The sequence below is a fragment of the Centruroides vittatus genome, unplaced genomic scaffold, assembly GCF_030686945.1.
Source record: "Centruroides vittatus isolate TY-2023 unplaced genomic scaffold, ASM3068694v2 contig_476, whole genome shotgun sequence".
NCBI lineage: Eukaryota > Metazoa > Arthropoda > Arachnida > Scorpiones > Buthidae > Centruroides > Centruroides vittatus.
Window position 1 is genome coordinate 223,403 of NW_027122268.1, and position 72,089 is coordinate 295,491.

Consider the following 72,089-nt stretch of genomic DNA (forward strand, 5'->3'; position numbering starts at 1 on the left):
TGACGTCACGAGAAATGCATCGGTTATTACGTCGAAATTTCTGTCAAACCGTTTAAATTATTACTATAAACGTCCAATATTTGTGTATAATTTTTTATAATTCAGAAATGAATGAAAATTGGACGTGAAATACGAGGGATTAGGCCTATCTCTCAACAACATAGTATCTTATATTAAAAAGACTTAAGACACAACAAAGTTCTGGGAAAAGGTCATAACCTTTCCCCGGAACTTCATGTTTGAAAGAGATTCTTATGTTATAATTAATTCTATCAAGTTAGTTTAAATTTACATTTTCTATTTTAACCACAATTTCTATGCTATGTTTGCGTTATCAATGGTGATGATGTGCGATGAGTAAATGAACGGATGCGAGAAAAAATTAGATAGTCGTTCAATTATGAATGTTATCATGAGGCGTGTTTGTGAGGATATGTAATAAAACTGAACAGAATCTTCAATTGATTAATTTGATGCATTAAATATGTTTCCAGTGCTGAGATTCACCCTGATCAAGATGTCACCACTTCTAGAGCGAGACCTGGTCTTTGTACTCAAACTGGGGCAGATGGAGCCGTTTAATTTTTGATACATCTATTACTAAATATCTATCAATCTTGTACTAATCAATGTCGTTTCGTGTAACTGTATTAATAGGCGTTAGATTTGAGCCTCCGGGCCTCAAGTCGGATGAAGGCGTGCTCCCAGGCACTCGACTATCGTATGTAATTATAGCAATTCAAATTATCACAGCCTTACGAAATTCTAAAGGAATGCTGAAATTGTATCTTCCTTTATTATTTTTTTCTGAAATTCTATTACACATTTTTTACTACTATGAAAGTAATGCAGTGGAAATAAATTATACATCATTAACAAACTCAATGTATAAGAGTATCACTCAAAAGCTTCTTACAATTGATTAAACTTGGTATTATGTATCGAGTCTTATCTCTTTAAACAAAGAGCAACCTTATTATGTAATTGTGCACATAAACTTTTATGTATTGCAATCATCTTTTGCAATAAATTCAGCGTTACATACTTTGACTTGCAGGTCTGTAAATTGTTTATTTATTCACGATTTATTATAAAGAAGATCTATTGTCCGCTGCTCGAAAATGTTTTCGCACACGCCCATGGAGCATAAGTTAATTCGTTATTCATGGTGCTAATTATTTGTTCTTCACATTAGATTATAACGTCAGTGTTTCTGGGGTGTGATCGAAAGTTATAGAATCTCTTTTTAAACACAAAATACTTCCTATATGAGATTTATCTGAGATGAATACGGAGACAGATATTTGTTTTTCTCTAAGGTAATCAGTCACTATAGTACTGTGATGAAAAAAATGTCATTCACAATGAAAATGGAATAAATTATATTGCTGTTATTATGTGTACATTTCTTCGATAAAACTTCAAAAAAGCTCTGCATTGACTGCTCCTTTGGTACAATTAACACCTGTTTCATCAGCAATATCAACTGTCTATTAGGTATATGTGTGGTTTGTCGTGCATACACTCTGCGTACATTCAAAATACGTGCGTCAAACGATTGTCCAGACGTTTGTTTCAAACGTTTTACTTATTCACGATATACTGTATCAATGGCTACGCTCACGAAGCATCTGTTGAATTCCACGTAGCGTTAAACTATCACTTCCTTGTAAAGTTTCGTCTAATAATATATGCATGGTTTCCAAAATTTTCGCCTTTCATCCTCTTTTTTGATATAGTTCTCTTTTAGTATGTCATTTACTGGAACATCATGTTTTTTCATATATTCGAATATATCCGTACAATGCGGATTTATGTATTTTTATATTTGCTGTGTTTTCTGTTACCTTCACACCATTTTCATACAACTGTAATATTATTTTGATTTCATCAAAGATTGTCACTTTTATTTTTTTTCCTGTATCATAGTGAATGCACTATCAGAAAGAAATATATTGTCTTCGCTTTGTCACTCGGAACTTGTTGCGTTACTTTTCCAATTCACTTCATCATAACGAGAAAGAAAAACACGCACTTCCAAATTTCGACTAGTAACGGTATATACAAATATAGCCTATATATTTCCGAATGTCATTCTCAAGTACGTTTGTAATGCAGAAAACGATAAATCATTTCGTAATTTTCTGAAATTGGAATTACTTTATAAACTGCTTCCAGGCAATTACCTCAATATTCTATTTCAGTGCTAATAAGAATGTAAAAAAATCCAGCAACGAGTTGAGTGACTTTCCCGGCTGTTATAAGATTGTTGTTTTAAAAATAACTTTTATATTATTAATTACAATAAATAAAATTGTGTGTGATGTGATCTGTTATGAAAGCTTGTCACAAAAAACTTTTTATATTACTAATTATTATAAAATGGCAAAAGGCTTAATTTTGAGGGTAGAGATAAATTTTATAAAAAAAAAAGTTGTAAATGCTAACAAATAAAATATTTATTAAGTCTGACTCCATTGAAGATATGACACGTTATCCCCCCTGTATCTCCCCACCCCCTCGACTTGTAACCAACAAAATTTAACAGCAACAATTACCCTTATACACAAATTACCAGGCCAAATTTCGTTTCTTAATCATTACTCTAACCTGAGATATTAAACGAAATACATGCCAACGCATACACACACACACACACACACACACACACACACACACACACACACACACTTTTTTCTGTCCCTTATTTTTGCTTTTCGAATTTAGAAAGTCTCAAAACATGGAGATTTGCAAAAAACTCAGAAGATCAAATATGATTTCAATACTTCCCCTCTTTATGTATATGTATATGGACAAAGTGATTAATCGGGCATTATTCATAATGCCCGGTCATTATGAGTAATGACCAAAAAGGGCGGGCAGTGTAATAAATATTGATTAATTTATCAAATTGACCCGTCATTATGAATACTGCTATCATCTAGTCGGGCAAAGTGATAATAATAAGTTGAGGAATGATCATCCGACATATGCTAGCTAATCGGCACTCAGTTGCGTGTGCGTATCGTGTTTAGTACCAAATTTAAAATTTGATTTAAAAAACCTCCACTTATTTCATTTAGATTATTTTTTGTGAATTCTTTCAAAGTATTTAAAAAAAAACATGTAATCTTTTAAAACTAAGTACTATTAACTATATTAATTAAATGGAAAATTTTACCTATGTGCACCATCTTGGCGGTGGTCGCGACTGTTTGTGCTCTCGACGGATTTCCTTCGGAGGGGAGCCGCCGGCAGGCCGCCGATTGTTTAACGCCACGATATTCAACCTCCGGCCCACTGAGCTTTTGTGAGTGGCCCGGACGTGACCCGTAAATAATGCAGTCAAAATATAAATTTTGAAATTTTTGCTGCAAAAAATAGATTCGGTGACTTCGCCCACACTGCTAAGTCCCTTTTATCCTTTCTGTAAGAAATTGTGCTCAAATTTTACGTTGTTCGCATCAACGTATCTGCGTGAAACGTCACACTCAAAAATGAAATATGTAAAAAACATATATATAGAAATCGGCTTACTGATTCACATCTGAATGCCGTTTTACGAGTAGCATGCAGCAGTTACAAGCCTAATTTAAATGAAATTGTGAAAAAATGTTCGCAATATCAACAGTCACGCTAAATTTCTAGGGTGAGTGAAAAATTATATAAGTTTTTTATTATAATCGTTATGTTGCGGCCAGCGTGTAATAGCGGTCATGTGTATGTGGCCCGAGAAAAAAAGGTTGAGTAACACTCGTTTAACGTTACTAGATATTGATACATACTAGTTATTGATACGTGTGTTCAAGAACTACCGTGAATAAATAACTAGTGACGTTAAACAATCGGCGGCCTGCCCGTGGCTCCCCTCCGGGAGGAATCTGTCGAAGCACAAACAGTCGCGACTGCCGCCAAATTCGGTACTAAACGCAATACGCACGCGCAACTGAGTGTCAATTGGCTAGCGTATGTCGTATGATCACTCCTCAACTTATTATTATCACTTTGCCCGATTAGGTGATAGCAGTATTCATAATGACCGGTCAATTTGATAAATTATTGAAATTTATTACAATGCCAGATTTTGTTGGTCATTATTCATAATGCCCGTATTAATCACTTTGTCCCTAACATATATATAACATCCGAGAAAGTAACTAGGGAAAAAACATTGTATGTGTGTGTGCATTGGTCTCTATTTCGTTTAATACCGTATCTCAGAAATAATGACTAAGAAACGAAATTTGGCATTTTAACTTGCATATAATGGGTATTAATTCTATTAAATTTTGGAAGCCAAGGGGTGGGAAGATATAGGAAGCGTAATATGTTATTTTCCGAGAGGGTCGGATTTAATAAAGATTTTACTTGTTATTAGCATTTACAATTTTTTATAAAATTCAGCTCTACTGTCAAAATTAAACTTGCCATTTTTTAAATAATTAATAATATAAAAGTTATTTTTAAACAAAGTTTTATAATAGATGGCGCCACAGACAATTTTTTGTGCTAATATATTTAGTGTATTTCGCTGGAAAAGTTATGCAACTCTTTATTGGAATTTTTTTCTAATTGAAGAAGTTTTAGAGTTCCATAGGATAGACATAGACATCAAGGGATGTTGAATCACATATTGGGCAATCTTTTGATCCAATATGGAATTATTCGAGATAGAACTGTTCCAGTGACTTTACCTGTTTATCTCGAAACTACAGTGTAACTTTTTGGGTCTAATCGTTGTGAAACCAGTGTGAAACCTAAATAAACGTCGGTTTTTATACTTGAATTCTTTGTTTTTTGAAAAATATTACTGAATTCGACCAGATTCAAATTACAGTCTTTAAGAACGGAAAACTGATGCCTTTCTTCATTGATCGTCCAATTGTCAATAAGAGTAAAGTGCGAAATTTATTTGAGCCTTCGATCTGTTAGAATTTTATTATTTAGTATTATGTATTGTGATTTTTAATACAGTAGAGCTCCTCGTTATATCGCGGATTCGGATATATCGTATATTTAGATCCCCTAAATTTTAAAAGCACTCGAGTCAATAAATTTTAAATTATCAATTGCTATTGAATTTCTTTTTGCAACGAAATACGGTGTTTTATTCCTACCATTGTCCTCGAAACTACCACTGCAGTTAACACAATAAATTCGTCAAGATCTAAATAAGCAAAACAGGTGGACAGATCAATTATCATTTATGAATTCGAAATTTAACCACGAATAAAACTGAGTATTACAAAACTAAGCTTATTTTATATCAAAAACACTTGCTGATGAAAGAATAGAGGATAGAGATTCCATAGCATTTATAATCTGTTTAGTAAAAGCCCAGAATTTTTAGTAATCAGTTATATATTTCTGCCAGATATATCGCGCTTCTTCTTTGTCTCCGAGGGGCTACTGTATTAAAACATTTCCTCGTTACTCTATTATTGATAATATGCATAAATATAATGAAATACAAGGTGCATAAATACAAGCTGCAAGGTGCAGTTTAAACTTGCCATTTTTTAAATAATTAATAATATAAAAGTTATTTTTAAACATAGTAAATATTTTATGAAGTGAATATGTAACAAAGTGAATATTTATGAATATTTTAGTGTAAAAAAAGATAAAATATGACGGCTCTTTGATCAAATATGATACTCTCGATCTACCGTTTCTAGGTGAAATATATGAAGTTTTTTCGGTTCATAATTTCAATAGACTACGATATTGTCCATAAGCTTCTGAATAAAACATTGATTTTCATAATAAAAATACAATACCTTATTTTCTCTTGAATAAATCTATTTAATATTTACTTTATATTTTAGTTTGAAATTTATTTTGACACTTGATTAATTAGAATAATTGTTAATGCAATTATATGTATATTACCGGCGAACAATAAAATTTTATAAAATGCCTAAGCATTCCATAGAATGCCTGAATTTTATAACTTGCAGGTAGCATATGCAATAAACAAGCTATAGTACATATAAAGAACATTTATTTAAAATTTTCAATATGTATACACAATATTAAACATTAATAATTCAATAATAAACGCTTGTTTTTATGTTACGTAAAATTTTTGCTTTGTTATTTAAATGCTGTTAACCGTCAAAAATTTTTTTTTTAATTTTTTCGAATTGCAAATTATTTTGAAATTCACTAAGTTAAAAGAATTATCATTAAAAACCGTTGAAATTTTAAATTTATATTTTAAAATCCGACTTCTTCATAGTTAACATTGCTTGAAGGATTACAATTTGCTGAATAGCTTATCTCATTCTGATTTTTCTTCTTTTTCCATATCAAATTCTCTTTTAGTAATTAATCCACTTCTATCTTTGTAATCACAAAGATAGAAGTGAATATTCTATCTTTCATATAATTGTATTTCTATCTTTCTATAATAGTAAATACCAGAAGAGAAAAAATTGTCATTTTCTAAGAAATCTTCACATAAAAACTTTCTATCCTCTGAAGAATCTGTAAAATTGTCAAATGACTGACATATTTATATTTATATTTTCGTTCGATAAATCAGACGAAGATGGAGTTGGGAATATCCGATTCAAAATACTTGAACAGAGTGAGGACATATCTTCTATATTTTCATTTCCAATCTCTTTTTCAAGATTTTCTTCTTCTAAGCACAAATCATTACTATGATTTTCGAAGTCAAACATTGTATCAATTAACTCTCCAGTATTTTCTTTTTCTAGTTTTGATATTCTAATGTTTATTTCTGTATGAAAAGACTCATTAATATATATATTTTGACTTCGAATTAAAGGGTTTGATTGATTATTGACAGAAGCAAAATTTTCATCATTTTTATTCTCTTGTCGTAAATTATTGTTATTATTACGATTGTCGGTATTTCTCGTATTTTCAAACTGTTCATTAACACCACTGCAATGAAAATTCTCAGTGAAAACAGACATTAAATTATCCTCATTCCTTGATAGTTCATAATCTCTGTTCTCTTCAGCTGTATCAGTTGTGTTTTCTAAAACATCGGCTAAATCAACAGTTTCTTGAAAACTAATAAAACTTGAATGATTGGAAGACAATGTATCATAGGTGTCATCATATCTGTCATACGTAGCGTAGGTGTCATCCATATTAAATACGCTCTCTAGTTCAGCTGTTCCATTGTTTAACCAATTAGTCTCATTTCGAAATTGTTTTAACTCTGTTCTTACTTCATTTAATTTCCTTTTGTAATCTTCAACTTTATTTTTCATTTCTTCAATTATTTTCGTCTTATTTATAACTTCTTTTCTTAATTCTTCAATGTAATTATGCGATTCGATTAAACTGATTGAAAATGACATAGAGCATCCATTTTTACATTCCACGACTCGATATTTACATTCGTTGTTTTCGTGTTAAAGCACATACTACGGATGCAATTCTCTTGGCAATTTTCATTTCTACATTGAACTGTTTCATATTCGCAATTGGCCAAATGATTATCGTACGCTTCGAGAGAACACTTGTGATGACATCCTTTCTCCATATTTGGACATCGAAGAGTTAATTTCATGATCATATTGGTAATCAAAGGCATATTGTCTGCAAATTGGACACGTTTTCTGCCGAGTCAACCAATCATCAATGCATGTTCGACAATAAACATGGAGACGTGGACATGCAACTGGATCTTGAAACACACAGCGACAAATACTACAGATTAATTCCTCATTCGGAGCAGGATCAAAATTCTCTATTTGGTATTTATGAAATGGTAGAGAAATGATCGAATGTTACACTAATATCAAACGAATTCTTCCTTTAGTTCTTTCTTTTTAAATTAAAATACTTCGAATGTTCGAATAACGTTCATTAGGAATATCGTAGCCATAGCGCATGCGATGACGTGATATTTCAGTAAAAAATGTAAACATGTTTACATATAAAATAAAAATAAAATGTGACTATTTATACAAAGGTATGTATAAGTAATTGGCTATTTATGCATCACACTGCTTTTGGTCTAATGACATACAGTACGTAATAATTTTAATAACGTTCCTCAATGCCCAGCCTTGCCTATTACGGGTCTGATAAAACTAACGATAAGTGTGATTAAAAAGTCCTCAATGACCACAGGGTAGAAAGAGTTAAAAGTGTGGAGCAATTCTGCCAACACAGATTTTCTCTAATCATTAGCCTACATGAAAATTGCATGAAAGTCCGATAATTAGGATCACCCTTGGATAGAATGAATACGAAAATTCGAGTCAGGGAAGTTGAAAGTAATCTAAAACAGTGTCAGGGGACCACGAAAATGCGAGTTAAGGAAAATCAAGATGGAAACGTAAAATCCCTACGCTATTCTATTGATACCTACCGCGTGATTCATTTTCTTCCAGATAAAGAAATACTGTATTCGAGTTACAGAAGTTTTATCTTTCAACTCCAATGAACAGAATATACTTTTATTGCTTCGGACTAAATAGCGATTAAAGACACTGAAAATACTTCATTTTTGCAAAATTACATTATATTTCATACGAAATTGTGACTCCAAAAATGCGAATTCGTAAGCAAAAGTCTAGTATACTTAGGCTTAAAACTGCATTATGAAACATAGATATTTCACAAATGTTTAATTTAATTATATAACATTCGTTTAAAGAATAACAATAAAAAATAATTTAAAAAACACAATATTTAATTACGGCAATTACAGAAAACTAAGCTTTCAAATTGACATAAATTTTATTGAGAAAATTTATATAATTGATTTATTATTATCATTAAAATAAATTATAGATTTAATTCTCAATAATAAATGCTGATACATTTGCATTTAACGTATATTACACATAAATGAAACTATATACCATACTTAATTCAACTTAAATTTTAAAATGCTAATAATCTTACTATGACAATTATCCCGTTGTTTTAAAGAATAAATTTAAAAAAGGAAAAGAATTTGACTCCGGCTTTTTCGACGTTGTTACAAATAATTTCTTTTTAGTACTATAAAGAAAGAATTCTTATGGTTCCGACAGATTAACTCCAGAGACGTTCTCCATCAAAAGTTCAAATTTGATAATGTCATTTGGAAAGACAACGAAAACAACTCCCAGACGTGCAAAAAAGTCCTAAACAGAAGATTACATTTTGTACAAAAGACAGAAAAAAATATAATAAATTGTAATAAAAAATTTAAAAAGTTCTTAAAATAACTTTAAAATTTATTATTTTCTTTTAGTATTAATTTGAATATTTTCTAGGTTTTGTAATGGTTAAACAGATAAGTACAAGAATATATTTGTAATATAAATTTGGAATTAGTCCATACCTTTTCTATAAATATTCAGGAGAGATTTAAACTTGAATAGTTTATATAAACCTTATATAAATCTATGATTATTTGATTATTATGGCTTCAAAATCTTGAATTATGTTATAAATTAATTACAATAAAAATTTAATTATTTTTTAAGTATTTAGTACAATAATTATCGTATATTTATGTATTAGATTTAACAGAGTATTCATAAAGTTAATCAAAATAAGTATTTTAAGAATTGTTAAAATCAATTTGAAAATTTGCTTTTTAAAATATATTTTGATTTAAAATATATCAGCGTTTAAAAACTGTATTGAAAAAATTGTAGACCTATAAATTCCCACTGTTTGTCTGTCTGTCTGTCCTAATATCTCGAGAACGGAGTTAGGTAGATGAAAGCGTGGGCACGGGAGGCCCCGATTAACTGGTTGTACCAGAAGTCACGTTATTTCAATTAAAAAATTGTCCTCTGAAAGGAGATAGATGACAGGCACGACTCAATTGCTAAAGGAAAAGTATGATGTACAGGGGAAAGACATTACTAATTTGAGATGGAAAGCATATATTTTAAATTAAATAAATTAAAAATATATGATTAAAAATGCATCCGGCTTTGTGACGATGTCACAATAAATAATTGTTCATTCATAATAAATTCTTAAATTTTTGATTTAATTAGGGAGGAAAAAAATCTAATTTTGTTCGCACGTAATTAAAAACAATTTATAATTGTTCCTACAGACATTAATTAATTTCTTTAAAAGTTTTACCTCTTTTAAAACGTTCGTTTATCTTATAAAATCTTATTTTAAATACATTTTTCCACACTACTTGAAACTAATTCGCTAAGATAATTCCTATCTTTGATCTCAATCACCGCAAATAAATATCGATTTATAAATTATAGATTACAAATTATATTTAGTTTATTAAAAAATGAAAACGATATTTATTTTTTTTCCTATCAACTGTTTAAAACGACGAATATGAATAATATATAAAATGATTTTGAATAAGTTTGAAAACTGCGTGGTAATATTACTAATAATTTAATTAAGATAGAACAAAATATAGGCTGTTTGAGTTTAAATAGACCAAGGACGAATTATAATCAACGATTTAATCTTAGACATGTAATAGCTTCCTACTCCCCGAGGATTTCGTAATATATTAAAAGTTATTTGTTTGAAACTTGACTTCATTTCTGTTCCATTCCTCTAACCATTCTAAAATATAGCGATATTTTAAACATAAAACTAAAATTAACATTACAAGACGGCGATTCTTCAGGCAGAATTACCGAAGTAATATCGATATATTTCGTACGAATTTTTTAAAGTTAAATTAGATATTTCCTTTTTTTTAAAAAATACTTTTCTCAATTCCGAAACATTATCCCGATAAAATTTTATTTAAATTATACAGCTAAGTTTATAGTTATTAAAATTTAACATCAAGTGTCAAACGATTTCTTTTAATTAAACAGAAATATTTAATCTTAAAGAATTAACATATAAATTTATTTTAAAATTTAGAACTTTTTAAATTCTATGTTTAATTATAGAAAATGGAAATTGAAAAAATTAATTCATTTACTTTTTAAGACATATTCATTATAAGAAAAGCATTAAATTTGCAAATGAATGAATGGTTTAACATGTAATAAGGTTAATGAGATACTAAAATTAAGATTGATTTTTATGCTACACTCTTTACTTTTTAGACTGTTTGATTCAGTGATTGTTTCGCCCTATCAAACTGAATTCACGATTACACGAATTCAGTTTCACAAGTCGAAAAAAATAAACTTAATTAATCATAATAGCAATATACGTGTTCTTGATTTTACTAGTACGAACACGAAATAATTTATCAATGTTATACTTAAATTAAACTTGTTTTGATGGAACAATAATCTATTAAACTCCTCTTGGCTATACGAATAGTTTTATTTGTTACAGAACAATATTACCTTACTTTTCGAATTAACATTTTGCTTCCAGAGCAATGGAAGAATTATATAGTTTAAAAAAAAACATTGACTTATTGTTAGCTTAATTTATATAAATAAATTTAAAACGAAAGTATTTCTTCTTATTAATCAAGAGCAATACTTTATTTTGAAAAATATTAAATCGATCAACTTTACTTCAATAGAAAATTAATGGTTATAGCTGAATAAAAACCGGATATATCTGAGTAATCGCAAATGCAACTATTAGAAATCAGCAACGAGTAACCAATAGCAGTAAATAAGATTAATAGAAAAGTCTTTCCTATTTTTATTTTACAAAATAATGTATTTCCGGTTAACATTAGCAGCTTATCTTCATTAGCTCTTTTTCCTGATTCTTTATCCTTAAGTATTTTTTTAGTCTTGTTTTATCGCTTTACTTTATCACGTTACTTTATTTTTTGGTAGAAAAAATATATAAATCTACTAATGTTATGCATTTTTGTGATCTTTCTTTGCTGTTTTTTTTAATCACTGGTTTACGTTCGGTTTACCTTACATTTTTGTCACGTTGACAGTTATATAGTAACGTTGTAAATAACTTTATCAATTAACTTGCTACGTAATAAAGCGATAAATTATAAAAAATATTCATTTTAAAATACAAACATTTTATATTTTTTTATTTAAACTTTTTCACCACACATGTATGATTTTCGATATTAATATTACGACGCGTTAGAAGAACATCTCTTGCTTCATGGAATATGTTTTTTTTTTTTTTAATTTAAATAAAATTATAAGATTTTATATCTTTTTTCAAAACTCTTTTGTGTTTTCATAAAGAAAAACATGTGTAGAAAACGTTTATTTGCATATTAATCCTTAAAAAAATAAAATAATGTGGTAAAATTTAAGTTTTTAAGTAAAATTCTTTGTTTCTTGTAATTTTTATTCGATTTAATAGTTTTATTTACTCGAAAGTTTGTTTGTTTTTATTATATATATATTTTTTTCTGTGTGTTAGTTATATTGTTAAAGTCAACAAATGCTACTATTGAATACAAAAACATTTTCTGAATGTTGTTATTATTTTTACGCAGGAATTTTTTTTATCCATTATGGAATAATAAAAATTTTTATTTGAACTTAAAATAATTGCTTTCCTCGTCAAAACGAGCATCTATTACACTAATATTTTTATTATCATGAATATCTAAAACATTACAAAAAGCATTAAAGATTATCATTAATCCACTCAAAATAAAATTTAAAATATTATTAGAAGTGAATGGATTATAAAATAACTAGAATTAAATTAATCTGTTCGTTGGTTGATCGTTTCTGTTACTACTTTCTTTTAATTTACGATGCCTGAATTTTTTTTAATTAATAATAATAACTTCACTCCATTATAAGTACGATATTATTACTACAAATGTTTTCTTTCTTAAATCAGAAAAATGGGACTGCAGGGTTTTACGTAAAGTAGAGAGGATAAATAAGTAGATTTACTTCTTTCGCTATTATTCTTCGAAGCTTTAAATCAGTTAAATCTTAATCTTTTTGAATTGGAAGAACTCTCCAATTTTTAGTGGCACACAACGAGCCAGTGTTGCATCAAGAATGCTGTTATGCCATATTATAGTTTTAATAATTTTTTTAATTATTTTAATCAGAATTTTTTTAAAAAAAACTTGGAAACAGTCTAATAAAATTCTTTATATATTCGGATTTATTTTTAACAATAAGTTTAGTTTGTAAAAGGAGTTCATATTATAGCCTAATCTATCTGACTTCTTACTTATATTACTTCTTTTTCTGTTCACTTTAACTTAAAAGTGATATAATTTATATTCTCCTTTGTAGTTTTGTTAGTTCCTATTGTAAGTTTGAAATGTATTATATTGCGGTATGAAATAAATGGCTGAAAAATTAATTGATTACTCATTAAACAATAACTTCGAAAACAATCATTTGATTCAATATCCCCTCCTGCTTTTACTGTTATTGAATTATAGAAAACAGTAACGGTAATTACTGTTTTCCATTTATTTATCAGGAAATGTGGAAGTGAAGTTGCGGATCGATTATTTCTGTTCACTAGTAGAATATGATCCACTGACCAACTTGAAAGGCTAAGTCGAACACTTGACTTCAGACTTCTCCTTCACTCGCTCTGAAAGCACAGTTGTAGTTGATTGAGCACATTTTTTATTTTACTCTTACACTCGATAGAAAAACTTCCTTTTCTATATATATTTTCCTTGTTATCAATTTAGTATAAGCTTTCAGAATTATAAATATTTTGAAAGTACTTGACTATAGACTTATGTTTTGACGATAACTATAAACAGTTGTATTCTTGTAAAGTATACAATATGATCTTTTACTGTAATAATTTAAAAATAAAGCTAATATTTCAAAACTATTTGTAAGTGTTAAGCATGAATAAGAAAAAATATTAGTATAATTTTTCATTAATTTGAGTTAGCCACGTTTCTTGGCAAAAGAGTTTATTAGTTTAAACTGCGCTAAGGTCTCATTAATTTGAACTGAAAATTGTTTCTCGGGCATTTTTAAATGGCATAATGCCAATGTTTAATATAATAATTAAATTTATAATAAAAAAATATAGTAAAACGAAACTAATCAGTTGAAAAACTGATCTTTTTTTTCTATTATAGAAAATGAATTATTATTTTCATTTCCTGAAATCAAACCAACCACATTATGAAGAGTTCGTTTCTAAGATTTGTCTTTTTATTTCTCGAATTTGAAGGATTATCATCGAATTCGATTTTTTTAAAACTCTCTCTTTCATTTTTTTCATTCATTGTATTAAAACTTATTGAGTTTCAATTGAAAATGTCAGACGGTAGCAAGCGAAATATAGTTATTTTTCATGTCTTTTTTTTCCTTAATTGTTCAACTTTTCTCCATGTATGAAAGAAAAATTAGAAACTTTCAAAATAAAAATTTCATACATTTATATAAAGTAAGAACCTGAAAAAACTTTTCAAAGAATTTTTATGCTTAACACTCAATGATAACAGAATTTTTGTTAGTTTTTATTGTAAAAGTATAAGAAGTGTGTTACAAAAGAACTGAAATTGTTTTTAAATTTATTATTAATAAATAAATATATTATTTTGTTAAATAAGTAGACCGATCACAGTTCAAGGCTGTCGAAGCTTATAGGGGTGAGCATGGATAGATCGGGTCCTTTTTCTTTTTTTGGAATAAACGAAATACGTAGCAGTCTTAAAGATTTTATTTTCTGTAAGTAAAATAATATTAATTTTATAAGAATAGGATCACTACGATTCTCTAATTTTCTCTGAACCCAGGAAAAATCCCTAGCTCCTACCTTTCGACGACTCTGCTTAACATTACAGATGATGTTTATCAATAACAATTTTTATTAATCTTTAACTATTAAATTGATTATAAACTTAATGTATACAACATTCTGACTGTTATAAGATTTTCTTCAATAATTTTAATTTTATTTTTAAGAAAATTAATCAAGTCACCTCTGGTGTTTCCTTTTTGCTTTAATCTGTTTTCCCTCTTCTCCCTTCCCTACTCCTCTAACCTCTAGCTTTGAGTAGGCTTTTATCTCTCTTTAATATCAATATCAAATTAATATAATTGAAAAACTTTGAAAGAGTTTTATAGATTTTTATCTCAAATTTAAAAAAAAATTATATCTGAAGGAAAATAATATGGTTTATTATGATAAAAAATATATACACAGTAAAGGAAAATCAAATCCGTATTTACAATAAATATGGTTTCATTCGAAGATATATCACAAAATTATAACTTCAAATTTCGTTCTGTTGATATAGATTTCCACCATATTTTTACCTGTTAATTATAAAATCATTTATTAAAATATAAATATAAAATATTATATAATTGAGAATAAATCGTTATAAATATTATTGAAAATAATTACTGTGTAATTACTTAATTAATAAAAGAAATTAATTATTACATAATATACAGTATAGTCTATTATATCTTATATACTGTATAGGCAGTTAAAGATAATTTTAAGTTTTTAACTTTAAAAATATTTTATTATTTAAATATATAAATGCTTTCTTACTAAAAGTATATTTATTTATTAATATAGTATTTTAGCGGCAATTTAGAGAGAGGAGTTCTGTAGAACTTTTGAAAATGCTATAGCAAGTGAACATTATGAAGTAGTAATGGCAAATATTATTAGAATAAACAATGCAGCGATAGTGAGGTATATTCTAGTATTAGTGAAGATAATAGTGAAGAAATTGACTCTTTTCTAATTCTGAGTCAAGCAATGTACTTGAGTCAGATATGTCCTCTGCAGAGAATGAGATTTCAACACCAGACCATGAAAGTGAAAGAAGATTGTCAGATGTAGATGAACCAATGCATGTAGAGACAGAACCAGAAGAGAATTCTCAGGTACCCACAGAAGAAATTAATAAAGATCCTAGTGAAATAAATGATGCTTCATCTGTAATGACTCCAGTAACAAGCACAGAAAATATTTCAACTCAGAATAAAGAAGTTCTTACCACACCATCATTAGTTAAAAGATCGAACACTGTCGTTTCTCCTGGTGATGATGATGATGGTTTTGAATTATGGACAAATTCGGGTCGTCATAGATTAGTTTCTTTAAAATGTTGTCACTTATATTGTCACAGTTGCATAGATAAATGGTTGAAAGGTCAAGGATGAAAATGTCCACAGTGTAATGCTCCAGTTACACGTGTAGATTTCAGAACAATATTTGCAAAGAGCTTAAAGGCTTTAGATACCTCAGAAAGAGATTCAGCTCTTAAAATGCTAGAAAAGGAAAAAGAATTGAGAAGAAGAGCTGAACTGGAAGTTGCACAGATCAAAGTAAAATATCAAATGGTACTTCAAAAATGTGAAAGAGTTAAAGAAGAATTAATGGAACAAAAGCATTGGATTCAAGCAGCAAAAGCAACTAACAGGATAGATAAACGAGATGTACTGGCATCACAAAGTTCTTCAATAATATCACTTATTTTAGAGAAAACGTTAGATTTATGGGAAGACGGAGGCTGTAGAGTTCTCACATCTTGTGATATATTAAATATGCTAATCGTTTCACAGCCAAGTGTTAATAATCTATGTCCAGGTTTTGGAATTAAAAAAGTTTTTACTATGGACTTTAGAGTTTCAGAATTTCTTAGCATTCATCAAAAACCAATTAAAGATATTGCCTTTCACAGAAGTGATACTTTGGTGCTAACAGCTTCTATGGATCGATCGATAAAATTAACAAATGTTTTGAGTAATAGCATTGTTCAATCTTATACATTACCACTAGAAGACTGGAGTTGTGTTTGGAGCAATAATGATCCTAATTAATTTTTTGTAGGATTGAAAAATGTTGGAATGGAATCACCTGTTATAGGCCTTCAGTACATAGAGAAACAGTTAAATTCTGGTTCCAGTTTGAATGGGTTATTGAGTGGGCAGTTATCTACTTGCTGTCTATATGAAGTGAAAAGAGAATCAGATTATAAGCTTCATCCACTATCATTAGAAGGTAGTTTTACTTCACTGAGTTACGAACCAAGAACTGGTCATGTTTTAGTGTCTTGTCCGTCCGGAAAGCATGCATCAGTTACTCATATGCTCTGTGAATTAGTCATTGATGAAAGTAGCAGCGATTCAGATGTGGGAAACATCTGTTCTTGCAATATCGTACAAAGCTATTCAGGTGGATATAGCCAAGTACAAATCTCCAAATCAAGTCTCTTCCTACATACAAAGAATGAAAGTTGCATTTTGGTATGTGCTGGAGACGAGAGAGCGCAAGCGGCTTTAATTTGGGATACTCGCAATGGGGTGAGACTTCAACAATTAAAAGTTAACGATCCTTAAGTTTTGGACATCCAGTTTTTTGACTGGATCAGAATTATTTCCTTGGTACACTAACAGAAAAGACATTACGTCTGTATAAATGGACAAATGTCTAAAATTATTTTATCTAAGGAAATATTTGTAAATAAATAAATTCAAGCATATTTGAAACTATTATGTATAATAATCATGGTCTTCCGCAAAAAAATATAGTATTTATTATAACATAATAAATTGATAATTTTAAAGAACTGCTTATAAAATGACACGCTACATATAGCATCTCACAGAATTGATAACTAACTTACTACTTTACAGTAAAATAAACACGTTTATTCTTATAATTTAATAAATTTTAAGATACAGACCAATTGACTATATTATTATATAAAAAGATAAATAAAATATGAAAAGCCAAAAATGATCAAATATCACAAAAAAAGGGAAGTTAAGTTAGAAATTAAAGAGCTTTTCGCATGAATAAATGAAATCTTTTATTTGTTCCTTAAAGTTATTAACATTTTAATGTAAAATGTCCTCAAATTTTACACTCAAATTTCCACCTGTAATTAAAATAGAAGGCCGAAACTTGACAATGCATTTAATGATGTTTTAGAGAGTGGCCCACCCCTAACATTCTTCCTATCCGGAAATCCGTTAAACATAATCAAATATAGAATTTAATCAAGGTGTATATGTGTGTAAAATTCACTGTAGTGATGTATAGACCTATGGTGGATTAAGGACACTCCTACCTTACACTATGGAAAAAATACTTTTATTGTTACCATTGTTTTACACAATTGTTTTATTGTTTTTTGTTTCTAAATTTTAAAAAAATATATTAATATTATTGTAATTGTCATTATTCAAAATTTTTATATAAAGTTTAAATATATGATTTTATAACAAAAAACACATCAATTGGGAGGCGATTCATATAGATAAAGTTATAAAAATATATTTTACAAGAGATTATATATAAATGTAGAAAATTAGATGAATGAAACTCTCTAGAAACGAGATAAATGGAAGGATTTAAATAATAAATCTAGCAGGAAACTTATTATAACTTTTATTGCAGATAAATTTAAAAGCATAAAAATGTGGATAGTTCTTTGAAAATTGGATTAAATACAGTAAATAAATAGAAAAAACTTACAATACAGGAATATAATGTCCATTTAATAAGATCCAGTAATAAAATCTTTCTAAGTAAAGGCTTCAAGACAGGCGAAAAGAAAATGAGATAGTGAACACAAATGGCTACATTAAAGTTTATTCCCTTAATGGAATAGTTATAAAAATGATGAAATGATTAGATTATGGCATTTATATAGTATTAAAATCCCGTCTAGTACTAAATAAAATTCGAGTTAATAAGCAGATTATATACTGTAGAATAAACGTTCTCAATTCATTACAGATGACAACAACTGATTTTATGCTTTTATTTTTAAAATTATATCAGTGTCACTTCATTAAAATGAAGACAATTTCATTTTCGAATAGAACAAGATGAATTTTTCAGGAAAATTATCAAATTTTAATCCTGTAATAGAATTTTCTATTTTTAGACAGGTTTTTACTGTATATTCATATGATTATTAAATATTAACGCTAATTTATTTAAATTATATTGTAATTTACAAGGGTAGAAGATTTGTAAAAATACTAATTCATTAATTGAACATTTTTCTTGACGATTCATTGTGTTGAAAGAAGTCAAAACATAATTATATTTTTATAAATTCGATATTAAATATTTTATAGCTTTATTCTTTTTCTAGACATAAAAATAACTTGAAATTTTTTCAGCATAATAGTTCTAGAATTGAAAAACTGCGTTTACAGTAAGAACATTTCTTTTAGATAAAACAAGTGTCAGTTCTATTTCAGAACCCAAGAGCAAACAAAACCGTAAACTCAATTTTTACTAGAAATGACATGTCGAAGTTGAAAGAAAGTTCTGTAATTTTTTATAGTCGTTTCTGAAATATCGTCCCCTTACATTCATATTTATTGATCTTGGCTTTTCAATTTAAAAGAAAATTAAAGAAAAACAAAAATAAATTTCATTTCTTAAAAAATATATCATTTATAATTTACTATATTTAAGGGAATATCAGCTAGTTATATAATTAAAAAAACAATTAAAAAAATACCAGTAATCCTTCCTTAATGCCAAGATTAATACGCAAAACATTTAAGAAAAACATTATTTTTTAAATAATATAACATTGTTTAATTATAATTACTTGTTAGATATTAATAATAACAATGTTATGTATAAATTATGATAGATTTTTTGAATCTATGTCTAATATCAACTCCCTTATCAACCATATCAGATTGTAACCTTTCTATACTTTTTAAAGATTAATTTTAAAAATAAAATTTTATAAATAAATTACTTTAAAAAATAAATTAATATTTTAATAACACAAATAAATAGATTTACTGTTATTACCGAATGTCTATAATACTGTGTTCATCTTCTTCCATCTTTAATTTTCTGATAAATTTATCAATTTGATATCTGAAATTTAATTATTATTATTATTATTATAATTTTTGAATAAAATTCTAAATTAATATTTAATTATAAATTATAAAATACCTTTATATTTTTCTAATTCTTTTTTTAAATATTCGTTCTGTTCATATTTAAAAGTCTAATGTGAATAAAATGGAATATTTCTATTTTACAATTTTCCTTTTTTTTTATGATTATGAAGATTAGCGCGATTTTTTTTAAATATTAAATATATAAAAAGTATATTATTATTATCGAGGGTAAGAATATATATAATTTTTCTTATATTCCAATTAAAAAATTCATATTAAAAATTTCTCATAAATATTTGTTTTTCTATTGTAAACTTTGCTCTAAAATCGAGCACGATAAGATAAATTATTAAATTTATATATCGGAGACGTCATCTTGGGAATAATGATAATAGCTGATCCCTTCGTTTTTTAAAGGTTCCAGCACAACTTCGCTCTTCTCCTGTCAGGAAAATGTATCCTTAGATGTAGACACCGTGTATCTGGTGAGAGGCATGAAACGAAGACTGTTGTCAATACGTTGATCCTCGTCATCTCTCGGAGCTGGTTTAGAAGTTTGGCACGAAACAACGAATTTAAATTCTCGACAAAATTCTACACATAACGGTTCCTGAAAAGTGGAAAAAAATGCATGAATTCTAAATTTGTCGTTTTTATTTTAAATATTTTTATAAATTAAAGTAGGTACGATTATTGTTATTATTATTATTATTGATTCTTTACGCCTGTAGATACTAAGAAGACCTTTTTAATCATAACTATAACCATCGTGGGTTTGGCTAGGCCTATCAATAGTGAGTGAAGGTTCCCACGTAAGGCTGCCAGATATCCCGATTTTCTAGGATTGTCCCGGATATTTTCCAACTAGAAGTAGCTTTTTTTTCACATTTTAAATGTATTTCTGTCACCGGTAGAGTAAAAATACACATCTATTACGTGTCCTGGAACTGAAGAGTCCGCTATCTTTCAGAAAGAACTCATTTTGTCGCGGATTTTATCTCCAAATACCTCGCAACCTTATCCCTACGCATTCAGGACTTACTGCTCACGATTGCTCACGGTACAATTATCTTATAAAGAATGAATACAAAACCTATCGTTTTTAGTGGATTAAATGAAATACCACTTTTGCATCTTAATTACTCTAATTTTAAAGAATTGATTTATTCAGTAATGATAACGTGCTAACTGAGATTTAGTATACTTTTTTTTAAAATATGCATTCATTTATAGTAATTTTACAGTATAGAGCAGTGATATTCAAACTGTTCCGGAGAACTGTGGAGTTTTGTAAGCAACCTTCAAGAATTCCGCAAAGATATTAAGACCATAAACGTATGAGAGAGTAAAAACAACAGAAATCTCCAATAAAAAACGACATACTTGGTGTAAAAATAACATTATAACGAATGTTAAATACATAAACTGTTTAAATCATTTAAAAATTTTAATTTATAAATAAAAAAAAACATCCGATAAATTTCCTTTAACCTTTACAATTTTATATTCTAAAAGAAGAATAAAATTCTTCTCTTAGTAAACATTTTAACTATGAAAAAAAGTAAGTTTGATTTATGTAAACAAACTCTTCATCATGAAAATGATAAATTAGAAAATATCAAGCGATCGATTTTTTTAATTTTAATCAAACAAAATATCCACAATCTTTAAACAAAATCAATATAAATTCAAATTTATTTAATATTTAACCAAAACTTTTTAAAATTTTTAGAAAGTGGAGGAAAATTTACTTATTTTTTTTTTTCTGTATAAATATTAAATTATATATAATTCAACAATGTTAAATTTAACATTAACGCGTGTGCTGTTTAAGATACAGTAATGATTTCTTCTCTTATTTAATTAAAGAATTTAATTAAATGTATGGTTATAATTTAATGGAATTTACGAATATTTATGGTGTAATTAATCAGCAATAAAAAGTAAATTTGTCAAAGAGTAGATAGAGGCAACAATTTCTAGCAATAATAAAATTATTAAACGATCACATTTGTTCATTTGTTGCTAATGTTATAGTGTAGTTTCCGGAATGTGGAGGAATCGAGTCATTTGGGATTCTCATCTTGACTTCCTGAGATCTCAACTATACTGTACTCACAATACAGTATGCCTTTTAACGCCTCTTCCATTAATGGGAAACTGATGGACCTTTTCGTGAACTTATCTTGTGCGTGAGTTTAATTGCTTGCTTAACGATGTTTACAGAATATTTGAATTCTGTTCCTTCAATTAATTTTGAATTTTCTTTTTTCTTGTAGCTCTGCGTCATATTTCTGTTTCTGAGAGGGTATGTGTGTTATAAGAATACTTTCTTTCTTTTATTAAAAAAATACATGCCAATAAATTAAAAATAATATTTGATGAAAAAGCCTACAACCTATAGTTAAAGCAAGGTTTTAATTGTAATAAAAATATACCTCAATGGTTTCATTTTATGTATTTAGTTGTATTATTTGTAATTTACACATCAATTTTAAAATAATTGGCAAATATTAATGCTTAAATTAATAATCACTTTCTCTTTTTACCATTATTAATTTAAATAATCTAAACAATAAGACTTTTGCCATATGTAGAAAGCATTCAACTTAAAAATAATTTAATTATAATAATAAAGAATATATTAAATACAGTATAAATAATTAACCATTGTGTTATAATGGAATTTATTATGAAATCTTTAAAAGAAGAATAATGCTATTTATTATGATAAATATAAAGTAATTTTCCCTAAATTTAGTGGTTTAGAAAAGACCAAATTTATGTAAACGCGAATGTTGATAAATTCTATTAACAATGAATTTACCTTCAGCAATATTCCTTATAAGTTCGTGTTTTCTTCTATTAAAACCGCTTGAGGTTAGTCCATAATTAATGGAATTTATCAATATTTGTAATTTTTAAATTATTATTATTATTATTATTATTATTCACATTTTAAATTTAGAAATTCTAGATAAATACATTTAAAAAGTTAAAAAAGGAATATTGAGGAGAGAAATAAAATATTCTTTGTCATTTTTAATAATTTGCAATGATTAATATATAATAATGCTTGATGTAAAATACCTCGTTTAAAATAAAGAATGGAAAATTCAATTAAGTAAATTTAATTTTCTCAAAACTTTTTAAATTAGAATTTTTTAAAAAAAACTAATTTCCAAAGCTAAATTTTATATTAGTTTAATATTCGATATTTATTAAATAAAACTATTTTAATAATGCTCTTTCTTATAATTAAAAGTAGCCTTTTTAAAATACTTTTTAAACAAAATAAATTAACGAAGAATTAAATTTAATTCCTTTATCTTAAATCTTTTGCAATGTTCTACCTATATCTATTAATCTCTGCAATAATTACGTATTGAACATTAATGAAATTTATTAAATAATAAATCACGTTAGTAATTACAGCTATGAAACCACGTCGGACTTGAAATCATTTGTAAGTAAGAGATTGACGTCTCGCTATTAAATTGAAAATAAAGAGAAAATGATAACTTTCTTTATATTTACCTGCAAAGCCAATTTCTTTTATAAGACTGTGAAATCTCAAATAAAATTCGCTAGAAAATCTAAATTCCTCAGAAAAATATTGGCGAAAAGAAATTGAAGTTTAACGTACAATATATATATATTTAAATATAGAAATAAACATATTAAGCTATTGCTTCTGATTTGTTTATCATCCCTATCTAGTACAGGATCAATACAGCCCACTGTACAGATTTATCACACTAAGCCTTTTATTGACAAATTATCCAAAAATATTCTTAACCAGAATGTATTTCGGCCTTTCTATTACCCTTATTAACTAATATTCTTACAGATTTTAGGTATCAAAAGCATCAACAGCATCAACAGAGTCATCCTGATGTTTTAACAGCATGCAACATTAAATAAAGTTACATACATATGTATGCAATTCTATTTAATATTTAAGAAATTTCTAGACAGTAGGGTGTATCGATCCTGTATTAAATAGAGATAAAATCATTAAACTAAGAACAAATATTATAGAAATAGAAAACCTATTCATATGTATCTTTGATGTGAAAAAAATAGAAAGATAATTAAAACGGGATTTATGATTTCTAGGTAACATCGAAAACAATTTCTAAATCCTCTCCTACACCTAGAGGGAATATTTAATGAATCGTATAGTTAGTATTTGAATGTACCGTGATTTATATATCCAATAGGGATTTAGAACATATCACAGATGAACTAGTCATATACCAATAAGTAGTAGGCCTATCTCATAGATTTTAATCAGGGTAAAATAATCCGATTAGTAATTCCTTGGAAAATTGAATTTAATAAATGTATTGATAATAATAGAATAGGAAGGAATATTACGTGAATTTAATAACAAATTTCTAATGTTTTGAATAAACAGATAATCAGCTTTACAATTCTTCGATACTATAAACTGAATAATTCTATTATATTTTTATCAGAGATTATTTAAATCTCTTTTCATATCTAACTATTTTCGGATATTAAATAGACTTAAATTGTATTAAAACAATAAAAAATTGAGACCGTATCCGTAAAACCTAAATGGAATTTTAATCCTAAATTTTTCAGGTGGAATGAAGTAATTTTCCTTCATACAAGTTAGTTGCTTAGCCAGTCAAATAGCTTTTTTGTAATTGTGTACTAAAGTTGTCTTCTCTATTTAATACATAGAAAAAGAATAAGTTTATAAAGAGATTTCAAATAGTAATTTGAATCTTACTATAATAACTTATTTAAAAATCGTTAAGTTTTCTACATACTTTCCCAAGAAACAAGTAGATTTGAATATTTAATCAAATAAAAGAAGAAAGTATTTTTCCACTGTCTCATCAACTATACGGCTATCTACAGTTTACAATATAACATTTAATGGATATTTTTGAAATGTTTTCATTTGAATATCATGCAAAATATTACTTGCTGTTGATTAAAACACGTATTTTATTTATAACGTTACATAAACTTTCTACCATAAAAAGTAATGTATTGAAATAAGTGATTTAAACTTTACCATTTTACGAGTATTACACATAAGGGAAAGTAAGAATATTGTAGACTATTACAGTTGATAAAAGAATAGAATAAAAATAAACAATTTAAATAATATACTCCTAAAAATCGTAATTATATTCCGAATAAACGACTGAAAATATCATATTATTTTTATATTTTAAAATAACCTACAAGTCAGTTTAAGACGAATTTAAGTGTCAAATCTATCAAACTCTATCCTAAATGCTTTCTAACGAAATAATATTAAATGCCAAAGCACCATACTTTATCAAAAGTTTGATTAAATTATTTCGCTACTACTTTATAACTATATTAAGTCAACCATAATAATAGCTTCGTATGTAATGTTCAAAAATATCAATTTGCTGGGAAGAACCCTTATTTGGATAATGGAAAAATTATGCCTCCAAGTTTATGATAAAACTATTAAAGCATAATACATTTATTTTATAAGCTCTTTCGTACGATTCAATTACTCTACAGCATCCAAGAATCACGATATTATCATACATCGGCCTAAAATACAATATTAATGATAACTATTTTATTTTATTCATTAAAAGCACGCTGTATATTTTAAAAGATTTATACGTTTTTAATGGAAATGAGAAAAGCGATAAACCATTTATATTATTTATTATGAAATAATCAGAGATGCGACCTTTTAAAGTGATAAATGCGAAATATTCAGTTTCCTATCTGGCATTATTAAATGGGCTTTATGATTATTAATAATGATTATTTTTTAAAATATATTTATTTAAGAACCCGTTTATAAAGTGATTTTAACTATGATTCGGATATTACGATAATGAATTTTAATTTATAATTAATAACTAAGCCATCTACTTGATATAGATCTTTATATAAGAGACTCTCGATTATTCAGGATTTCATTAACCGGGAAATGGATTAACCACGATGCCGAAAATGCCTGTCGATGAATCATTAAGTCACCACAAATCGCTTTGCAATTCGCCAGAAGTGGATGAAGAATGGTATACTTTGCTGAGTGTTCAATTTGTGTTAGCATATTACAAATAATTACGCGAGGTCGTTGTATGCCCTATTCTCTTCACTTTACTTCTTTCATTTACTGGGTATGATATTTCAACGTTACAGGAAAAACCGGAATGATATTTTATCCCAATTCATTCTGGATAATCGAGAGTCTACTGTAATAAATTATTAAATAAGACCCGCGTGATAATATAATTAATAAATTATAATTATCGACGAATTTAATAACATTTTATCCATAAATAATGCAGACACTAGAACAAAATATATGATAAAAATAACCAGAGATATCTGCATTTTAAGAAGTCATTAGAAAGATAATGGCACAATAATAATCGAAACTTTTTCTAAATGTCTTATTTTGTCAATTGTTTGAAGCTTTTATCGTTTCTGCCCATTTAATATTTCGAATTCACTATCATTGGAATAGATGATAAGAGATAAAAGATAACATTATCAAAACATTATAGTTCTTGAAATAGGGTAGATATGCAAATTATTTCATCTAATCTTTATTCTGAGATTCTTCCCTTTGCAAAAGTTTCATTCTGGCGAGAAAAAGACACGTCTATATACAATATATTTTTTATGACTTTTTGATTATCGTGCATTTATAATAAACAAATGCTACTTAAATATACATATAAATACTCAATCCAGGAACTGAAAAGGTGAATGAAGCCCGGTTCTACCCACAAATGCGGCCTATGTATTACGAAAGACGTTAAAATATATTCAATTATCAGATTTTCATTTAAAAATATGCATTGGACATATATTAAATGTACAGAAAATTGCCTCCAGTTTTCTTACGACGAACATTCCATCAACTCTTACAAAAGTATCCAATTTTCTATTATTCTTGTAATAGTTTATGCAAATATATTTACATTATTTATAATTAATAATTACTTTTTACTTTTATTCTAATTTTTTTTTAAATTAGTATACGGAGTTTATTAAAAATAACAATTCAGTATCATCATTATTATTCATAGACATAACTTCGATTGAAAATTCAAAATTAGTAATTAATAGAAAGAAAATCATTCTTCGCTTTATTAATATGACAAATATTCATTAAATTCTTTTTCTTGAATTATTAATCAATTTAAAATTAGTTACAATGAAACAAATATAAATTAATAATAATTTTATTTAATTATAATTTCAATTTATTTTTATATTGATACATTTGGTTTCTTCCAAAGGAAGTAAAAATATGTGGCTTGTAGGCGTATTTGTAAATTATGGTAATGTTAAACTTTTCATATTTCATAGCATATTTTATACATAATTAAATATAAAATCCTCTACATTTTTATATGAAATTTTCCATATTTCACAACATATAACTTGAAAAAAAAAATCCTCAAAAATCTTAGAATTTATACTCGACGTGAAAAAATTTTCTACGTTTTTTTTTGTGATGTTATAAAATATTTTTATTCACCAGTTCACGAATTATTTATAAACCAGTAGTTTTAAACCTAGCTTTTAGAGACATGACACACGCTTAAAAACATACTTCTTCTGGTGATCTAACACTCAGAATCCAGTATTAAGTAGAAACTGGAGTCTTGTACTTGTAAATAGCGTGTAATAAGTACTTACATTACGCAAACCTGTGTAAAAGGGGCCTCAACATTAAGAATCTCATTTTTTCGTAGAATTTCTTGTTTATATTTTCGCAGAATTGGAAAGTAAAAATAAAGACTGTGTTTTCCCTGAAATCCTTCTTTATAAACGAATTCTAACTTTTGAAATTCGAACTGTTGAAAAATGTTCTTAATATTAAGAATTGTAAGGAATTTATAATATATAAACTAAGTCCAATTCAGTTAATTCTTATTACTTTTCTGTTTACAGACATCGAAAATAAAAGTGAATGCTTAGAGATAAACTAGATCGATCCGAAATTCTAGAAACTTGAACGTAACGATGTTATAACAAAGTAAAGAAATATGATATATCGAATATAATCTGATGTTATAAAGTACTTTATACATTATTAATACGAGAAAGAATTAGAAAAATATTAATTTAAACTTAACTAAAGAACATATCCTTAATGGAGAATAAATAAAATACGTGTGTTTATGAATGATTAAGGAAGGATGTGTTTTACTTTTACATCGTTCTATGGTTAGAATTTTTGAGTTTCTTAACCAAATTTTCGAATAATTCAAATAAAAATTTAATGGTAACTTTTAAAATTTTAATATTAACCTAGGAAAATTCAAATTTGTTAAAACAATTACAATTACACGTAAGAAAATCAAACTTTTGTATACAATTTGGTATAAAAGTAATTTTTATGACGTTAATAGCGCTGTTTTATTGAAAAATTCTCAATAATCATTGAATCTAAAGGATTTAATAATATTTTGAATTCGTTTTAATATGAAATGTTAATTTATATAATTATTTAATAGCGGATTTAATAAGAAATTTAAAGCCGAAAAGAGTAAGTCGTCAACATACATCAACTATTATTGATACGCAATAATATAATTTCGGTCGTGTTTAAAATTATTTAAAGGAAAATATTTTCAAATTTCTTAAGTGAATGTATTGGCATGCCAAAAATAAATTTTTCTTTGATAAATTATGAAAAATTAACGTTTTATTAATATATTTTTATGCCATTAACAGAGGGGTGGATGCAACGTTTACGTGTCTCGAGCTCCATTTTATCTATCCCAGCCACTATCTATAACAATAAACTTTTTTTTTTATTTTCGTTAGAAAAGTAGATTTTATCTTATTTAATATGCAATTTTAATGATTACTTAACATTAATTTTTTTTAAATTTTGTTTTAAAATATCTTTTTCTGCTTATAATTACGAACATTAAATGATTAAATTTAGATATTATCAAAAATGATTTTGATAAGAACCATTGATAATGAAAGTAAGATGTTATCAGTGCTGTAGCATCACAGCTGATTAAATCAGTAAGAACGAAATAAATATATCGATCAATAAAGAGAAAAAAATAATAATAATTTGCTGAATTCATTAAGAATATAAAACTTCATTAAATAAACATTATAATTTATAAATTCTTAAATATATTATACTAATTTTAGCTGGATAATTTACATTAAATTTTACTTCATTACGAATATTTTAAGTCTTATCGATTTTAAAATTTTATATTTTAAGAGAGGAATTATACATTTATATAAATTTTAGCTTAATTTTCTTAACTTTAAAATGTTTTAAAGTATAATTATTGAACTATTTTATTCCACTTATATTACTTGGTTGTGTTTCGTGTGGCGAATGATGAATTGGACGTGATAAAATTGGAAATTGTTCTCGTTAAATACAAAAGAAACGATTAAATTCAAATATTTATTCTAATGGAATATGGAAATCATTTTGATAATTTCCACAAATCCAACGTAAGAAATTTTAAAAATTGTTTCCGTAATCGTAACCTAAATCTTCGAAATTTTCTCCGGAATTAATGCTTATAACTTTTATCTCATTAAATTAAATTTAGCAAATATATACTTAATAAAATTCTATAAAGTTTATTTAATTAATATACTAGAATATTTAGCTCAAATGATATATTCCTGATATGTTTATCGCCGAAATTGCTTTAAAATAAATAAGTTATTATTACGATTATATTAAACTAAGTTGATAATGAGGAAATATATATTTAATGATAATTAACATAGACTAATTCAAGAATATTTATTAATGGTAAATCTTAATAAATTATTCATGAACTTTTCATTGAGTAAGTAGTTGTTTAGTATAGATAATTTTTAAGAAATTATTAAACATCGGTGAGATTAACGAAGGACAGACAGGCAAACGGCCGACAGTAGAAATATATATATATTTCTACTGAATATATCCGAAAATATCCGAGATAATTATAGAAAATTTAAACTATTTTTTGTACTTAAGATTTAATGTAAGAAATAATACGTGTAAAGTTTTAATTATTTTATTTTTAATATACTTACCTTTACTTAAAGTGAAATTTAAAAAAAAAAGTAGAAGAGATCCAGAAATTTATATTGAAGTTTAGAATTTTGATACCAATTGAAATACTTAAACCTTCATGTTACGCACGCAATGGTTTTTATAGGAATAGAAAGAATCTATCTTAAGAAAAATTAAAAGAAACCTTCCTTACTAAAACAATAAAAAGTTATAACAATAAACATTTTACATTACCCTATGATCTTTCGGCATTTTTCTAGATTTCCAATAAAACTCTATGACTGCAATAAAAATAGCTATAGCCATGCCACACGTCAATACTAAAAATACACCTCCGACATTGGCTAAGTCCAATTCACTTGCAGAAAGGGAAGTAGATTTTTCTTCTTTTCTGCATCTTCCACCTCCTTTTAATTTCCACCATCTGTCTTTTAACATCCTCAATTCTCCTTTTTCTTGAAGTTTCAGAATTGAATCGGAAATTAACGTCCTATATGGAGAACCTAATGATAAAGAGAAGAATTCACCAAGTCAAATTAAAATCAAGTAAGTATTCGAGACTAAATTTATTTTAATGAAAGAAAAAGAAAATATTTATCTCTATTTCTAAACTTACCTGTTGGCAAAGCTATGCCGTATCCTTTCGAATCTAAATTAGCACCTATTTTAGTTAATTCACAATTCCGTTCTACTCTGTACTCGATAGAAGTTGATTCCATTAAGAAAGCATAATTCCCTTTCAGGACCCTTTCCACGCCTTTGTCGTTATCTTCAGTGAATACGCTAGGTCGAGCCGATTCCATTACTGTCCACATTCGTTTATAAGTCGAATAATTAGAATACTGTAAGAAAACAATTAATTATTCACTCGTAAAATCGGTTTAAAACACTTAAATTTTACTATTGTCTACCTTAAAAAACGATTGAGTTGAACCCGACTGAACACAACCGTATTGAATGTGACTCTGTTTAGCCAAGTCTTCGACGTTTTCAATGGGGGCTCCTAATCTCTCTACTGTGAGAAATGCAGCTAGATTGGCTGTATAAGAAGAAACCATGATGAGGGTGAAAAACCACCACATACCTGCAGCCAGTCTGGTAGAGAGTGCTCTGTAAGAAGAAATTGCATTCTTTCGTATAAAAAAGTAGAAAAGTTATTACAAGTAGACTTTTTAAAATGTAACATTGATATAAAAAAATAACGTTAACTCATTAAGGTGTTTCCGAAACGTCGAGTTTTCTAGATCAAAAGCATTCGTCTTTCCAAATATCGTATAGATTTTTCTTTCGGCAAACTCGTAAATATTTAAAAGTATTTTTTAAAGCGGATGATTGATGTTTACAATATATGAATGTTTAACAGTTTTGAAAAATGTTTGACACGAATTCGGTTTCTTTTTGAATAATACAAATGTTTTTGACGTCATTATTGCAATCTTAAGAATTACTTAAAAATAATTAAAGAAACAACTCGAACTTTAATATTTATTATAACTTACATCGCGGTTACTTATTTAAAAAATAAATAAAATCGTTCGAATTACCTGGGAGTTATGTCGCAACCTTGTTGCATTAAACAGCCGATGGTGAACCATAGAGTGTTAAGGAGATTAAATTGGTTTTCTAATGTTTCTGGATTAGGATTACAGGGATGAGGATTAACCCATTCGTGTGGACTAAATCTTGCTAGAATGAAAAGGAATAGACTAACACCCAGGAATGCCGTCACCATATACAGCCATACTTCTACGGAAAGTGGAGATAAAAAGGAAAATAGCTTCGGAATTTTTTTCGTTGGTTTCTTGAATAGAATTCCGATTCCTAAGTTCATGAAAGGCATAGTAAAATCTACCGCTTCTTCTCTTTCATACGTGATAGTAATATCTCCAATTGCCAAGTCGGCTCTCTAATTAAAACGTAGATAAACGTAAAATTTATGTTACATAATGCAAAGTTTATAAAGTCATTATAATCGTACCCCATCTACGAGTTCTCTAATCATTCCATTCCATTCTCCTAATGAATCTCTCTTTCCATAACTGTTATCAGCTACTTCTCTAATGACATAATTGAAACCTAATTCATACGCGATCGCATCCAACAGATCAACACAATAACCTTCGTATTTAAATGGCATATTTGGATTATTAGTATATACCTTAGTTATATAAGGAGCATTCTATAAATAAAACTTTCTTATAAATAAATAAATAAAAAACAATAATATAATAATTTATAGTATGTAAATAAGTACGTGCTTACAAGTTTTGAAGTTACAGCCAATGTTTTATTCTTCAGAGACTGAATAATGTCAAGAGCTCTTGTTTGAGTGTCAGTGGATTTAAATCTAGTCGAATACGTCCATATACCCATCTATAATTCGGAGAAAAGTTTCATATTTAAATTATTTAAGTAATATATATCTGAAAATAAAAAAATTAACTTGTAAACTAGATTAAAACAGTAATTAGAATGCAAAATATCTCCATTCAAAATTCGAGTCTTGCATTGAAAGCGTTATAGGAGGCACGTCCCATTGACACGAAGCTGGATGGAAAGATCCTTTCATTAGTAGATGTATGATCGAATAAACTACTTCAACAAGAGCTACAACATCGTCTTTGATCAATAAATCACTATCTGTCAAATGAATCCCGTTTCCGCTGTGAAGTCGATGATAATGAATAAGCCATGTAGACATTTATCTCCTGATTTATGGCGGTAACAACTAATAATACACTACATAGATCGATAACTCTAGTTAAGAAAACTTTATTTACTCTTGAACATAAGAGGAACTTCTAATATGATGTAATTCCATTCTTCAACTAATAGATATTTTATATAATAAAAAATAATTATACAAAATTAAATAGAATGAAAGATTTTAATGAACCCGAGTAATAATACAGTTGAAAAAGTTTATTTATTTTAAATTTAGATGACTAAATATAGAAAGTACGACAATAAGATTAAAGAATGAAGATAATTTCATAAAAGAGAAAAGAATCATTACGGAAAATACAAGAAAAATCGATCCGTAGAAAACATTCTCCGCTTCCTTTTTTCTGATTGATTACTCTTTCCAACTTTTGATTACACTAAAATGAGGATTTATTTTTAGTATTTTCAAAAATATAAGTTAATTGCTTCTAATATATTTTAAAATTTTAAAACTTCTTTATTATAATATTAAATTACACTTAGACTTACTGTTCTAAAGACATAAAAATAATCATTTGGAAATCAATACACTGTGTATTTAATAATAGGTAATTTTATACTCGATTGATCGATTGACGAAAATTATATAAATATAATTATTGAAAAATTTATTATAAAACTTTAAAACGAATGAAGGGCATTGCTTCATTTATCGAAGGAATTTTGTAATATATAAAGCTTATGGATTAGCCAAGAATGGTAGTTACGACTCGAGATTAACAGGTAATCTCTTTTGTGAATAATTAATTTAAATTATTGCAATAATATAATTTCAATATTATTACATTAAATTTAATTAATTATTTCATCGTAATCAACAAATGATTTTTCAAATTTTAATTAACTAACTCTTGAGCCATCCTTTTTAATAGTTATCTTATATTTATTTACGTTTCTGATATGAGTTGTAGATTTTATATTCCGCAAAGAGATGTTACCTCTTACGCTTTGCTTTATTAACATTTGCAAAGTTTCGAGAAATAAATAAAATCAGGTGAAATAAACATTTCATTCTTTAATAAGAAGTTGTTTTGCAAAAGTTTAATTTGTAACGAATTGAAAATTATACGCTTTAATTACTTCATTAACAAATGCACGACGAAGGAAAAATAGATTTTTGCTCTTTTATATTCCATTTACGTAACTTTTATTCTTCTAAAATATTCAAATGAATTATTCGAACATTAAAAACCGAAAGAATTTGACGAAAGTAAGCAAATCTTTTGTGTAAAAATTGAAAATTATCTAGCATTATGAATTTAGCCAAAGGCTGGTCATTCAAAACACCGAAAACAATTATACTCAGTGGAAACATTTTTAGAATATTACATTACTTTTTTATTTAAAAAAATCATTAAGAAGTATGAAAAAAATCCGATATTGATAAAATTTTATTCATGTGTAGAGTTATCAATACATTTGTAATACAGCATTCTATTGACAATACAACCCAATTGAAGACGTGAGAATTAAGCGATCGATTATTTTATTAAGTACACGAACCGACAATTAATGTCGATATTAAATATAAATTGAACTGTAAAAATATATATTTATAATGATACAAAATTAAATTTAAAAATAATGAGCTTGAAAAATATTAATATAACAAATTTTAATAATAATAATTAGAAACTAAAAAAAATGGATCTTCCACTGATTAATAATTCCAGCTTCATTAATTCAGAGTTTTAAAAATTTATTTTATTAGATTTCTTGCAGAAATTCTTAATTATTTTATTTTCAGTTATAATTTATCTTTCAATGATATTAATTTCGAATGTTCAGTTTAAAATTACCCACCGTCCGATACGCAATGAAATCTTTTATTTCTCATAAAATCTTATGTTTATGTGTGTTAGCAATCTGGTGTGTAATAAAAGCTTATGTTTCCACGAGTAATCTGTCATAGATTAGAAGTGGAAACAAACTTTTATTACATTTAAGTAGAAACGGAAGAGGAAACATTCTTATAAGCCCGGAAAACATTTCTAGTTAGAAAAAACACCTTGAAAAATAATACTTTTTTGAACTATGAATCCGCAGCATTCTTCCTTTATTAAATTACCCTTAATTAAACTTATAACAAGATTTTTTTTAAATAAAAAGCTATAATAATGTACGTGTTTTGTGTGTTTTTTGGGATACTGCAACCCAATACAGGACTAATCTGCCTTCCGGGGAGATTTTCTACGAGAGACTGGCCCTTATTTGGGTGTTAGACACGTGAAGAAAATCGGGAAAATCTAACGCGCTAATCCATTGGTGAATTTGGTCCAACACGTTGGTGTTGAATCCGGATTCGGCCACCGATAATAATTTGCATTTTACACGATACTAATTAACGGTTTAATTAATTTTCTTTTACCAGAAATTGTGTTTTAAAATAATCTTCTTTAAAATAAACGTTTTAAATATAAGAGCAATCTTTGAAGAGAATTCGACTAAAATAAATTTTTAAATATTTTATAAAATTCAACGTATTATTTTTTGATATTTGATCCTTTCAGATTTATATACTTCTAGTAAAATATCTAAAACTATAAATGTGTATCCATCTCATTGTCATAAAGAATTCAACAGTTCCATTACTCTGAAGGGTATGAAAGTTTGACTTCCATACAAAATATACATAAATAAAAAAGACCTTCAGACGTTACTTTCGATCGATTTAATGCACAATTAATAAGAAGAAACTCTCACACTTAATTTCATTCTTCAATAATGCAACGCGTAACACGGTTCCTTGTCTCGATAATCAAAGTCGCTACTTTAATTCTTGATTATGTTGTTATCTGGTGCAACCGTATCTTCCCTGGAGGAATACTAAATTCAGCCACATTTCTATTATAAAGAACTTATTGAATTTTTATTTTTTATAAATCATTAGACTCACGATATTCTTCCTAATTATGTAGAAATCAATTTGTAGCAAGGAAATCATTCTGTGCAGTTACGAAACTTTTCATTCAATTTAATAAAGCTTAGTTTTCTTTACCTTTTTCGGTGCTACTTTATAGACGTAATCAATGATTTCTATCCTAAAATAATTTTACTTTTTATAATGGAATATATATTTTTAGTAAGGAAATTTATAAAGCTTCAGAATCGATAATGACATATATTTACTTTAAAAGAAGTTTTCTAAAAATGTGTTATTTTTATAAAATTTTACTTGACATCTGGTCGAATTCCTAAACAAATAAAAAGCAAATACAATACTTTCATTCACAGAATAAAAAATTTACATAAAGGCAAAACGCATTATTTTTTATTCATCATATTTTTTTAGTGAAAAAGTTATGAAAAAAGTCTTTAGTGATCAATAAATGTTCCTTTGACCAACGGTATCGACAGATTCAGTATTGTCCGAAAGTTGTAAATGTCTTTCCGAAGTGATGGGTCCATTGGTACTTCACATATATGTCAAATATACCAAATATTTCTCATAGATTATTGACAGGATACGATACTTTCGTGATAAAAATACAAAAAAGAATTTAATATCAAAGAATTCAGACGTTACTTCATATATATGATAAATAATAAAAAATTGCCAAATATTTCAGAAATTTTCGTGTTTAAAAATACAAAAAGGCGAAAAAAATGATTAGAACTTTAATTTTTAATAATGGTAAATTTAGTTTCGCTAACTAACTCTCAGTAGAGGCAGTAATTTACTTATGAATGTCGTATTAACACATAATAATAGTAAAATATTGCTATTAAAATTATGATAGTAAAGCATCTTAAGTGGCAATTTTCTGAAATTGGATTTGAAAATTGTACTTTATCATTTTCATAATTAGAAATTATTATTCATATTCCTGCGTGTAAAGGAACTAGATATTTATGTTCGTCTTAAATTACGCTATTTGTCGTATATACGTCGTATATATTGTTCAGAGAAGCACACTTAGTAATTGTTTCACTTATCTTACACGATATCTTTCGTGTTCATACTGAAAATGACATATCATTTATCTCCATGTGCTTCTACTATAAACAACTTAGAAACATACACGAATAATTATACAATAAGATAAATATGTTATTTAATTAAATGTAATAAAAATGAATTTAAAATATTACAAGCTCTGACATTACACGATTTAAAAATAACATCAGTTTTAATTATATATATATTTTTATTCAACGATTAAATATTGCACTAAAATATATATCAGTGGTTCTTAACCTGGGTTCGACCGAACCCCTGGGGTTCGGCGAGTCAGTCTCAGGGGTTCGGCGGAGGTCAACCACCTGACGTCATCGTGTCGTAGAAACTGTATTGGTTTCGAAAACTAATGCTACATAACATGTGTTCTATTGGGAAATATGCCTATATTTCCTAATAGAACACCTATTATACCTATGTTTTGAATTTGAAAAATTATATTTTATTTTTCCAATTAAAAGGGGTTCGGTGAATGCTTATATGAAACTGATGGGGTTCGGTACCTCCAGCAAGGTTAAGAACCACTGATATATATATATATAATTACGTACAAATGTTTTATTATTTATGAAAATTATATAGTAAACATAATTACATTCATATAAATAATAATAATAATAATAATAATAATAATAATAATTTTTTAAAAGTCTTATATAAATATAAAATGTATAAATTCGCTAAAGTACTAAATTCATAGAGATTTTCGAGTTTTTAATAATAAAAATTAAATAAAATGCCTCACGATTATTTAATTAATAGTTTTTATTTATAATTAATTATTTAGAAATAATGTAGAAAGATCAATAACAAAAACTTATTTAAAAAAATATATAATATTAACCATTTTTAAAATCGAATGTTTACAATAGTAACAAATCAATGAATAAGAAGACTTCAATTTATATGTCAGCAAGTGGTCCTTAAGAATGTTGTGTTTGTCCTGGAGGAGATTAGAACAAAAATTTCACTAAAGTTAGGAAAGAAAACGACGTTAAAAACATTCTTAAAAGAGTAAATAAATAAGAAACAAGATTCTGAGGTCAGAAAAGCTAGTAAGAGAAAAAAGTAATATTTTCTGACAAAAGAATATTTTCTCCTGATAACAATGGAACAACATTTGCATGCAGGAATCTAATGAAAAATGGAAACGGAATTTCTAAACAGGGTCACGAAACGTTCTACTTTAACACTGCACTGTTTTACTTATATTGTATTAAATTAAAATTTTCATTTCGGAGAAGGAAATTTGATTTTCTACAATAAATAATCAGCTTCATATGCAAATCTTTTTTATATAAATATATTTTACTACGTAATATCATTAGTGAGAAAAGTTATCGAAACTATTTTAATTCGAAATGAAATCTGAACAGAAATTTATGTTATTTATTAATATATAATTACGACAATTAAAGACATAAAATAACAAAATAAAAGACAATTTATGTAAATTAAATGAAAGGTGTGAAACTATTCTAGCTTGTGTATTTCGAACGGTGTTAAGCCGGGTACACATGGCACGTATACCTGAAAAGGAGCGTGTCTGTCTGTCTTTTTTTTTTTTAAAAAAAAACTATATGTTGAGTTATACCAGACAGGATAGTACTTGTTCAGGATATATACTGGTACGTATATACCCGGCTTTATTTATACCAAGTTAAAAAGTTCCAGACTTCCCTTTGTCTTTTATGTATTGGTTTTATGGAATATTATCTTAATAATACACAAATTAATTTTATCTATACTATTTTATATAATTAAGATTTTTATAAATTAAGCTGAATAATAAACTCACTTGCTTAAAACCTTCGTTAGTTATGTCCATTACAGTTAACTTAAAATCCGTTCTTAAGCCATTTTCATCAAACGCCACATTTCCCGTCAAACCATTAAATTTTACCTTTAAATTTAACAAATTAAATCTTTAAACTATACAAACTTCATTAAAAAAATCTCAATTTACTACCAAAATAAATAAATAAATATATATATATATATTTAAAATAAATAAAGAATGAAGACAACTTTAAACATTAAATTCTATTATTTTTAACAAGAAAATCAAGTAAACTATTATTTAATTAAGTTATAAAAAGTATATTTTTACTTAATAGACTTTTATTGTAAACTTACTTTTTTTATCGCATTAGCTAGAGCCATTCCCTGAGGCCAAGTCTTTTCTGTATCGCAAGAAACTGGCTTGACTCTTAATTGGTAATTCTTATCTAAGCTATTTAATGCTATTGCGAATAGCACTACAGCATCATATATAAGAACCACTTCTGTCTGGTAAAAGATTTAATAGCTTTAAAACTTCTTCCAGTTCTTAATTATATATATATATATATACAATATTGTATATATGCACATGTACTAATTAGTATTTAATAACACTCGTACTACATCACTTTAAACCTTTAAAATTCACAAAAACATAATTATTTTATGGTAATTTTAAGTATAAAAAGACAAGAATTTTCTAACCAATTTTTAAAATAATTTATATATAAAATTTCACAATAATTATTATGAAAATAACAACTTACTGTTATATTCTATCAATTACGAAGCGTGTAAAAATTTAATAAATCTCCTAAGAAATTTTAATTATATATTAAATTAATAATTAAAATATCTTAAATTATAATTCTAGGATACTTTTAATTGTATTTTAATTTTATATTTTTATATAAAGTTATCAAATAAATATCAAATCTGAAGATAAAAAAAAACAATTTATCAGAATCATATATTCCAGTAGTTAAATGAATAAATCAAAAACTGTAGCTATAAGATATAAAAACAAATGATGGATTTTGATATTAGAGTAATATAAAGTCATGAATTTTAAAATTTCGAATCATTCTTCGAACATCGTTCAATGTTTTTAGCTACATTTTTATGGATTTTTCACTTGAAAGAATACGTGAATATATATCTGTTTTCTTTTTTAAATAATTTTGTATCGTAAAATCTTTCAGTCGAATATTATCACAGATTTCAAATTAAATTTCTCCTCCTTTTTTTTAGTGTATACATATTCATTTTAAGTAATAAATATTAGAATATGTAAATGTAAAAATGCAAATTTTATTGATTGAAAGAAATGCGAGGAAAGTATTTGTAAATTTATTTATTTATCATCGGAAATAAAGGCATGTTTCTACGACACGATGTGGCCTTATATGTTTATAACAAAAGAAAAGCAATTTTTATTATAAAGTAGTAATTAATTTTTTTAAAAAATACGAAGAAATTCAAAAAGACTATACTGTATTTTAGGGTTTAAAGTTTGGAGAAAAAAAAAACCAACCTTAGAAAATTGTATGTCTGGTTCTGTATTGTACCAGAGTGGATGCTGTTTCCACTCCTGGAGTAATTCCTTGTAGGTAGAAGCATCTTCATCGATCAAACGAAACCCTGTGATATTTGGTCCTGCATTCTGAAATGGTTCCATGTTAACTGTGTGCATGTCCTATAAAAAATATTTTGAGTCATGTCGTGATTTTCCATTTCTTATTTTTTTAAAAAAAAATGTATTTTTTCCTTTTCAAATATTAAACTTTTATGGAAATAAAGTTTTGTATATTTTGAAAATTTTTTTACTATAATAAAAATATTTTATATATATCTAAAGTTGTATATATTTTAAATTTACAATGCAATTTTTTTTTATAAAATAAATAATATAAAAGAATAGATTAAATTAATATAATAGAATCCATTTTTAATATAAAATAATATATTTTTTTATCGAGTTAAATGTCTTCTTACCAGATTAATAATGATATAATTATAATATTCGGACATCATATCCATTTGCTGTGCCTAAAATATGAAAAATTAAGATTTAAAAAGATGTAAAATATAAAAATTACGAATTATTATTTAATTTTTTTTTTAGAATAATATATTGTATGCTTATATTTTATTATATTATTTTAAATTATTATTTATCGTGTGAGAGCGAAGATCAATATTTTTGTGGTAGAATATCTCAACTTATTCAAGGAATTTCTAAAAGATTTTTTTTATAATAATTTTATTTAAAAAGTTGTTTTATTTAATAAATTAAATATAAATGAATTTATTTAGAAGAAATTTTATTAATTAACTCAATAGAGTGGCCCGCAGCTTAGGAGGATCTTGATCAACTCCGGGAATTTTTCGTCAGTGCCTCTCGCTCTCTCTGGCCTTACTAGAAGGGATTAAAGGCCCTCTTATTGCCCAAAATTAGAGTGAGACAAAAATAAAAAATAAATAAACCTAATAAAGAGAAAAATATAAATAAAAATTGCTAATAATTCCGTAAAAATAAGCCAAAAATATCTCATTTAATGATCAGATAAGATTTAAAAATATAAGAATTAATTGAGTTGAGACTGATTTTTATTTTAAAAAAAAAACTTTTCTTCTGTTATTTATTTATTTACAATTTAAACAACAGAACATTTTTTTTTTGTTTAAGAATTAAAGAAAAAAAAATTAATTCTCTGATGAGAAGAAAACATTCATTTATAGAATAGAATTATTATTTCATTTAATAAAATTAATTCCGAGTTGTTTTATTTTTTTATTTAAAAAAATAAACAAAAATGTTCTTCATTATTATATATATGCTTTTTACTAAAGAATAGATGAAATTATTTAATGGAAAACTCCATTTCTACATTAGAAGTTTTTACTGTCTAAAAGAAAATTAAAAACATCCATTCTCTTTCAGGAGACATCGTTACAAAAGTCGCCATCATTAATCTAAAAATATGAAGAGTTTTTTATTATATATTTAAATATAAAACATTAGAAAAAATATTTATTAATTAATCACTAAATTAGCTTCTAAAAGTGCCAAATATTACATAATATTTCTAATCTTTTAAAATTTTATTACACGTGTAAGGAGATGTTTAGCCCATTTAATTTAATGAAAATTAAAGGAATAAAGACTTTAAAAAGTTAATTTGAATTTAAAACGTCGAATTCGTGCAGCTTTATCATTACAAATTCCATTCCCGACACTCGAATTTGCTTTATAAATATTTCAATTTGATTATATTTTTTAATTTTAATTTCTAAAATAAAATCAAATTTTGGAATAGAAATATCAATTTTTTCATATTCTAAAGGAATAAAACTCTTACGTGTTCTAAAACGGTGGCAATATTTTCAGCTGCCACATCGATGATCATGTTCTTGACACCATTCCTTCCCATCTCTTTCAACAGTTTTCTATATTCTTGATCTGGATTGAATTGCCTGACAATCACATTCTTCTGCCGTATTTCGGGATCTCTCAATAATATCTGAAGGCGAATTAAAGCTGGGAATTTTTTTAAACATAATAATTATTACATTTAAATTAGTAATAAATACGTATTATTTAACTACTTAAATCAATTAATTTGTATAATTTTTTTTGTAATTTAAAAAGCTGCGCTAAACTTGATTCACTATTCGTTTTCACATAGTGTATCTATAACACACGAGATAAAATATGGTTAAATGCCTCTATAGTCTTTCAAAAATTTATTAAAACCGTAAAATCTGTAATAATTTTATTTAAAATCTAAAAATAAACAGGAAAAACAGTAATTAAAATTTTATTGGCAATTTTTTAACTTTAAAACTTCGGTTAATGTTACCTATGGTTCCAAGATGGCGGCTTGTCTCTGATTCCAGCAAATAGAAGAAGGGAAACAGTGGATCTAACCTATTTTAATAAATTACCATAATTATTACCAACAAAATTATTAGAATAGGTTAGGTTAGGTTAGAACGTGCCTCCCCATGTTTCCTTGCTGGAATCAGACGAGCCGCCATCTTGGAACCATAGGTAACATTAACCAAAACTTCTTAATAACACAAAAACTTCAGAGTTAAAAATTCTATTATTTACGATTCGAAACAAGTTAAAGTTTTAAAAATTCATTTTATTTCTTTAAAATTTTAAAAGTAATTTTTTCACCTCCCTCTTTCTTTTTTTTTTTTCTTTTTACAAACAATTTCAAAAATTATTGTTAGCTGAAGCAATTTTTTAAGCAAATGTACTACGGTACGTTGAAGAAAATGGCTGAAACTCGAGAGACGAGACGACGAATTATTATTTCGAAATCATCTTTAGAAGGATCTTTAAAGATGAATTAGTGATTTTTGTAATTGTATTTTGATATAAATTGAATTTTCATAAACTTTTTTAAGAAGAACGATAAGTGTCGAAAGTTTATTCTGATGTTATAACTTGATTTAAGCGTTATTTATGATTTCCTCCGCCGAAATCCAAGATGGAGTGAATGAAATTATTGTGAAAAAAAATTCAAAAAAGTTCTTTGTTAAAAATCAGGTATTACTTTAGTCTGGCAACTTGCCTATTTGACAATGAATACGGCGATTTATTCATTCAAACTGTATATATGTCGACTAATATGTACTACCTGTTAAGTGTTTTTTTCCCCTTTATAAAGCAATTCTGTGAATAAATTGAATGGAAAGAATGTTCTCCAAAGAAATTAATAATGGAAAAACATTTAAAAGAAGAATTAACTTGGTAATTCCTTAACTTTTTTTTAACGATCTAATTTAAATTTTAACCGTTAATTAATTGTAAAGTAATGAATATTCCACTTTTAAAGTAAATAATTTAAAAGTAGTTAGTTAGATAAAAATGATAAAAAAAAGACAAAAGATTTATATAATGTATGAAAAAGTTAATTACTTAATTACTTTAATTGAAAATTTGGTTTAAATGATGTACAAAAAGTTAACTAAATTTCATTAAAATTTATTTAAACTGTTGAATTACACGCCAAATTAAAAAGTTCATTTTCTTTTCTTTTTTCCCCTCTTTAAGATGGAGGAGGAAAAAATAGCATTATTAATCTAACATCTGCACATGAATAATTTAACATATTTATGAAACTTTATTCACATCTGTTGGAAATTATTTAATGTTGGGAAGAAAAAAACTTGAATATTCTGCAGTCTACAACCTTTGTAAATACAATAAGAACTAAACATTTAGCCTGTACATTGCGAGCTTTGGAGGGAAAAAACACCAAAAATTTAATTAAATTTCGTGTAAAAATTGTATAAAAATGAAATATATCGACATTTCTTAATTGGAAAATAAAGATAGATTTCATTTTAAGCTGATTTATGACCTCATTCTGTAAATAAAATGGTATGTTTTCGATTAAAGTAGATTTGTCTATCTGAAGACAACTGTAATTTAATCGAAAACATATCTTTTTGCGTACAAAATTAGGCTGAAAATTACTTTACTAAAACTATTAAAAACTTTAATTTAAATATTATTTAGCATTCATTTATGTTTTTTAATTAATTACTATATCTTAATATAACGATAGTTCAGATATAGTACAAGAGATAACACGTTAACATCCTATTATAATAAAAAGTATGTTTTAATGTTTTATAAAAGTAACTTTTAAATTAAATATTATATTTATAATGTAGAAATGTATTTAATTTTTAAAAAATAACCGTAAAATGCTTTATTTAGTATTACAATTTTCAAATATAACATCATCTTTAAGCGCTCCATTTTAGAAATTTCGATAATAAGAGAATGATTATATTTAATCAAGTGTATTCGATATCCGTGGTTTATAATTTAAGCATGAATATAAACTATTTGTTTGAGGTTTGAACTTTATACATGCAGCTTACACTTTAATGGCATTTAAATTAACAATTCAATTTTGAACAAGATTTCAGTTATAACCGAATGCAAATACATGTATAATCGTTACTGTATCCAAACTATGTCATAGTTCCGTTTTACAAGATAATAATTAATAATTAAAGTTATTCTTGCTGATTTATAGGCGTATTAAATGCTTCAAAATTGTGTTTTTTACAGCTTAAACTGAGCAGAAAATAAATAAGAAATTAATTTTTTAAAGAATAAATCAACAAAGTATGCAAATTATAATTAACCAGTAGTATAAATTTAATAGATTCCTATTCTGTATAGCTAATGCTATGTAGTAATTTGATGCAGTTATTTAAATTATCTGTGTATTTATATCTTGACTATTGGATGTAAAACTTAATTTTTAAATTATATCGATGCTAGAAGGATGTTTTTTAACAATTTAATATACTTCGGCAAAGCGCAGAGTGGTGTGATCGAAGCAATCAACACACCACATCGTAAGATGAAGGAACAGTCGAGGGAACGGACAAAAGAAAATTGACTCCTCTATGCCATCTTGTGTTTCCTATATTGTGGAAAGAAGGAATTGGGAATGGCCAAAAATTTGTGTTTCTCCTTTACTTACGAATATTTTTCATTTTTTAAAATGATGCCGTTAGCATTGATTGCAAAACAAACGATTTACAGCCAAATAAAAGATAATTACAGCACAAAAAAAGGTCATATCTAGTTCATAATATTCTTCACATGAATTGTTTATGTACTAATGTTTGTATTTTAACCTTTGTTTGTTTGTAAATAAGATTATCCATTGAGTTTGTAAATAAAAGATTTTCTATTATCTTTGTATTTTTACTTTAAAAACATTCATTCATAAAAGAATTCATTCAAGTCATAGAAATCCTATTTACATTCAAATTGAAAGAAAGAAAGAAAAAAAAAACATGTCTTAAAGCAGAATTATAAAGAAGAAAAAAACTAGATAAATTACCGTCACTATCTTCATAAAGAATTGCCAGAGTTTTCCAGTTCTTTTCTAAAATGAAGTCTCTGTACGCCACTCCGATGGCATCTGGATGAGGATAGAGATTGACAGTTTGGTTGTTCCTAGGAGATCTGTAATCCCATCTGTACTGGATATGAGGGACTTCCAGTACACTGCATGTGGATTGGATGGCTGAACTGCTTTCACTAGATTGAGGACCGAAAATGGCAGCCATTCCTTGGTTTAATAATTCACAAACTGGAAATTTATAAATAGTTAATAGCAAATATATATATATTTAAAATCAAAAATTACTTATTTAATCTACAATCGGTTCATAAGTTAATTTTATATAAATTAAATCCGTTATTAGTAATATCAAGTTAATTCCAATTAGATTGGATTGATGGGGAAGGCAAGGCAATACGTGAGCGATCTGCCAATGGGGTGGTTCCTTCCGAGAGGACTTTTATATATTACTGGACCCTGTTTAGATGTTATACACGCGAAAAAACCTGGAAAACTTTACGTTGGTGAGATGCAACCCGTTGACCGACTACCAGTGTTCTTTGGTGTTACCTACTCTGCCATTGAAGGACCCAAATTAACCTCCATGTAAACCTTTTAATGTAGGAAATTAACATCGTAATAATAATCTTAAGAAAATATTTACACGTTCTAACGATTCACAAAAGTAATTCTTAAATCAAACACACACAAAATAATAATAAAAAAATGTTTAGATAACAAAAAGTTTAATTATTTAATTGAAAATTTGCTATTATTTCGAATTTAATTAGTTTAAAAACTCACAGAATCGAGTGTATTTATAATAAGAAAACTAAAAAAAAACAAGGGAAAATTTTCCAAATCGAAATTATAAAATTTTCAGTTGAAACAAATACGATTTAGAACACGATAAACAGGATAAAAATTGAGAAACGGAATATACAAACAAAGGAATGACTTTGAAGAAAATTGCGTGCAAATATAAAATATGTATAAAAGTTTGTGAAAATAAAAGTTTGCCAATCGATAATCATAACAATTCGCTAGATTTTTCATAAAGTTCTAAGAAAGAAATTTAATTTACATAATTTTGACAAGACAAATAACAAAAATCTTTTCATTTCCATCAGTTTAATATGTAACTTTTTAAAAAATATTCCATCTAAAATATAAAAAAAACTTTTTAATTTCGTCACGTAACATTGTATTAACTTTGTTTAATATTTGTATAAGAAATTTTTAGATTAGTATAAACGTTCTTAAATATTTATTATGAGCAAAATACAGTATATTTGTATAATAAACTTACATATTGTAAGTTTATTAATTTTTAAATTACTAAAAAATAAAATATATAAAGGATAGCCAAATAATCGTCAAACTTTGTTTTATTTTTGTATATTCTATGAGTCATTTGTAAATATAACTGTTAAAACGTGTGTGTAGAAGAAAAAAGTATTTAATTTCGAATCATTTTTAGTAACATTTGAATAAGACAGCTGTTTAATATATACAATAATTAATTGATTTTAAGGTTATCCTTCAATCTGTTTTAATTAATAGTACATTCTCATTGATCAAAAAGTTACTCGCCAGGTAAATTTGTTAGATTACTGCAAAATTCGGCATACAACTATGTCTCAGATAAGTATATAAATGATTACAGTTGTAGCTCGATTGCACGCCAGGTAATACCACCGAAGTGTCTGAAAATCTTTACCTCAGTATCTTATAAAAAGACTCGCACAGGTTCGTTGTGTTCAAAATTTTCACTGTATCTGCCATACTTGTACGGTAGTACATTATGCACAGCTGACTGTTTGACAAAGGGCCATATTGAGCCGTGGGGAGAAGGAAGACTGTTTCGCCAAATTGCCCACCATCTAGGTTGTACTGATCTAACTGTGAGCAGATGTTAGGGACAGTGGATATGTGATGATACACATACACGGCGGTAGGCTCAAGACTACCAGCAGAGATAATTATCTGATCGTGACATAAGCACGATGGCGCTCCAACATCGTCGTTTGCAATGGTGCCGCGACACAGAAACGGGGACTGCTACGGACTGGCAGCTTATTAGTCTTCGGCGACGAATTCTAGTTCTTTTAGAGACGGAGGATCACCGTATTAGAGTGTGAAGGATCATTGGTGAACACTTCAATTCCACCTTTGCTGTTGAGCCTGTGCGCCGCTCAACGGTAATGATCCAAGGATCTTCTCGTATGTCAATCGTGGTGCGAAACGATACAGCTGTATGTTTTAAGAAATCCTTAAGTTCTCGTGTTGCCCTTCATTGCAGGGCCACGAAGAGCCATTTTCCAATAAGATAATGCTCGGTGGCACTATACTAGGGTTTTCCAGGAATGTATCAGTCACGTTTCCACACTTTTTTGGTCACTTTAGATTTGTCGTCCATTGAGTATTTGTGAAATCAGATGGGACGTCTTTTTGACTATCTAAAAATGAGAAACCTGAAGTGGCAATATCTGCGGACAAATCTGTCACGGAATGGCACACATGGCTCACCATATCGCAGCGCTCATCTAGGCAAAAGGAGGGCCTAAAAGATACTAAATTATGATATTGTAATCACTTATTACTATCGTCATTATATACATATATATTTCTAAAATTCACCTTTGCGAGATGCTTGAAAACTATCGTGTCTTTTTATTCTTTCAATATGGGCTTCCAATTTAGTATGAGTTAGAATTTGACTTTCCTCGTTTATTTTGCTTACAGCGTGTCGAAACGCTCTTTCCAAAATATCGTCATCGTTTTCGAATAAAGCACCTAAAAAATATTTAAAAAGCATTTTTAGTACATCAAACTTTAAAAGTAAAAAGAGTAATGACGTGTCAGAAAATGTTTGCTTTCACATCGAACGAATCCGGGTGAGTGATGCTTACTTTAAATAAGATAAACACGAAATTTTTGTTACATTTTATTGTATTTTACTATTCGGTTTTTCCATTTATAATCTCCATCATTAAAACTTTTTAGAAAAATAATTTTAATTGGTAATTTCCTCGTTGTTAATGTAAAAAATAGCTTATTTTGATCATCGAGCATAGCCCTATATCTTTGTATAAAGATTAAGATAATAAATTATTTTACCAGAATAAAAATTATTGTTAAAGTTCTTTCACCTTTATACTTATACCGCCGCATCTCGAGATACTTTTTTACGCTTTTTTTTCAAACAACATTATTTATGACGTTATAAATTGATTTTTTAAGAACTTTTTAATGCATTAAAGAAAGATTTTCAAACTTTTAATCCATAATTCATCGATAATTATTCATAAATTATTTACTTTATGTATATAATATGACTACTTTAATGTATAATATCAATAAAAAAAATAATAATAATAAAATATAATAGAGTTAAAGGATTATTTTCCTCTTGAATTATTTAAATTTATTTCTTCAACTTTATATTATTTTAATTTGTTTAGATAGCGGGCGATAAATTTATATTCAAAAGCATAAAACATTTTTCGAATTATTCGTTTTGTTTTTTTATATATTTGAAGATTTATTTTAAACTTAAAATATAATTTAAATAAATTAATATATTGATCTTATAAATTGATATATATACACACTTATTGATCGAAATTTTATTATTATAAAATAAAATTATCTATACTCATTTTAATATTGTATTTAAGAATATTTTAAGTGTTATTATAGTGTTATTTACTATATACAGAATAATAAACATTTAAAAACTATTGTAAACAGTTTAAATACATGCATTAATTAATATATTGAGTTAATTTTCATTGTAAATACGTAAATATATAACAATATACTGTGTAGACGAAATAAAAATGAGATATTAAAGCTCAACTAAAAAATGTACTTTAATAAAACAAATAACAATTAAAATTAACTGCATATTAAGTTTAATTGATCTAACTTCATAATAATTACATCGTCAATATAAATTTTACAATCGGTTAACCCAAAAACTTAGTCTATTTAACTGTAATAAAAGTCGAAAATAAAATATATTCGAATGTAATGATTTAGTAAATTCGATTTTTATTAAAAAAAAATTAAAATTCTAGATGTATTTTTAATGCTAATTAAATAAATGTAATGTAAATAAAAGCTTAAAAGTTTACTTTTGTTCATTGAAACAGCATAAAAAGTAAAGGGAATTAATGTAGCGGATCAGTTTACAATGAATGATTAGTAAACTTAAAGTTAAACTATGGCTTGTATATTTGCATCGATTGTTTAGACGACTGTTAACGAACTAATACAACATAATATATATTCAAATGCAAATTCAAGTCTCTGTTTGCATATATTCAGCATTTCTCTAAGGATTAAGTTAACTCGAGTTTCCGTCTTTGCTTTACAAATGGCATTTTCGACTTCATTATCTTACTTTACGTGAGAATTACAATGCGTTTTATTGGAAAATTTAAAAATTCGATCCGATTTTTGATATAATTTACTAAACACATCAATCATAATTGCAAATTACACGAATATATATAATAGTGAACATATGCTATAATTTAATCATAGAGTTAGTCCACTAATGTCTCTAATTAATTCGCTCTGCTGCCTTTCTTACTTATTCGCTCAAATATCTATCATATTTTCTTAATTATAAGATTAGAAATGAATAATTTTAATGGTTTTTAACAGGTAATTTTTACTTTTTCCGATGTTATATATAATAGAGGGAAAGTATGGCGATTTCTTTACGTATGGATGTTTGCGTGGAGACGATTTTATTCATCCACTTTAAAACTTAATAACTTGTGTGTTTTGTGTCGAAAATTTTTGAAATTTTTCAGGGCGATTTGCGTATTAGGTGGTTTGATACTGTTAAATTTTGGTTGTTAAAGTTAGAGGATGAGAAGTTAAAGGGTCAGACGTAATGAACATTTTACTCAATAGCATTTACAATTATTTTTTATATTACGAAACTCATCTATAACCTCAAAATTAAGCCATTTTATAATATAAAAAGTTCTTTATAACAAAATATTATAATAGATGGAGCCAGACACAATTTTAACTTGATTTCCGGGAAAGTTACGCAACTCGCTGCTAGATTTTTTAAACATTTCATCACAATAAACGTACATTTTGTATGTTTAAAGAAGCGATTTGTGTAGCGTTTTTACAACTAATAAACATTATTTGAATTAATTTTAAAACTAAAATAAAAGGAGAATTTTAAAATTAAATTCTTGAACAGTTGACAATTTTGAAAACATTTTAAATCTTTTAAAATATATATAAATAAGTGAATGTAACCGGAATGTTTCTCACCGCATCAATATTTTAGAAAGAAAGACACTATCTTGGTATTTCGAATTGGATCGTTAGATTCTTATCTGGCATTTTTACTTATATTTTAATGCCCTATATACAATAAATGAAGCGAATGAAACGGAAATTCTTATCTTTTAAACGAAATTTCTGAATATTAAAATGTCCCAGATGTAAAATTCGTTAGCGAATTTAAAATCTAATTAAAAATTTCGTATTTCACTTTTTAATATCGTAAACTTTTAAATAGTTATTGATAAATGTGTTCAGTTTTAAAACTTTGATCTTAAATCGAAGTGAAAGAGAAGCACTTAGCAAATTTGTTACGCCTCATTACTACTGAAACAGCACGAATTGGCCATTTTAAACTGACCTAATTTTTGATGACAAATTAAATACATTCAAACTATTGGAAAGACAGTTCGATACTTTAACAACGAAATGTCTTATCTCGACTATTTTTAAGCGAATTTATATAAATTTTACATTTCATACGTTCTAGTACAGAAAAGAAGAAACATAAAATAAAAAATCATATTGTTTAGTGTGAAATTCTTAATTAATAATACTTAGAATTTAATGGAAACACATTAAAATTTAAGAAAATTACCATTTCTCTACCATAAAATAGAAACATTTCACGTACAAAGAATGCAATTTTAAACCAATTACAAACGATAAAATGACACAATAGTATAAATCATACGAAAAATTTTATATATTTATTTACAAAATAATTGTTTTGTCAGTGGTTAAATCTTGTTAAACAAATTTAATAAAGGAAAAAGAAGAAGGAGGAGGAGGGAAAAAAGGGAAAGGAATAAGACGATAAATTATAGACAAACAAAAAGTCGAATATTTGCTTCCCTAGGATATAATAAGTTGACCAAGTTAAAGTTAAAAGAAAAAAATAATAATAAAAAGGAAAAAAAGTTAAGGATCGATGAAATTTTCGAAGATACACACACAGGATAATTTAATTCCTCTTCAAACTCCTATCTAACGAATGAATAACTAACGATAGTTGTTTCATATATTTGATCATTTTTAAACGGATTATATTTTTAATAAGGATTTGAAAAGCTCAATCCATCAAATTATAATTAAAGTGGAGAGTTTCTGGATAATGAAATATTTGGCAACCGAAATCAATGTTAGTTTACAAAAAGTAAACTCGCCTTTAATCGTTAATTACGTTAATTAAATGAAGTATTCTCGTGAATCGAAATTCTGATAGATAAAATAGTATTAATTAATGCTTTTACTAAGTTAAAAGTGATATTTTTATCCGTTAAAAAAAATAATAGAGGAGGAGGAAATTTATTAATGTTTTAAAAATTTAATCGAGTATTTTATGAAATTAAAAATAAAGAACCGGAATTTTTTGGGGGAAAAATAAAGTGAAAAGAAGATGTAATGAGAAAATAAGAAGAAATAAATTGAAAGGAAAAGATCAAACAGGAAGAAAGGAAAAAGCATTGGAGTAAAGGAATATAAGAGGCAAAAGAAGAGACTACAGCTCGAAGAAACCGAGTAAAAAACTATGAAAATGTTTAGAAAATTATAGGAAAAATTGAATAAACTATTTTTAGTTATGCATTTAAAGATTTTTATCGAATTTCAGAAATATTTTTACACGTTAAGAAATTCTTTTCCATACGTTTTGTTTTCGATTTAAGAAAAAGAATCACTTTGAAAGTTTAAAGTGAATATAATTCTGTTTCTATAGGCGTTAATTCTCTTAATAAAACGGCATCAATTTGCCTTATAAAATATATTTTCTTTCCTCTATAACGTGGTTCTACGATTATAGAAATAATATTAAAGTTATTAAAAGTAAAATAATAAGCATAATTTAATTAATAAAAACGTTTATTTGAAGGAAAATTACATCTACATTCTTGTAAATTGTAATAAATTTAACACTTTTAAATAGTTAAAATTACATTAACTGCTTGTTTGTTTTAACTGTAAAAATCATTTAATTATAATAAATTGTAACAACTGCAGTTTTAAGCCATTTATTTTTCGAGAAAATTATAATTTTCATTTGCCATTTATTATTCTCGGCCGAGTGCTCTTTCCACATCATCAATAAGTCATCCTTGACATACTGTTGAGTAGCATTTCATTCAATTCTTACATTACCATCAATGCAGCTAAAATGCACCCCTTGTTTAATCTCCTTTTTCAGCCCGACAAAAAAGTTAAAATGAGGGAAAAAGAAATTTGATAATAGTTAAGCTTTTATTACCTTCCATTGGTATAAAGAATAACGTTTTAAAAAAACGTAAAACACGGGAAAACGTTAAACAGAGGAGTGTAGTATAGGGAATTCGTTGTATAAAAATGCAAATTAACTGTATTTTAGCGATAAATTCTCATTTTAATTCGGTTTTTTATGTTCTCTGAAGAATCAATGCATTCGATTTCGATAAAAATTAATGGGTCAGGCAGATTTGATGATAATATTGAATTATATGACTTGTAACGATTGTATAAATTCTATAGAAAAAGCTAGTAAACGTTTTTGATGATTCCCCGAACGAAGAATGTGTCAATAATTCGCTTAACCTGATTTTTCAAACAGAGGAAATCCATTTAAAAACTGTAAAAAGAATAGAAGAAAAGACCATTTTATATAAGAAAAGAACTACTATTTTCGGTAAATTTCAACATTAACATTCAAAAGTTATTGTAAAAATAAGAATTTTAAAGACTAATATTCGATAATATTCTTCGTCTCCTTTGCTACAATATAAACTTTTCAATTGATATAAATAGCATTAAATATTGTTTAATTATTAAACATAAAAATATATAAAATTTCTGATAATAAATAGGTTAAAAATTAAAGTTTTTTTTAATTTTTTTTTTAAAGGGAAGAAGATAATATTTCTTGAATTACTAGAAGATGAGAAGAGAAAAAGAAATTCAGAAAAGTGCAATTTTCAAGCATCCGGAGCTTCTGAAAAGACAACTTAATAATCTTTAACTTAAAAAATTAAATTGTTCTGAACTTTTGTTACTTAAAAATCTCTCCAAATATCAATTTAACTTTTGAATTCCTTCAAATTAAATATCTTACAACAGAATAAATTTAAAAAAAAAACACAATTTGTTTTCACATATTTCATATTTCTGAAATTAAATTTCTTCTTCTAAACTCAGATATTTAAAATTTTCATGAATTTTAATTTGATTTATTCGTGCCTTTACGACACGAATTTAATAATAACAATGATGATAATTTATTAATTAATTTTATATCGGAATTAACTTCATTGATTGGAAAGGAAAGTTAGATATTGTGGATACAGAAAGTAAAATATATCATTCTGACTGGAGTTGTATTTTTCTTTCATCGAACGAAAGCATTTTTCTTATGGTAACGACAAGAGTGAAGTGCTTCCTTTTGAGAAAGGATGTTTTGGCTCAAAGGATAACAGTAGGAAATAGGAAGTGTCTAAATTTTTACTGTTGACTGAGGAAACAAATGACTTGGATTTAAACTTCAAAGATGAAACCTGGTATCAGTGAAATTCAGATACATTGAAACCTTATAATATATATTGTTGCGAAGAAAAATTATATTATGTGACGTATTTCACGGTTCCTTTTATTGTAAAGGAAATTATAGAATTTGTTCAATTTCTTTTTCTTTTACGTTTCTCTACGAGTTATTGAGGTAGGAAAAGGTGGTTTAAATTTAAAAAAAAATGTTTATTTTAATTAAATTTAAAATATTTAATGTAAAATAAAGTTATTTTATATTATTTTTGAATAAATATAGGCTTATTGGGTTGTAAAAATTATGGGATGAAAAATCTCATCTTCTTTATCTCGAGATGTTGTGAGAAGTCGAATTTGATATTTTGTGTAAAAATTTACATTGAAAATATATTGCGATAATTAAATTTAAAACACGTCTTTATTTATTAATTAGCTTGATTAAAATTTAAATTCGAAATTAAAATGTCGAAGGATAGTGATGTATTTGTATAGCTGATAGAATCGATTCCATTGGTTAGACGTCGTTTGTTACAAATCTCAAAGACCAATCATCAATATATTGACTGAAAGGTAGTTAAGGAGCTTTTCAGTAAATTTGACATACATTGTGGGGCCGAACATTTTATCTTTAGAAGAGATCTTCTGATGCTATCAGTTAAAAGATAATCGTCGGCACTTATGCATTGTATCGATTATATAAAAATCAATCGAATCGAGATAAGAATCTCTTTTATAGTTGATTACATCAAATTAATTCACGAAAAATCTCCTGTCAAAACCATTAATGTAAAAATTAAATATTTTTTTCTTAAAAAGTGTAATTGCTCCAAGTAACGCTTATAAGAATCACGTAACACATCGGTAAATAATAAAATATTATTAATTTTAAATCGTTATTACGTCCCTTATAAGAATATAAGTTAAAAAAAAGATATATTATCTTACTTTTCTTACTCATTTCTTTTCTTCGAGTAAACCGAGAACGATAAATCTTTTTCATTATGACTTTTCTAAAACCAAACAATCAAAAACATCTGTTCTCAATTCTTTCTGCAACCGTGACTTTGCATAACTGCTTTGCCATAAGAAAAAGGCAAACCCATTATGCTAAATGTATCAAGAGAGGAAAAAATATATATATATTAATTTTAACAAAAGTTGAATATAAAAATTTGAAACATTTATCTCTCTCTCGCTCTCTTTTTTATTATATAACTCACATAGATATATAAATTTACATCAGTATATTATGTAAAATTGTGTTTCAAGATGCGCTCTTCTTATTTTTTCTTTGTTGAAATGGAAAAAAGATGAAATTAAAAGACGATAAGAATGAAGAGGAAACGGGAAAAGACGATAAAATCAAAAACGGAAAATGGTAGGATGGAAAAATAAAAAGGAAAAAAGGAAAAGTGAAAAGAGATAGGATAATAAAAAAAGGAAAAGGAAGGAAGAATAGAGTCAAGATATGAGAAAGTCGATAGTGCTTTACCTAGATAAAAGGGGGGTGTAAAGAAATCAAAACAGTATCTTCATATGAAAATATTTTCAAAGAAGACATCAGTAAAATTCTCGAAACTAACCCATCTTAACCACTCTTTCGGTAACATCTTAACACAAAAATATCGATCGGTAACATTTCTAGAATATTTGGATAATTATTAATTACAACATTGAAAAGATTACTAGTGAAGCTTTAACAATTGATTTATTGTCGAAACAGTAATTACTAATTTAATTTTAATTAATATTGCCAGATGTCACATAATTCTAAACGACAGAAGATTATAACAGATATAACAGTTATGAAGATAATGGAGTCTCGTAAATAAATTTTAATAAGAGGAATAAAAATCTGGAAAATGGGTCAGTGATGTCTTCTAACAAATTGATATAACAGAACAAGCTTGGATGTTTGCCAAAGTGTGAACAGGTTTTTCAATCGAGAGAAAATTTCGTTTTGTTTACAAAACATATATAATACCGAAAGGTCAAGAAGAAATTGAAAACTTCAAATGAAATTCATCATCATTTAATATGAAATTATAAAACTTATATTTCATTCCTGATTTCTTTATTGAATCGCCCTAATAGAGTAGATTTTTAAAGTCATTTTAGAGAACATTAACTCGAATGTACCGTCCTCATCGATTATTAATTTGATTAAAAAAAATGAATTGAACGTGTATTTTAGCCATTTTTTTTCTCGAGAAATCATAAGAAGACACGTTTAAATATTAATTCTTAACTTTGCCAAATTATATCTTGTTAAACAGGAAGAAACATTAAAATTTGTTGAATTAATTTTAAAATAATAAAATATTTCAACCAGAATAAGTATATAAATTTTACACTGGATTTCTGACATTGTTTACTTTTCTTAACGTTTAAAGATTGTAATCTAACAAGTATGATAGATTGTGCTTATTTATAGTCGTGCAATTAGAATGAATATAAATGAGTGAAAACAGCATTTTCCATAGCGTTATGACTCTTAAGAGAGAAATAAAATAAAATGGGTTTTCGATGGTAATAAATCTATAATAGATAAGAACAAGTTTACGTTTAAAAAATAAAAAAAAATATATTTTAAAAATATATATAAAAAAGTACAAGAGTATATTCTTATCGAAAACAGAAATATTTTCGTGTAAGACGGAAAAAGCTGATTTACAGGGGATTTATTATACTTATTGGAGAAGTAAGTTTACCCAAACTTTAAAAGATAAGAAAGATAAATAAAGATTAAAATACTTTATATTGAACAAAAATGTATAAAATAGCTTCAATAGATAGAAATTTATGGCTAGTTTTTGAAAGTAATAAAGTATTTACAAGTTTTTTAAGGAAAGAAAATTTTAAATTTAAGGAAATTTTGTAAAATACATTAAAAAGGAAAAAAACAACAGACGTGTTGATGTTAAACTTTAATTAACTGTAATTAATTAGCTTATTTAAGTTTTTAATAATTAAATTATCACAGAATAATTTAAATTAAAGAAAATTCAATAAAAATTGTAGATTCTTCTTCAGAAGAAACATGAATTTTCTGCTTGAATACACACTAAAGCTTTGAAAAATTAAAGCTTATCATAGATTAAATTTTTTATATTTTAACAACCGATAAAACTTTCAACTTTTTTTCTTCATATCTAAATAAAGATAATTCAATTAAATTAATTTCTAATTGGATATATCTAACACGTAATTAAATTAAGAAATTTATTCGGTTATGTTTGATTAACATATTTTGTTTATATATATATATATCAAAGAAATGAATAAATTTGAAGATGGAAAAATTTCTGACATATGACAGGCCACGCTTTTATCATAAAAAGTATTAAAAATATTGCATTGTCATGCGAAACACTTTAAAGAAATATCAAAGTTTTCAATGTTTATCACAAAAAATATAGTTTTATTATTAAAGTAGAAGAGATATTTTATAAAAATCTAAATTTAGGTCATTCTTATTTTCAGAAATTGAGGTTAATATAACTGTTAATATATATATATATATCGTGTAACATTGTGCCAACTTACGTTACAGTAAAAAAAACAAATTTTTTAAAGTAAACTTTAAAATATTTTATGTTTAATTTCGTATCAATTTGCATACATTTTACTGTACAGCATGAATTTATAATTAAACAGTAAGAACTTATAATAATACAGTGTCTATAAGCCATAGAATTTCTTGCAAAATTCTATGGCTTTTGCAAGAAATTCTAGTCGTTAATTAACCTCTCCATATTAAAATTTTAGTTAATATTTATTAATTAAAAAGTTGAAATATTTCTTTACATTGTAAAATATTAAATGTTTTACGTATAAAAAGTTGTATAATTAATTTAAATAAATTTAATGGTATAAGCACGATTCATATACTAAAAAAAAGCATTTAAATGAGCCAATCACAACATTCATTAATCTTAATCCTTCTTCGAAACACGACTGAAAACAAGTAATTGTACATCACACTTATTTAATTATTCTCAAATTGCTTAAAAATAAATTCAATTAAAAGATAGGGAGCACCATTAGAATTTTTCTGCTGCACAAATTATCATCATATAATAAAACAGTATTTTCAAGAAAAATTACAAAAAAATTATCACATAAAATGAACAGAATGCAAAATTAAATAATTTTATTATAAATTAAAATTTGTGCATATGATAACTTACCTATTCTTATGACATCAGGGAGAATGCATACCTTGAACTTGATGATATTGAAAAGGCATAGAGTAGCAACAAGCTGTTTTATCGCCCTTAAATGTTCCGGGGCCATGCTACCTTAGTAACATTAACCTCAACGTCTGCTGTTAATTTAAAGATACCTGTAACTCAACAAAGGACTGGAAGGAGAAGCAGCAGTCGCTGTCTCTACGATAGTAGACTGATTGCAGCGCCTCAATGCATGTTACAGCACAAGCAAAACTGCCAGACCAACCTATTATTGCACGAAGGGGTGCTAGCACAGAAACAAAATAATAAAGCATATTTTCACAACATTCTCCATCACTATATTAAAAGCTACTTAACTCGTTTCTCACCATAATGATAATTCATCAAGTATTACATTTAAATTAATGAGAGTTATAACTAGATTTTTATGAGTAAGTTATAATAGAATTCCTGAATTTTCCGATGTTATACATAACGATGTAGAGTTTTAGTAAGGAAGATAGGTTGAATATTCGATGACAGGAGAACTATTTAGTGTCAAAATGTCGTTTTAAACAAAAGTTAGAGTGACAAATAAATTAAACTTGAGTAGACAGTCATCTGAAAATAATGTTATTAGAATCTTGGATATAAATTTTATGGATTTAATATTTGACTTGGGTTAATAACTTTTCTCACTTCAAGCTGACTTTTCATAAATCATGTCAAACTTCAATACTACGTGAGATATTGGTTTAAACTTTATAAATCTATGAAAATTGACGTAAATTATTGATAAATTGCTTTATTCCGAGATGCATTTACAAAATATACAGTTTGACGCTTCTATCTTTCTCCCCCCTTTAGTATTTAAATAGAATTTAGTCGAACGTTTCCTTACCGGAAATTGTTTTTCATCTATTATCTTTATAATAATTGTTAGGATTATGTTATGGAAATCGTCAGATTTAAATTCAATTTTTGTAAATATCAAGATTTTAAATGAATTTTTTATGTAGTAAACGATTGAAAGAAAGCCTCTTTGGGATGAGAGTTTATTTTTCTTTTACTCAAACTGGAAAATATATAAATTGATCCTATGTCTGTATGACATATAAAGATTAACTTTCTTCTATCCCTCATATAAAATTTCTCCACCGTATCTGATTACTTCGTGTATCGATTGAAAGATGAATATGAAGTATCCGAATTTTTCTTGTAATTAAATGCAATAAATTTCTATTTATAGAATTTAAAAAATGTAAAATATGTATAAATAATTATTCAATGTCTTGATTTAAATAATAAAAAAATAGTAAGACTTTAATTTCGAAATTAAAATTATTTAAGAGAAAAATTATATTACAATATATAGTTTTCTATGTAAATTATTGACTATATTGAAGATTTAGATGTATTTTACGATTTTTTCTTTATGTTAAAATCATTTGAAAACAACCTTTATACAAATTTTTCTATCAAATCTTCTTTAGAATTAATCAATAACGTAGAAAATTACTTTTTGTTGACTTTTAATTGTGATCGTCAGTAAATATTTTATATAATTTATAACCTTTAATCTACATTCAAACACATACAGGTTGTTTATAAAGTTTTTATTTATTTCTGTGAAAGAACTGGCTTTATTGATTTTTATTGAGGAACCCCACGAAGATGAATGTAGAAGGATGTACGGTGGTGGCAATGTTACGCATTGAAAGAAAGAAATGAAGTGAGTGAAATTAAAGAGAAATTTGAAAGTATATTTTATAAGCCGGCTCTACAGACAATACAGTAGATAAATTATTAAATAAATCTATTAATGATTAACAAAAATATGGGCATGAGAGCAAGCAGTAAGAAATGTTATCACGGTGGAAACGTGCGTGTCAATGCCACATCACGTAAATCCAAGCTGCCCAATTCAGCTGTCTACAAAATTTTGACATCCCAATTGTAAAATATTCCATAAATGCATATCTTCTACCCCTTTAAAATTGAATTTAAAAGAGCGGATAGAGTAGAGGCTTTACAAACATACTCCACATTGCATCGATTATAACACCTTACTTCGAATTCATTTAAATAATTTTAATGCAAGACACGAATGTATATATTTAAGTAAATAAGCTTTCAAAGGAAAAAAGTAACTCGTAATGAATTCATTTTCCCGGATAATCGAATAAATCAAAGTTTTATTACAAGAGAGACCTCGTTCGAATTAAATAATTCTTCTTATTTAAGGTATGAGAAACAAGAAAAATTTCATTAAATCAAGATATTATTATTAATACATTTATTTAATTTTTAGGAGATGAAGAGAAGAAGAAATTACAGAATGAAATGTAATAAATTCAAATAACATTTTCTGAAATAATGATTTTGTTTCATGATGTTAAGGTTGATCGACAAAAAAAAAAGAAAACAAGAACACTGAATTTATTATTAATGAGACTTTGTTGAATCTGACCAGATTTTAATTCTTTATATCGGATCTTAAACTCTATTGTAATGCAAAAATCTCTCTTCTTTCTATCGCAAGTAGGAGAATTTATTCAGGAACATAATTAGAATTTTTTTAATTTTTTTTCTATTTTTGTAAGAATAAAATAAATGGATTAAATTTAATTTGATTACAAAATTCGTTTTATTTATTTCTATTTTTTTTTTTTGCAATTTTATTTTTAATTTCGTTTATCGATTATTAATTACAAAATAATCTTAAATATAAATAGAAATAATTAATTAAAATCTGTGGACTTTTTTAATTATAATTAAAAATAACTTAATTTATAAAATTAAACTAAAACAATTAGAAATGTTTATCATTTATTTGATATTAACGCTGGCAAAATCATTGATATTATGTAAATATTTATATATATAATTTTAAATAAATTATAGATATTTATGAAAATAAATTTTATAATTTATATATATGTAATTTTCTTACAATTGTATATAATTGTATATCATTAACTATATTATATAGTACTGTACAATTGTCGAACGATAACTGTCAGATCTATTATAATTAATTCACTGTTATGTAAGAGAATCCTTAATTTATTCACCTAAAATTAGATTAAAATTTATATATATATATTACCTCATTCATTTATAAACTTGTTTCTATTTTAATAATTCCCAAATACTATTGATTAATGTTTGTTAAATATTTAGAAATAGAAATCTGTTAAATATAATTAAAGTTATAAAATTATAAAGAGTGTCGCTATTACAATTTATTTAATTTTACATTAATTAACGTTTTTTCTCCCTTAAAACATAAATAAATTTTAATTAAATTTTAAATTAAATAATTATAAAATTTAAATTTTTAATAGTTTTTTTCCCCTCTGTAAGAAAATAAAGAAAAATGCTGTTACGAACTTCATGAATATTTTTAACATTTCAATTTTATTGATTAAAAGAGAAAATAAATAAATAATTTTTTAGTCTAAGATCTAATTAATTTTATAATTTAAAAAATTATAGAGTAAGTTTTAACGATAAATTTAATTTATTCCATATTTATAACCAGTTATTCCGGTTATTATCTTACACTAGAATGTCATCGACAGTTATATAAATTTATCACAAAGAATATTTTGATTAATTTTTTAAAAATTCGATTTATTTAATCATTGATTTTCAAGGGGACAAGATTGGAAGTTTATTTTAGTAAATGGATATTTCGTTAGTTATTAGAGCTCTTATTTTTCTATTTTTTCCTTTCTTCTTCTTCTCCTCCTTTCTCTCCTTCTCCTCCTTCTTTGCTTTAATTTATATTTTAACAATTTTTAATTTGTTTTTTTTTGTAATAAATAAATTTACAAAATAAATTTGCTGCTTCACGTCTTTGTTTTATAAAGAAAAATTTATTTTTCTCTTAAAAATCAAGTAAGATTTTTTATTAAATTCAGAAAGAGATTTTAATAAATAAAATATATTGGTGCGAAGTACACACACAGACTCATATATATGTATACAGTATATATATTCGTGTAAGTAATAAGAAACTTGTTTATATATTTGTAAGAGAATTGATAAAATTTTCATATACGTAAAAATCTAGAAAAGTTATAACTCTACAATTATATTGATATCAAATTCTAGAAAGTGGGTTATAGGTAGAAAAAAAAAAGGAATGATTGATGATAAATTCTGCTAGCTAAATGGCTCCTTTATAATAGGAATCTACGAATTTCCTGCTTATATTATTATTATTATTATTAAAAAAGTAAAAAGAACAATAGTACAATAGTTTACTTTATAAACAACATTTATAGAAATGCATCACTTGTAATTTTATCGTCATTCTATTTAAATTAAATGAGGGATGAGTTTCATGTATTTGTATTAGAAAAATGTTCGTTTGTAATTTAGATCTATTCTGATAAATTATTTCGGCAGTTTACGAATATTTCCTAGAATAATTCAAATATTTACATAATATATTCATCATATTCAGCTGAAAATTATAAATTGTGTAGCCGCTCGCATTGCATAAAGGTAATTGTGATAATGTTATAAGCGTATTAATAAATATTTATTGAATTATATTATTCCTAATTGATATTGTCCACTGACTGTATTCTATAAGTTGTTTTAATTATGAATATAATACAGCAAATATAAATTGATTATTTACATTTAAAAAATTAATGCAGATAACCAGCTTTAATTATAATTGCTCGTTATTACTTTTCCGGCTGTTATATATAACAGAGGGAATATATGGCGATCGGTCAAAAAATGACCCCCAAGATTTTTACATTTTTGGGCTCAGGGACCTGGAATCGTCGAGAGATACAAAACAGTTCGAGGGTAATTCTGTATGTGTGGATGTTAGTGTGTGTATATGTATGGGGCAAGATTTTGTTCACTGTGTTTGAAGCTTAATAACTCCTGTGTCTTTTGTCGAAAATTTCCGAAATTTTGCAGTGAGGTTTGTTTGCTAGGGAGATTGTTGCCATTCAATTTTGATGATTAAAGCGCGAGGGAGTGGGGAGATAAAGGGGGTCGTGTGTATCTCCAGTAGTGTCAGAGTTAATGACGATTATACTCGTAATTAGCAACTACAGATTTTTATAAAATCCATCCCTACCCTCAAAATTAAGTTTTTTGCCGTTTTATAATAGTTAAAAATATTAACATTTTTAAAATATAATATAACTAGCAGGTAGGCCGGGCGTTGCTCGGGCAAAAGTAACGATAGCGAAGATTAACATTATTACATTATAGTGACAAAAAAAGAGTAATTTCATCAACGAACTAAGTTTTTCTAAAGAAAGGTCGAATTTGAAAATCGAATGTTCTAATATTCTTCGATGTTCACGAAGTGTTCTGATTATATCCTTCGGTTTTCATCGAATGTTCTAAAGGAGAAAGGTCGAGAAAAACCGAACTAATCTGTTTAAATTTGAAAATCGAATATGTTCCAGCATATTACTCTCTTTCTTCTTTTCTTTTTTTTTTTTTTTTTTTTTTGCCAGCGCCCGTAAATCTTTCACGTCACTTTCTCTTGTTCTCCGTTGTTACTTAACACTTCCATTGTTACTTAACACTTTGGTACTTAAATCTGGTACCCTAACTGTGCACCAAATTTCAACTTTCAACACCTAACCGTTTTAGCGAATATTAAGATTAATATATTAGTCAACCTTACCCGTTTTCACAGAATGCAAGAATTGGGTCCTCCTTGTTTCCAGACTAATTACAGAATTTTTAGATAGGTCTAAAAATATGTTCGATTTCCCGCAAAAACGAAAAAACTGCATCTGCGTCTTGCACGTCGCTTTCTCTTAACACTTCCATTGTTACGTAAAACATCCATCGTTGATGGAAGTGTTAAGAGTTAATCCTGTCCCTCTCCCCCGTGGGGAGGAATTTCGAAAAATTCCTTCTTAGTGTGCGTTCTCGTGACGTACCCTAACTATGTACCAAATTTCAACTTTCAACTTCTAACCGTTTGTGCTCTTAACACTTCCATTGTTACGTAACACTTCCATTGTTGACTCTTCTATTTTTAACGCTTTCATTGTTGGCACTACCATTGTTACTTAACATTTCCATTGTTGATGGAAGTGTTAAAACTTAATCCTGTCCCTCCCCCCGTGGAGAGGAATTTTGAAAAATCCCTTCTTAGTGTGCGTTCTCTTGACGTACCCTAACTGTGTACCAAATTTCAACTTTCAACCCCTTATTATTATTATTATTATGTTGGGTTAAGTGAGATATACTCGGTTAACACCGGTGGCTGTGTACCATGCCGGACCAAAGTCAAGGCATAGTAACCAAAACAGAAATTAAAGAAGTGTATCAGTATGTGTGTCTGTATTCAGGAATTTTTTCAAAATATGACATGTATTTAATATAGTGGCCTTCTGTAGTGTGATGTATGTGTTTCTATTCAATTGTAACGTGCCCAGGCTTTTGTGTAGTGTGTGTGGTATGATACCACCTGTAGAGGAGAGAACAACAGGTACAATAAGCACCCTATCCATCCTCCACAGATGCCTTATTTCCTGGGCGAGTTCTGTGTACTTGCTAATTTTTTCAGTGCATGCGTTTTGTATATTGTGAGTGTTTGGAATGAATATGTCTATAATGTATGTGATTTTATTTTGTTTTGGTATTGGGCCATGTTCTTCTCTTAGGTGATGATATTCGCCGTTTCAATAATAATATTTTAGTTCTATCTTGAGGAAACCGTGTTTTGTATTTTCGTTTCTTTTCTTTTCTTTCGAAGACACAATGTAGTGACGTAAACTTAAACACTGGGCGAATTTTTCATCCTTTTTATTCGGTTGGAACGCTTTTTTATTACATAACGCGTTTCGGGCCGATGCCCCTCTTCAGCCAACTAAACATTAAAAAGTGAGAGATGACTATATACAAATGTTTAAAATAAATATCGTGACAGTATACATAATTAGTTTTTTAGAGGTTGTTACCTTCTAAATCCTGGTAAGAGCTTGTATACCGTTAAAAGCTGGTCCGTACCTCATTCGGTAGTTTAGACGGATGTAATAGTCCAAGGGTACGAATCTTGATAAAAATTCCATAAAAAAGGAAGGTTTAGTATCAGTCTGTAGAAGTATACGGGGTTATTCTTTCACAAATCATATTCGTGAAACCATACCTGAGATTCGTCTTCCGGTGTGTTGTCTAACACTGAGCTCGTACTCCTCCACCTCAACTGCGGAGCACGATCTATTTTTAATTTGCATATGTCTGGTCGAGCATTAGCAGGGGAATGTTCCTTTTTTTTTAATAGGTTTCTTTTCCGATAAAATTATTCGGGGGGTTTAGCGGTGATTTTTTTAGAACATAGCACGTGACCATTGCTATTTTTTCCCGCTTTTAGTATTTTTAATATTTGTCGCTATGCAAATGACGTAACAGATCGTAAAACAGTTTTTTATTTTATAGTATATTTTATAGTAATTTAATCCAGTTTTCATTGATTTTTATGCTTTATTTTGTTTGTCAATGAGTGTGATGCCTGGTCAGTTGTGCTAAATTGTTTTATCTGTGATTATGGCTCTGTCGTAGTACATTTTGTGCGTGTTGTTTTCCAATACTGTCTGTGGAATGTATTTGTAATATATTTCGTGGATGTCTGCTAATTTGTGTTTCTTTGCAAGCTCTTGGTGTATTATATTTGCTACTTGATTATGTCTGTGTAAATAATCTGTCTGTGCCAAGAGCTTGCAACGAGAGGTGATGTGTTGTATAGTTTCTGGCATGATGTGACATTTTCTGCATGTGTCATTTGTGAGTGTTGCATCTTTGAGTATGTGTTTTCTGTAGTTTTTAGTATTTATGACCTGATCCTGTATGGCAATCATGAATCCTTCCGTCTCCCCAAAGAGGCATCCCCGAGCTAACCAGCTGTTTGACGCAATTTTGTCAACAAAATCCTGGGCCAGATCATAAGGATGCCTGCCATAAAGTGCCTTTTGAGCCCACGATTGCTTAATGGTGTCTATGCTTTTTATATGTTGTGTTGTGTCCATATGATGTGAGTGTAAGTTTAATGGTGTGTTATTCGAGTCTGCTAGAGTTACTGCTTTATGTAATTGTGATGTTTCTTGTTTTTTTATAGAAAAACTCTCGCAGTGACTGTATTTGTTTGTAGTGAAGGTTAACTATGTCAATCACGCCACGTCCGCCATCTTTACGTGGAAGAGTTAATCTTTCTGTGACAGATTTAGGATGATGTTGTTTATGCTTAGTAAGTGTAGTTCTTGTTTTCCTTTGGAGTTGCTCAAGATCTGTGTGAGTCCAATGTATTACTCCAAAAGAATATGTGAGTACTGGGATGACATATGTGTTTATTGCTTTAACTGTGTGTTTTGCATTTAATTGTGTTCTGAGAATAGCATTTAACCTACTTTGGTATTCTTTAATTAATCTTTGCTTTATTTGTGCATGTTCTGTTAGTTTGGCCTGTTGGAATCCTAAATACTTGTAGAACTCGCCCTCTTCCATGGATTCAATAACGTCTCCATTTCCAAGTGCAAAATCTTCTTTCTTCAGGATTCCTTTTTCTATGTGAAGTGTTTTGCATTTATCTAGGCCAAATTCCATTTGTATGTCCTTGGTGTATGAATGTGTGATTTGTAGGAGTTGATGAAGTTGTTTTTGTGTGGATGCATAAAGTTTTACGTCATCCATGTACATGAGATGTGACAGTGTAAACTGTGTTGTTTTTTCATGTCTGATATTGTAACCATATTGCGTGTTGTTTAACATGTTGGATAATGGGTTCAGGGCTAAGCAGAACCAGAGAGGACTCAAGGAATCTCCTTGAAAAATTCCTCGCCTAATAAAAATTTGGTTTGTTTGTATGGAAGTGTTACTAACCCTGAGATGTAGTGTTGTTCTCCAGTGCTGCATAGTGTTTTGAAAGAATGCAATGAGTGATGGATGTATTTTGTACATATGTAGAATATGTAGCAGCCAACTGTGTGGAACACTGTCGAATGCTTTTCTGTAATCTATATATGCCATGTGTATGTTTCTGTGTTGTTTGTGTGCTTGCCGTAGAATGACTGAATCTATGAGTAACTGTTCTTTGCATCCCTTGTGATTTCTACGGCAACCTTTTTGTTGTTCCGTTAGAATGTCGTGTTCTTCAATATGTTTGTATATTTTGTTTGCGATACAGGATGTCAATAATTTGTAGAGTGTTGGAAGACATGTAATTGGTCTGTATTGTGTGGGGTCTGTGGTATTGTTGTTTTTAGGTTTCATGTAGGTGATGCCCTGAGTAAGAAAATTTGGCATGTCTTGTGGATTGATGATGATGTGTGTTAGGTGTTTAGCTAGTTCCTGGTGCAGTGATGTGAACTTTTTGTACCAGAAATTGTGAATGTTGTCTACACCAGGTGTCTTCCAGTTGTGTGTTCTGTTAACAGTGTATTGGAAATCATGTATGTTTATTTCAGCACAGGGCATAGTTGGTATGTTGTGCAAGTTTCTGTTCTCCTCCTCGATCCAGCCTGCATCAGCATTATGCGTGACAGCACTGGACCAAAGAGAAGACCAATATGTTGTGAGTTCTTCTTCTGTTGGTGTGCCACTGTGCTGTGTATCAGTGTTTGCTTTCTTATTAATTTGTCTGTAAAAGAGTTTTTCATTGTTTGTAAATAATTTATTTTGTTGTTTTCGTAGTGTACATGTTTTGTAACGTTTGAGTCTACGTGCTTTGGCAGCAAGTTTTTGTTTTAGTGTATCAATGTATTCTGTAATGTGTGTGTTGTGATGTTCATGTTTTGTATGTGTTTTTATTTTCTTAAAAATGTTTTTGAGCTGTTTCCTTAATTTGGGTGTTATGTTGCTTTTAGTGTATTGTGTCAGCCTGCCTAATTGCTGTCTAATGTCATTTATTTGTATTTCTATTCTTCTCTGCCAGGCAGGCTTGTGATAGTATTGTGTTTTCTGTGTATTTGTCTGTGACTGTACTTTCAGTCCATGGTGTGTCACTACTGTGACTGCCCCAGCATAAACTAATGTATGAATGTCTGCGAGTGTAGAAATTGAATGAATGTAGTGTGGTATTAAGTGAGTGTTTACATAATTTAGTGTTTTTCCTACTTCCTTTGACGTGTTGATTTTTGGTATTCGTGGTCTTTGTGTGGGATCTGTGCCTGTATATTTAGTGAGTGTTTCCTGAAATATAAGTGAGAGCGTATTAACTAAATCCATGTCTATGTTATCAGTGATGGATGAGGAAGTGTCTGTAGTATCATTAGTGGTAATTGTTGTATGTGTGTTATTATCAATGCTTGTTGCTGGATTATCCTGACAGGTTACGTGATCTTCATTAATGTTAGATGTTTCTGTCTGTTGATGTATTTGATCAGCAACCTGTTGTTTGATAAGTTCAAGTGTTGTTTGTGGAATAAGGTTGTTGTGTATAATTGTTCTTTTTTGATCAACAACCCTTTGTTCGGTGACTTATTATTATTATTATCAACTCATCTCGATTATATATATAGATAAGAGAAGCCGCCATCAAAAGTTGCCGGGAAAGTTAAGCAACTCGTTGCTAAATTTTTTAAAAATCTTTTATTATTTTGGAATCTTTATTTGTGATTTAAGCATAAGAATTAATATTTTTTCTTCTATATTTTTCCCTGCAGGTTTTTTTCCACAATAAAAACTGTATACCTACTTTCCCACTCCCCCTCGTATAGTTATGCATAACTTTATATATTTCTACGATTAATAACGAGTTTAAACATAGAAATAATATAATTAATAAATAATTATAAAAGTAAATGAGATACGAAAGAATAATTAAAATAATAATATCATAAAAATATTAGTTACATCTTTATCTTAGACTAATAACAGTCTTTAGTAGCATAGAAAAGATATAAGAAAAGACTGGAAAAGAATTATCAGATCGCACTAAGCTTCGTAAACAATGCCTAATCCTAGGTATTTGAAAAGGATAACAAAGGATAACTTTCTGAATAGGATAAGTGAATGAATGTCTAATCTGATACAGGCCATTGCATCAGATTTAGAAATTCTTTCGTGTACCCTATTTAGAAAATATGTTATTGATTTATCGGAAAATAAATATTATAAATATTGATGACATTCGCAAATCTCATAAAATTGAAATTTAAAATATTAGACTTGTGAAAATTTACATTTTTGTTCGTTCCCCCCTAAGAATTGTGAAAAAATTTACATTTTTTTCCCCCTTCTGTCCAAACATTTGAATAAAAATTGTTTTCTACATTCAATTTTATACCTTTATATATTCTTTTTATGATGTTAATATTTATATTTTGCCCATATAAAATATAAAAAATTGAATTGATCGTAATGTATTGCTTTAAATAAATTGATAATAAATCTAATTTATGAAAATATATTTTCCTTAATTTTTAATATCTGTCGATATTATTCTACACGTTGATTAAATTATTCGTTTAACAAGTATTCCATTTAAACATTAAAATAAAATAAAAATTGGTACCATTTTTATTTCTTAAATTACAATTTATAATAGAATTGTATAAAATGTAATGTAAATAGAAGTAATTTATAACGTTTAAAATATTTTTTAATACTCTAAAAACATCATTAAGTGTAAATCTAGAGAAAATCTTGTTTAAATCGGTCATAAATTTTATTTAATTTAATTTTTTTTATATTAGAAATAATAACTTTGTTCATTTAGTTATTACGTTCATTAAATACTTTATTATTCTGAGACAAATGATGCATGAATAATGCTTAGTTAATAATTTAATGCCGTAAATTAATTATTTTTAATTAGATTAAAAATAAATATTTTACTTTATATTCAATTATAAACTAGATTACTTTAATAATCACTATTACATTATTTATGAGAATCGATTTGATTTTTTTTTAATTATGAGTCTAATTAAAATTCAAGTTATTTTCTTAAAATTAAAAGAATAAATATTTGTTTAGACACATTTATTTAATTAAAAATTAAATTCTAGTTCTGTTAAATTTATCAATAAGGACGGCCGAATGGGCGAGACAGTAAAGGCGTCAGTTTGTCGCTTTGGGAAGATCCGGGTTCGAGTTCGGGTCAGGAACCTCAGGAATGTTTCATGAGCGCTAAGACCTGGACAGTGGCACTTTATCGTATGGGGAAAAAGGGGTATCAATTGCCTGCAGGTATCAAACCGATCTTTTATAAGAAAATATTTCCCCCACGTAAATATTCTCCCGTAGAAAAATGTTTTAAGACAATACCTAATTCAAATTCGCGTGAGTCTTACCTGCCGTAACAAGCCACTGGACTTTGGTTCGGGTCCGGATTAGGAACCTCTTTAGGAAGACTTTTTGCCTTCAATGTGTTGGGCTCCGTTCCTCATTATTCAGTCTTTCCCATTGTGGGTCTGGCCTCTTAGAACCTACGAGACGGTAAGTGTTTAAAAAAAATAATAAGAGGTATAAATAGAAGAATAAAATGAATCTGAATTGATTGCATTTAAACTACTGATTCGCTTTATTCTTGTTTTTACACGAATTGGATTCTACGGAATCATTTGATTTCTCTTTTTATTGATCTATGGTTGATATTTGTTGATTCCAATTGGGAAGATAAATTGACTGGATATTGTCTTCACTTCAACTTCAATTCCAGGATGTACTAAGAATGGTATTTCCCGATAAGTTATCATATAACTAGTAAGAGATCATCTATGAGATACCGCTCTTCAATATAAGTTTTCGAGAAGTTTCAAAGTTTCTCTTTAATACTAAATAATTTTACCAATTTAACAACTTTTTTTTTATTTTTTACAGAAATATGCTGCAATTGTTACTTCAATTACTTATAAAAAATATTATGTAAATGTACTGAATATGGATTGAGATTAGATGCATCATTAATTATCGAATGAAGAGAGATTATTAGAGTTAGTTATATATATCTTGATTTATTTGCTTCACTTACAGAAATACAGATATCATTAGTTATAATTTTGCAATCCTTGATTACCCTGAAGAGATAACTAATATTAACTCTACATCTAAATCGAACTTTATTGAAGTTATAATGGCTGTTATAAATTAAATTTATATTTAATTAGCTTCAATTATTAAATATTAAGTGCAATAAATTTTTTATTAAAATATAAAATTTTTTAAAGAGAGAGAGAGAGAGAGAGAGAGAGAACAATGTACAGATAATGAGATTTGACAAATATTCTGTGGAGGACGAAACAAAAATGATTTCTTCCATTTTTTAATTATTGCTATCAGCTATAATTTGCTTATATTTATTTTTGTTTAATCTGTTATTTTAATAAGATACAGAATATTTTAGCAAGAGAGTCTCTTCATCTCTTTAGATAGTCGAAAATTCATTATTCCCGTCAAAGAAAGCTGCCAGTAAAAATAATGGATATTCATATCTGACGTACTAAAATAAATTAAAAATATAGAATTAAATTAGCAAGAAAAGAGGTCACGTTGACATCGAATAATCTCATTATTCCGCTAAAATGTAGCGAAACGTAAGGAAATGTTTCTTCTTTTACTGATTAATTTTTTATAATTAATAAAAATTATATTTTTTGCAGATGAAATGACATTTCCTACATTTGATTACGCAGATTTGCGGATATTTTTACTATTAATGACATAAGTTATAAAGATATGTAAGATCGATGTTGGCAGAAATATCTCTTTGAATATCTTCAACCAACTTTGAACTCACTTTACTAAATTGAACTCCGTTCGTTTCTCACTCTCCAATCTCATTCCTTCTTGCCAAAACTGACATTTAGATAACCTTAAATGCTAAAAAAAAGGCCAGTTCAATAACATACGTCTGACGTCTAACGATTGACCGCCATATTTATTGATATTACTTTTTTTCCTTTACAATTTATCACTTTATACTTCACTGATGACATTTAATACTAGAATTTGATGTGAAAATCATTAATCTAT

At 27.1% G+C, this 72,089-nt stretch overlaps 2 protein-coding genes and 1 pseudogene across 3 annotated transcripts; 1 reads left to right on the forward strand and 2 right to left on the reverse strand.

The window, feature by feature from the left end:
* Nucleotides 1-6,500: 6,500 nt before the first annotated feature.
* On the reverse strand, nucleotides 6,501-7,558 carry LOC136977840 (putative mediator of RNA polymerase II transcription subunit 29). Its single transcript, XM_067273427.1, has 2 exons — nucleotides 7,408-7,558; nucleotides 6,501-7,294 (listed from the first exon to the last, which is right to left on the reverse strand). The coding sequence occupies exons 1-2, from the start codon at nucleotides 7,556-7,558 to the stop codon at nucleotides 6,501-6,503; spliced, it is 945 nt and encodes a 314-aa protein (XP_067129528.1).
* An 8,206-nt stretch (nucleotides 7,559-15,764) lies between these two features.
* Nucleotides 15,765-17,183, forward strand: LOC136977841 (E3 ubiquitin-protein ligase rfwd3.S-like; annotated as a pseudogene).
* Nucleotides 17,184-19,986: 2,803 nt separating this feature from the next.
* Nucleotides 19,987-58,333, reverse strand: LOC136977824 (glutamate receptor ionotropic, kainate 2-like). 2 transcript variants are annotated; one of them, XM_067273403.1, is made up of 15 exons: nucleotides 58,140-58,333; nucleotides 47,770-47,925; nucleotides 45,127-45,378; nucleotides 41,602-41,780; nucleotides 40,235-40,288; nucleotides 39,774-39,935; nucleotides 38,594-38,746; nucleotides 38,256-38,360; nucleotides 32,038-32,148; nucleotides 31,754-31,954; nucleotides 31,320-31,681; nucleotides 30,687-30,885; nucleotides 30,392-30,617; nucleotides 30,010-30,278; nucleotides 19,987-20,340 (listed from the first exon to the last, which is right to left on the reverse strand). In XM_067273403.1, exons 1-15 carry the CDS (start codon nucleotides 58,243-58,245, stop codon nucleotides 20,176-20,178), a joined length of 2,700 nt encoding a protein of 899 aa, XP_067129504.1. In that variant the 5' UTR covers nucleotides 58,246-58,333; the 3' UTR covers nucleotides 19,987-20,175. The 2 variants fall into 2 exon arrangements, with proteins under 2 accessions (XP_067129504.1, XP_067129505.1); XM_067273404.1 differs by lacking the exons at nucleotides 47,770-47,925; nucleotides 58,140-58,333 and having other exon boundaries at nucleotides 41,602-41,763; nucleotides 45,127-45,292.
* Between the last annotated feature and the right edge of the window lie 13,756 nt (nucleotides 58,334-72,089).

Bases quoted from the DNA above. Each gene is read 5' to 3' on its own strand.
- LOC136977840 (XM_067273427.1), bottom strand. From the start codon at position 7,558: ATGATCATGAAATTAACTCTTCGATGTCCAAATATGGAGAAAGGATGT. The intron at 7,295-7,407 runs GTATGTGCTTTA...ATTACATTGAAG, and splicing joins CCAAGAGAATTGCATCCGTA to AATTAAGAAAAGAAGTTATA.
- LOC136977824 (XM_067273403.1), bottom strand. From the start codon at position 58,245: ATGGCCCCGGAACATTTAAGGGCGATAAAACAGCTTGTTGCTACTCTA. The intron at 47,926-58,139 runs GTAAGTTATCAT...AATATTTTTTAG, and splicing joins CCCTGATGTCATAAGAATAG to GTGCTTTATTCGAAAACGAT. The intron at 31,955-32,037 runs GTAAGCACGTAC...TTTTATTTATAG, and splicing joins TGGCTGTAACTTCAAAACTT to AATGCTCCTTATATAACTAA.